The sequence below is a fragment of the Erythrolamprus reginae genome, chromosome 1 (genome assembly GCF_031021105.1).
Source record: "Erythrolamprus reginae isolate rEryReg1 chromosome 1, rEryReg1.hap1, whole genome shotgun sequence".
NCBI lineage: Eukaryota > Metazoa > Chordata > Lepidosauria > Squamata > Dipsadidae > Erythrolamprus > Erythrolamprus reginae.
The window spans coordinates 13,166,180-13,237,996 of NC_091950.1; the positions used below are offsets into that span (position 1 = coordinate 13,166,180).

General features: G+C 43.5%; 2 protein-coding genes across 2 annotated transcripts; one reads left to right on the forward strand and one right to left on the reverse strand.

The window, feature by feature from the left end:
• Positions 1 to 2,226: 2,226 nt before the first annotated feature.
• On the forward strand, positions 2,227 to 21,117 carry LOC139163684 (mast cell protease 1A-like). Its single transcript, XM_070744643.1, has 5 exons — positions 2,227 to 2,306; positions 8,684 to 8,831; positions 11,126 to 11,261; positions 14,878 to 15,129; positions 20,836 to 21,117. The coding sequence occupies exons 1-5, from the start codon at positions 2,249 to 2,251 to the stop codon at positions 20,974 to 20,976; spliced, it is 735 nt and encodes a 244-aa protein (XP_070600744.1). The 5' UTR covers positions 2,227 to 2,248; the 3' UTR covers positions 20,977 to 21,117.
• Positions 21,118 to 29,177: 8,060 nt separating this feature from the next.
• GNA15 (G protein subunit alpha 15) lies at positions 29,178 to 59,746 on the reverse strand. The gene is made up of 7 exons (XM_070744707.1): positions 59,508 to 59,746; positions 54,899 to 55,083; positions 52,284 to 52,438; positions 46,903 to 47,031; positions 43,741 to 43,870; positions 42,410 to 42,563; positions 29,178 to 30,746 (listed from the first exon to the last, which is right to left on the reverse strand). The coding sequence occupies exons 1-7, from the start codon at positions 59,632 to 59,634 to the stop codon at positions 30,514 to 30,516; spliced, it is 1,113 nt and encodes a 370-aa protein (XP_070600808.1). The 5' UTR covers positions 59,635 to 59,746; the 3' UTR covers positions 29,178 to 30,513.
• Positions 59,747 to 71,817: the final 12,071 nt, after the last annotated feature.

Here is a 71,817-nt window from a genome sequence, read left to right on the forward strand (position 1 = left end):
TTTGCTCTGCTTTGGTTTCAAAGTTGTGAAAAATCAACAAACAGCAAGGCACAGTCCTGAAGAACAACGATCAGATTTGTTTGTTTGTTTGTTTGTTTGTTTGTTTGTTTGTTTATTAAATTTGTATGCCACCTCTCTCCGTAGACTCTTCCACAATGGCCAAGCCAGCATGCTGCTATTTATATTAGCAGCTCTAATTACTGGAGCCCCATCCAAACACAGGTGGCCTCCCTTATTTCCTGTAATATTTCCTCAATTGGTCTCTTCTATGCATAATTCTGCGCCTGCGTGGGTCTAACACTTCCTCATCCGAATCGACCGAAGATAATGGAGATTGGCTTCCTGGGCTGTGTGCCAAGCCCCCCTCTTCCAAGTCTCCCCCACCTTCTTCTTCGTCCGAGGAAACTGCACTATCTGCCTCTGTCGGCAATAAAACAGGCCTATGACACGTTGATGTTTCCCTTGCATCCACCTTCACATTCTTTGGGGCAGGAGCTGGGTCAGAGCCAACCACAACAGTAACCAAGTAGTTAATGCATGGAACTCACTACCTGACTCTGTAGTATCATCATCTAACCCCCAAAACTTTACCCTTAGACTCTCCACTGTTGACCTCTCCTGATTCCTAAGAGGTCAGTAAGGGGCGTGCATAAGTGCACCAGCGTGCCTTCCGTCCCCTGTCCTAATCTTTCTCTCTTACCAGTATTGTGTATATAAATGTGTATGATTGTATAGTTAGGGATTTTGCTATGTTATTAATGTTTTTCAAATTGATTTAATTTTCTACTATTGGATTTGTAATGTATTGTATCACTCCTTAAAACCCACCTCTGTCGTATGTAGTTTTTTATACATGATAGGACTGTATGTATGGTTTTTTTTAATATATTGGGGTTTCTTGTTTTTTAGACTTTTTAAATGTATTATTGTTATTTTAGACTCTAACTATTAGATTTGTTGTTATATATTGTTTTTATCATTGTTGTAAGCTGCCCCAAGTCTACGGAGAGGGGCAGCATACAAATCTAATTAATAATAATAATAATAATAATAATAATAATAATAATCACTGTTATGTTGTGAGCCGCCCCGAGTACGTAAGATTAGGTTCAGTATGACTTACTCCCAGGTAAGTGGGTAGAGCAGCCTTCCCCAGCCAATAATTGAGGCACCTCTGCTCTGCAAAGGAACTGATGCCTGGATAGGAGAATCCACAAAAAGAACCAGTTTTGGACTGCAAAACTCCAGAATTACCAGTAGATGGCAGTAAACTGACCTGCCTTGCTTCCCCCTAATGGTTGTAAAAAGTGTTGTTTTTTTTAATGGGTAACTTTCAGAATGTGAAGATGCTAAGCCTGCTGGCTGCAGAATTCTGGGAATTGAAGTCCATCCAGCTTACAGTATACTGGCTGAGGAATTCTGAGATTTAGAAACATAGAAACATAGAAGACTGACGGCAGAAAAAGACCTCCTGGTCCATCTAGTCTGCCCTTATACTATTTTCTGTATTTTATCTTAGGATGGATATATGTTTCTCCCAGGCATGTTTAAATTCAGTTACTGTGGATTTATCTACCACGTCTGCTGGAAGTTTGTTCCAAGGATCTACTACTCTTTCAGTGAAATAATATTTTCTCACATTGCTTTTGATCTTTCCCCCAACTAACTTCAGATTGTGGCCCCTTGTTCTTGTGTTCACTTTCCTATTAAAAACACTTCCCTCCTGAACCTTATTTAACCCTTTAACATATTTAAATGTTTTGATCATGTCCCCCCTTTTCCTTCTGTCCTCCAGACTATACAGATTGAGGACCACTGGGACCACTTTCACCGGCTTATGCCAGAGTCGTTGCAGCTCGATTTTCAGATCTTGGTATTATTATTATTATTATTATTATTATTATTATTATTATTATTATTATTATTATTGGATTTTATATGTCCTACGACATGCTCTCGTAGGGCTATAGACTCCCTAAATGGGGTGTGGGTGCCACCCCTGCGGTCCAGGGATTGTGGGCTTCCAAATTTGGCGCATGACTTGACCTCTATCCAACCACACGGAGATAAAAAACTTTTTTTATCTGATTGCAGTTTAAGCGAGGATCTTCTTTGTGGAGGGCGTGAGAGGGCCATGGCAGCTTTGTGGGTGACGAGAGGCCGGCTTCTATTGCTTCTGAATATAAAGATGACAAGATCCCACAATCTGATCATTTGAGTGCCATCTTCCCTTGAAGCGATCCTCAAGATGGGAGATGTCCAACAGCTTCTTCTCTTCCTGTTGGTCTTCCCTCTCGCCCATCCAGGTAAGCAAAACCTCTAGGACAAGGAGAACAATCCACAATTAATTAAAAGCATCAACCAGTGGGATGGCTTTTCTCCAGAAGCTGTGGGGGCTCCAACACTGGAGGTTTTTAAGAAGATGTTGGATAACCATTTGGCTGAAGTGGTGTAGGGTTTCCTGATTGAGCAGGGGGTTGGACTAGAAGACCTCCAAGGTCCCTTCCAGCTGTTATTCTAAATCTTCTTCTTCTTGTGCGATATCCAACATTGGGCGTTGGCGATCATGTTGGCAATCCTAGGGATTGTTAGTTGGGGGAAGGATCAGAAGCAACGTGAGAAAATATTATTTGACTGAAAGACCCATTGAGGACTACTCATTGGGTCTGGTTTGTCAGCCAGTTGTTAAACCATCTAGGGGACACAATCTGAAGTTAGTTGGGGGAAAGATCAAAAGCAACATGAGAAAATTATTTTACTGAAAGAGTAGCAGATGCTTGGAACAAACTTCCAGCAGACGTGGTTGGTAAATCCACAGTCACTGAATTTAAACATGCCTGGGATAAACATATATCCATTGTAAGATAAAATACAGGAAATAGTATAAGGGCAGACTAGATGGACCAGGAGGTCTTTTTTTGCCATCAGTCTTCTATGTTTCTATGTTTCTATGTTGTGTTGTTATCTATCCCCATTTTCTTAAGCCTGGATCTCATTGGCCTTTCATATTTCCTTGGAGGATTAAGCGAAGGATGCCCTGTTTTTCTGGGTGTCCCATCATGGGTCTGAAATATTCTGACTTTCTCTTTTTTGGATTATTTCCCTTGGCTTTCTCAGGCAGTTTATCTCCTCCTCATTTCTGATATTGGTCAACCCAACTTATATCTTAACAGCTGCCTGTAAATCCACATTTCAAATGGCTGTCTGTCAGAGACCAACTCTTCACCCCATAAAGCAAGATAGAAAAGATATAGCATTTGACAAGCCAGATTTTCAATCTTATTCTGAATGCTAGAGGGATTCTAACACATGAACCCTCAGTCAGTTTTCTACATTTATATAATATATATATATTCATTCATTCATTCATTCATTCATTCATTCATACATTCATTCATTCATACATACATACATACATACATACATACATACATACATACATACATACATACATTCATTCTATAGGCCATTCTATAGGTGATCTATAGGCCTCCAGGGCAATCTGAGGAATATGACAACAAGATGGTGGATGAAATTACCCAAATGGCAGTAAAGGGAGATATTGTGGTTATGGGTGATTTCAACATGCCTGATGTTGACTGGAATATCCCCAGTGCCCTTACATGCAAAAGTAAGAATATAGTAGAGGCCTTTACAGGAGCAGCTCTGGCACAGCTGGTTAAGACACCAACTAGAGAGGAGAATATTCTAGATTTAGTTTTTACGAATGGGAATTGGGTTTCAGAGGTCAAGGTGGGAGAAAATTTAGGTTGCAGTGACCATCTATGTTTGTGGTTTGATATAAAAACTCATTGTGAGCAATCCTATAATGCAACCAAAGTATTGGATTTCAGAAAAACAAATTTTAATGCAATGGGGGAATATTTAGATAATGAATTAAAGGGGAGGGATAAAATGGCAGGAGCGAGCACCCAGTGGACTGTATTTAAAAAGGCCATCTTAAAAGCCACTGGACTGTATGTAAGACAAATAACTAAAGGTAAAAGGAAGAAGAAACCGCTATGGTTTAGCAATGATGTAAGGACTATAGTCAATGAAAAAAAGGCTGCCTATAGGAGGTATAAAGAGTCTGGAAGTATAGCTGATAGGGAGGTGTATAAAATGAGACAGAAGGAGGCGAAACAGATAATATATGCTGCTAAAGCCTCAAAAGAGGAAGAAATTGCCAAATCTCTAAAGAAGGGGGATAAAACCTTCTTCAGATATATTAGTGATAAGAAGAAGAAAAACTGCAGCATCACGAAGCTTAGTACCGGGAAAAATACATGCATTAATGGGAATACTGTAAGGAGATCGCTGACCATTTTAATAGCTACTTCTGTTCAGTTTTCTCAAAAGACACCTTACAAAATAATACTATAGAGGGATATAGCATTGCCTCCAACTGTACGGATTCAGCTCCAGTGATCTTAGAAGCCGATGTCTTAGAAGAACTTGAACGATTAAAGATAAATAAGGCAATGGGTCCAGATGGCATCCACCCCAGAGTTCTTAAAGAACTCAGATCTGTCATTGCTACCCCCCTGACTGATTTGTTTAACCAATCCTTGTTAACAGGAGATGTTCCTGAGGATTGGAGAATGGCAAGTGTTGTGCCTATCCACAAGAAGGGCAGTAGAGAAGAAGCTGGTAACTACAGGCCAGTTAGCTTGACATCAGTTGTCGTTAAAATGATGGAGACTCTACTGAAAAAGAGGATAAATCAGCACCTAAAAAACAATAAATTATTGGACCCAAATCAGCATGGCTTTACTGAAGGCAAATCATGTCAGACTAATCTCATTGATTTCTTTGACTATGTCACAAAGGTGTTGGATGAAGGTGGTGCTGTGGATATTGCCTACCTGGACTTCAGCAAAGCCTTTGATACGGTTCCACATAAAGAGCTGATAGATAAATTAGTGAAGATTGGACTTAATCCCTGGATAGTTCAATGGATTTGCAGCTGGCTGAAGCATAGACACCAGAGGGTTGTTGTGAATGGCGAGTATTCTGAGCAGAGTCAGGTTACAAGCGGTGTGCCACAAGGGTCTGTTCTGGGTCCTATTCTTTTTAATATGTTTGTGAGTGACATAGGGGAAGGTCTGGTAGGGAAGGTTTGCCTATTTGCCGATGACTCTAAAGTGTGCAATAGGGTTGATATTCCTGGAGGCGTCGGCAATATGGTAAATGATTTAGCTTTACTAGATAAATGGTCAAAGCAATGGAAACTGCAGTTTAATGTTTCCAAATGTAAAATAATGCACTTGGGGAAAAGGAATCCTCAATCTGACTATTGTATTGGCAGTTCTGTGTTAGCAAATACTTCAAAAGAAAAGGATTTAGGCGTAGTGATTTCTGACAGTCTCAAAATGGGTGAACAGTGCAGTCAGGCAGTAGGGAAAGCAAGTAGGATGCTTGGCTGCATAGCTAGAGGTATAACAAGCAGGAAGAGGGAGATTATGATCCCGCTATATAGAATGCTGGTGAGACCACATTTGGAATACTGTGTTCAGTTCTGGAGACCTCACCTACAAAAAGATATTGACAAAATTGAACGGGTCCAAAGACGGGCTACAAGAATGGTGGAAGGTCTTAAGTATAAAACGTATCAGGAAAGACTTAATGAACTCAATCTGTATAGTCTGGAGGACAGAAGGAAAAGGGGGGACATGATCGAAACATTTAAATATATTAAAGGGTTAAATAAGGTCCAGGAGGGAAGTGTTTTTAATAGGAAAGTGAACACAAGAACAAGGGGACACAATCTGAGGTTAGTTGGGGGAAAGATCAAAAGCAACATGAGAAAATATTATTTTACTGAAAGAGTAGTAGATCCTTGGAACAAACTTCCAGCAGACGTGGTAGATAAATCCACAGTAACTGAATTTAAACATGCCTGGGATAAACATATATCCATCCTAAGATAAAATACAGAAAATAGTATAAGGGCAGACTAGATGGACCATGGGGTCTTTTTCTGCCGCCAGACTTCTATGTTTCTATTCATTCATTCATACATACATACATACATTCATTCATTCATTCATTCATTCATTCATTCATTCATTCATTCATTCATTCATTCATACATTGATTCATTCATTCAATCAATTTCTATGCCACTCTTCTTCTAAGACTTGGGGCAGCTTATAACATATTGTAGCTAAGGTGGCACAGCAGGTAGAGTGCAGTACTGCAGGCCACTGAAGCTGACTGTAGTTCTGTAGGTCAGCGGTTCAAATCTCACCACCGGCTCAAGGTTGACTCAGCCTTCCGTCCTTCCGAGGTGGGTCAAATGAGGACCCGGATTGTGGGGGCAATAGGCTGGCTCTGTTAAAAAGTGCTATTGCTGACATGTTGTAAGCCGCCCTGAGTCTAAGGAGGACGGTGGCATTAAAAAAAATTGAATAAATGAATGAATGAATGAATGAATGAATGAATGAATAAATGAATAAATAAATAAATAAATGAATGAATGAGTGGATAGATGGATGGATGGATAAATAGATAGATAGATAGATAGATAGATGATAGATAAATAGATAAATAAATAGATAAATAGATAAATAGATAAATAGATAAATAGATAAATAGATAAATAGATAAATAGATAAATAGATAAATAGATAAATAAATAAATATTAGAGATCTACATTAAAACTGCATTCCAAAAACCCCACAGTTAAAACTAAACAAACACATTCACACGTCACGCATCCGACATTCATTCATTGGGCGGGGCAAGGTGTCAAAGTATATAATTATATTATAATTATATTATAACAGAGTTGGAAGGGACCTTGGAGGTCTTCTAGTCCAACCCCCTGCTTAGGCAGGAAACCCTACATATTTCAGACAGATGGTTATCCAACATCTTCTTTAAAACTTCCAGTGTTGGAACATTCACAACTTCTGAAGGCAAGCTGTTCCACGGATAAATTGTTCTAAATCTCTGGAAATTTTTTTCTTAGTTCTAAGTTGCTTCGCTCCTTCATTAATTTCCACCCATTGCTTCTTGTTCTACTGTCGGGTGCTTCGGAGAATAGGTTAACTCCCTCTTCTTTGTGGCAAACCCTGAGATATTGGAAGGCTGTTATCCTGTCTTCTCTGGTCCTTCTTTTCATTCAACTAGAGACATGCCCAGTTCTTGCAACCGTTCTTCATATGTTTTACCCCTCAGTCCCCTAATCATCTTTGTTTCTCTTCCCTGCACTTTTTCTAAAGTCTCAACATCCTTTTTACATCGTGGCAACGAAAACTAAATGCGGTATTCCAAGTGTGGCCTTAGAGGATAAAAAGTATATATTAAAAGCATTGTTAGGATTTTTTTTTCTCTAAATGTTTAAGGTAACAAAGAAATATCATTTGTTATTATTTTAGACACTGATTTTGGGGTGGTTTTTAACTGCTTTTGTTGTTTTTACTGTATGTTGGAGGGAAAAAAGAAAATTTTATTAAACCCCCCACACACACAAAAAAAAATAAGCAATGGGTGGAAACTAATCAAGGAGAGAAGCAACTTAGAACTAAGGAAAAATTTCCTGACAGTTAGAACAATTAATCAGTGGAACAGCTTGCCACCAGGGGTTGTGAATGCTCCAATATGGGAAGTTTTTAAGAAGATGTTGGATAACCATCTGTCTGAAATAGTGTGGGGCTTCCTGCCTAAGCAGGGGGGTGGACCAGAAGACCTCCAACATCCCTTCCAACTCTGCTGTTGTTGCTGTTAGCTGTTAAGTGAATCATTGCCATTGTTAACTCACTAACATAGAAGATTGAAACATAGAAGACTGACGGCAGAAAAAGACCTCATGGTCCATCTAGTCTGCCCTTATACTATTTCCTGTATTTTATCTTACAATGGATCTATGTTTATCCCAAGCATGTTTAAATTCAGTTACTGTAGATTTACCAACCACATCTGCTGGAAGTTTGTTCCAAGCATCTACTACTCTTTCAGTAAAATAATATTTTCTCACGCTGCTTCTGATCTTCCCTCCAACTAACCTCAGATTGTGTCCCCTTCTTTTTGTGTGTGTGTTCACTTTCCTATTAAAAACACTTCCGTCCTGAACTTTAACATATTTAAATCTTTCGATCATGTTCCCCCTTTCCCTTCTGTCCTCCAGACTCTACAGATTGAGTTCATGAAGTCTTTCCTGATACGTTTTATGCTTAAGACCTTCCACCATTCTTGTAGCCCGTCTTTGGACCCGTTCAATTTTATCCATCTCTTTTTGTAGGTGAGGTCTCCAGAACTGGACACAGGATTCCAAATGTGGTCTCACCAGCAGGATCACAACCTCCCTCTTCCTGCTTGTTATACCTCTAGCTATGCAGCCAAGGTGTAACAAGCAGGAAGAACTAACCTGGTTGCTAAGTGAATCCGTCTTCCCTGTTTAACTTTGCTCATCAGAAGATTGCAAAAGGGGATCACATGACCCGTATGAAGGGATCACGTGACCCTGCGACGGCCGTAAGGGTGAAGAGTGGTCCTAAGTTTTTTTTGTACTTTGTATATTGTATTGCTGTTGTTGTGAGCTGCCTGGAGTCTTTGGAGAGGGATGGCATACAAATCTAATAAAACGTAAACTTCAGCCTCGTCGTAATTTTGAACGGTCACTGAACAACGTGCTGTAACCCACACTGGCAACGCAACACTCCTCCAATTCTCTCGCAGGTCCGCTGAAGAGTGGGATTATCGGGGGTCGCGAAGCCGTGCCCCATTCCAGGCCCTACATGGCGGCCTTGAAGTCCGAAGGCTCCTTCATCTGTGGAGGGTTTCTGGTGGCTCCGCAGTGGGTGATGACGGCAGCGCACTGCATGGAGTAAGTGAAGCCCCCCCCCCCCCGATGGTCCAGCTTTACCGGTGCAGCGGTAGGGAGGACGGGGAGGGGCTGAACAGGGCCAAGAGTGGCGGTTGAAGGAAGTGGTGGGTTGTCCACAAAGTACAGGGGAAATGGTGGCATTGCAGAAGGAATAATGGAATTTGTGGTGCTCTAAGCAGAGAGTTGGGTTAGGTGACCTTTTTGGGGTGCTTTTGAGGGAGGGGAGGGAGAGGAAGGGAGAGGGAAAGGGAAAGAAAGGGGAGATAAATGATAGGAAAGAGGAGGAGGGTGGGGAGGAGAAGGAGAAGGGGAACAGGAGAGGCAGGAAGAAGAGGAGGAATAGGAGGGATGAAAGAGAGAGAGAAGGGAGGGAGAGAAGGAGGGGAGGGGGGAGAGAAAGAGATTGAAATATGAGATAAAGATAGGAAGGAGGAGGAGGAGGAGGAGGAAGGAGGAGGAGGAAGAGGAGGAAGGAGGAGGAGGAGGAGGAGGAGCAGGAGCAGGAGGAGAAGGAGGAGAAGGAGAAGGAGGAAGAGAAGGGATGAAAGAAAGAGAGAAGGGAGGGAGGGAAGGAGGAAGGAAGGAAAGAAAGAAAGAAACAGAGAAACAAAGAAACAAAGAAGAAAGGAAGAAAGAAAGAAGAAAGAAAGAAGGAAGGAAGGAAGATGCAAAAGGAAAAGGAAGTACAGTAAAAGGATAAAGTAGAGAAGGGTGAAACCTTGTTAAGCTTTGAGATGGTGAGAATAACTTGCTAGCAAGTTGTGTGTGTGTGTGTGTGTGTGTGTGTGTGTGGTTTGTTTCTGTTAAATCACCCTGGTATTCCCAATTATGGGAGGGAGCATACTGTTTCCTTTTTGCCTCTTGGCCCCTACAGGGGCCATCCAGGCAGTTAATCTTATAGCCGACAAACTGTATTTCATATGTGTAACATTTTTTTGCTGATGTTGAAAATGCTGCAAAAGCAAAGAATTAAAACTGGATACAAAAAAAAGAAGAGGAAGGGAAAAGAGAAAAGGAAGAGAATAAGAAGGAGAGAAGGGTAAGGGACAGCAAAGGGTTGGATTAGATGACCTGCAAGGTCCCTTCCAACTCGAATAATAAATGATAAATAGATAGATTGGATGGATGGATGGATGGATGGATGGATGGATGGATGGATGGATGAATGGATGGATGGATGGATGGAGAGAGAGAGAGAGATGAGAGAGATGAGAGAGAAATGATAGATAGACAGACAGACAGACAGACAGATAGATAGATATAGAGAGAGAGATGAGATGAGAGAGAAATGATAGATAGATAGATAGATAGATAGATAGATAGATAGAGATGAGATGAGAGAGAAATGATAGATAGATAGATAGATAGATAGATAGATAGATAGATAGAAAGATAGATAGATAGATGATAGATAGATAGATAGATAGATAGATAGATAGATAGATAGATATAGAGAGAGAGATGAGAAGAGAGAGAAATGATAGATAGATAGATAGATAGATAGAGAGAGAGAGAGAGAGATGAGATGGGAGAGAAATGATAGATAGGTAGGTAGGTAGGTAGGTAGATAGATATAGAGAGAGAGATGAGAAGAGAGAGAAATGATAGATAGATAGATAGAGAGAGAGAGAGAGAGATGAGATGAGAGAGAAATGATAGATAGATAGGTAGGTAGGTAGGTAGATAGATATAGAGAGAGAGATGAGATGAGAGAGAAATGATAGATAGAGAGAGAGAGAGAGAGATGAGATGAGAGAGAAATGATAGATAGATAGAGAGAGAGAGAGATGAGATGAGAGAGAAATGATAGATAGATAGGTAGGTAGGTAGGTAGGTAGGTAGATAGATATAGAGAGAGAGATGAGAAGAGAGAGAAATGATAGATAGATAGATAGAGAGAGAGAGAGAGAGATGAGATGAGAGAGAAATGATAGATAGATAGATAGGTAGGTAGGTAGATAGATAGATAGATATAGAGAGAGAGATGAGATGAGAGAGAAATGATAGATAGATAGAGAGAGAGAGAGAGAGAGATGAGATGAGAGAGAAATGATAGATAGATAGAGAGAGAGAGATGAGATGAGAGAGAAATGATAGATAGAAAGAAAGAAAGAAAGAAAGAAAGAAAGAAAGAAACCAGGGAAAGCCAAACATAGTGAAAGAGAGAAGACAGGAGAGAAGGAAAGAGCAGGCAGAAGAGGGAAAGGAAGAAGGAAAGTAAGGAGAGAAAGGAAAGAGAGAGAAGGAGAGAGGAAAATGGCTTTTTAACCCCCCCTGGATGCTTTTCCCCCCAGTGAATTTACTGTGGTGTTGGGAGCGCACGACCTTCATGCTGTCGAAGAATCCCAGCAAATGTTCGGCGTGGAGTCGTACCACATGCATCCCAACTACAATGACGTGGTCATTTCCCACGATATCCTTCTGCTAAAGGTAATTTATTCCAGCTGGTGACTGCACTCCCCCAATTGACCCTTTCTTCCCCAACCGCCTCAGATCACAAAATGCCACCAGCTGCCTCTTGAAGGGAACAATGGGGCCCTGTAAGATTCTTGCCCCTCCACATGGACTAGCAACTTGAGTTTTGGCCCTTTGGCCCTAAAAACCCTTTGGTTTTTTAAAATGCCCATCCAGAAACGCAAAACTCAACCCGGATAAGACGGAGTGGCTGTGGGTTCTGCCTCCCAAGGACAATTCCATCTGTCCGTCCATTACCCTGGGGGGGGGAATTACTGACCCCCTCAGAGAGGGTCCGCAACTTGGGCGTCCTCCTCGATCCACAGCTCACATTAGAAAACCATCTCTCAGCTGTGGCGAGGGGGGCGTTTGCCCAGGTTCGCCTGGTGCACCAGTTGCGGCCCTATCTGGACCGGGACTCATTGCTCACAGTCACTCATGCCCTCATCACCTCGAGGTTCGACTACTGTAATGCTCTCTACATGGGGCTACCTTTGAAAAGTGTTCGGAAACTTCAGATCGTGCAGAATGCAGCTGCGAGAGCAGTCATGGGCTTACCCAGGTATGCCCATGTTTCACCATCACTCCGCAGTCTGCATTGGCTGCCGATCAGTTTCCGGTCACAATTCAAAGTGTTGGTTATGACCTTTAAAGTCCTTCATGGCATCGGACCAGAATACCTCCGAGACCGCCTTCTGCCGCACGAATCCCAGCGACCGATTAGGTCCCACAGAGTGGGCCTCCTCCGGGTCCCGTCAACTAAACAATGTCGGTTGGCGGGCCCCAGGGGGAGAGCCTTCTCTGTGGCGGCACCGACTCTCTGGAACCAACTCCCCCCGGAGATCAGAACTGCCCCTACTCTTCCTGCCTTCCGTAAACTCCTCAAAACCCACCTTTGCCGTCAGGCATGGGGGAACTAAACATCTCCCCCTGGGCACATTTAATTTATACATGGTATGCCTGTGTGTGTGTCTGTTAGTATATGGGGTTTTTTTAAATCTTTAAATATTTTAATTAATTGAATTATTTATGATTTGTTTTATACTTGTTGTGAGCCGCCCCGAGTCTTCGGAGAGGGGCGGCATACAAATCCAAATAATAAAATAAATAAATAAATAAAACTAACTTTGGTTGCCAGTTTTAAAGAAAGGGAAGTGAAATTCTTCCAAAGTTTGAGGTTCTTTATCGTCATGCTGCTTGTAAGAGTCATTTCTTGATATATTTCTAGATTCTAGATTCCTATAGAGGCCCCACGGAGGTTTCTCCCTGCCTTTTCTGGCACTGTTTCCTCCCAGGAGACTCCTATAGAGGCTCCACAGAGGCTTCTCCCTGCCTTTTCTGGCACTGTTTCCTCCCAGGAGATTCCTAGAGAGGCCCCACAGAGGTTTCTCCCTGCCTTTTCTGGCACTGTTTCCTCCCAGGAGATTCCTATAGAGGCTCCACAGAGGCTTCTCCCTGCCTTTTCCAGCCCTGTTTCCTCCCAGGAGATTCCTAGAGAGGCCCCACAGAGGTTTCTCCCTGCCTTTTCTGGCACTGTTTCCTCCCAGGAGATTCCTATAGAGGCCCCACAGAGGCTTCTCCCCACCTTTTCCAGCCCTGTTTCGTCCCAGGAGATTCCTAGAGAGGCCCCACGGAGGTTTCTCCCTGCCTTTTCTGGCACTGTTTCCTCCCAGGAGATTCCTATAGAGGCCCCACAGAGGCTTCTCCCTGCCTTTTCCAGCACTGTTTCCTCCCAGGAGATTCCTAGAGAGGCCCCACTGAGGCTTCTCCCTGCCTTTTCCAACACTGTTTCCTTCCGGGAGATTCCTGGAGAGGCCCCACAGAGGCTTCTCCCCACCTTTTCCAGCCCTGTTTCGTCCCAGGAGATTCCTAGAGAGGCCCCACAGAGGTTTCTCCCTGCCTTTTCCAGCACTGTTTCCTCCCAGGAGATTCCTAGAGAGGCCCCACAGAGGTTTCTCCCTGCCTTTTCTGGCACTGTTTCCTCCCAGGAGATTCCTATAGAGGCCCCACAGAGGCTTCTCCCTGCCTTTTCCAGCACTGTTTCCTCCCAGGAGATTCCTAGAGAGGCCCCACAGAAGCTCCTCCCTGCCTTTTCCAGCACTGTTTCCTTCCGGGAGATTCCTGGAGAGGCCCCACAGAGGCTTCTCCCCACCTTTTCCAGCCCTGTTTCGTCCCAGGAGATTCCTATAGAGGCCCCACAGAGGCTTCTCCCTGCCTTTTCCAGCACTGTTTCCTCCCAGGAGATTCCTAGAGAGGCCCCACTGAGGCTTCTCCCTGCCTTTTCCAACACTGTTTCCTCCCAGGAGATTCCTAGAGAGGCCCCACAGAAGCTCCTCCCTGCCTTTTCCAGCACAGTTTCCTTCCGGGAGATTCCTGGAGAGGCCCCACAGAGGCTTCTCCCCACCTTTTCAAGCCCTGTTTCGTCCCAGGAGATTCCTAGAGAGGCCCCACAGAGGTTTCTCCCTGCCTTTTCCAACACTGTTTCCTCCCAGGAGATTCCTAGAGAGGCCCCACAGAAGCTCCTCCCTGCCTTTTCCAGCACTGTTTCCTCCCGGGAGATTCCTGGAGAGGCCCCACAGAGGCTTCTCCCCACCTTTTCCAGCCCTGTTTCCTTCCAGGAGATTCCTAGAGAGGCCCCACAGAGGCTTCTCCCTGCCTTTTCCAGCACTGTTTCCTCCCAGGAGATTCCTAGAGAGGTCCCACTGAGGCTTCTCCCTGCCTTTTCCAACACTGTTTCCTCCCAGGAGATTCCTAGAGAGGCCCCACAGAAGCTCCTCCCTGCCTTTTCCAGCACAGTTTCCTTCCGGGAGATTCCTGGAGAGGCCCCACAGAGGCTTCTCCCCACCTTTTCAAGCCCTGTTTCGTCCCAGGAGATTCCTAGAGAGGCCCCACAGAGGTTTCTCCCTGCCTTTTCCCACACTGTTTCCTCCCAGGAGATTCCTAGAGAGGCCCCACAGAGGTTTCTCCCTGCCTTTTCCAACACTGTTTCCTCCCAGGAGATTCCTAGAGAGGCCCCACAGAGGTTTCTCCCTGCCTTTTCCAACACTGTTTCCTCCCAGGAGATTCCTAGAGAGGCCCCACAGAAGCTCCTCCCTGCCTTTTCTGGCACTGTTTCCTCCCGGGAGATTCCTGGAGAGGCCCCACAGAGGCTTCTCCCCACCTTTTCCAGCCCTGTTTCCTTCCAGGAGATTCCTAGAGAGGTCCCACAGAGGCTTCTCTCCACCTCTAAGGTTCAGGAGGGAAGGGTTTTCAATAGGAAAATGAACACAAGAACAAGGGGACACAATCTGAGATTAGTTGGAGGAAAGATCAGGAGCAATGTGAGAAAATATTATTTTCCTGAAAGAGCAGTAGATGCTTGGAACAAACATCCAGCAGACGTGGTTGGTAAATCCACAGGAACTGAATTTAAACATGCCTGGGATAAACATAGATCCATCCTAAAATAAAATACAGGAAATAGTATAAGGGCAGACTAGATGGACCATGAAGTCTTTTTCTGCCATCAATCTTCTCTGTTTCTATTTCATAATTTTATCTTTCTTTCACCCAATTGTTAATTCTGTCCTTTCTTTTCTTTCCTTTTAATCAGCTGTCTCATCCTGCCATCCTCAACAAATACGTCCAGCTCATACCGTTGCCTAAGTTGGATAAAGAAGTCCCGGATGGGACCCTGTGTACTACACCAGGATGGGGCATGATTGACCAGTTAGAAAGGTCGTTTAAACTTTACGAAACCAACATCACCATCTACAATCGCCGAAAATGCATGAAATTCTATCCAGAACTTGATGAAGCCATGATCTGTGCGGGGAGCTTCCATCAACTCCGGGATACAAGCCAGGTTAGGAAGCAAAGGAGGGGTGGGCGGGTCCATTTTAAAGGGTTGGGAGAGGTTTTTTTAATTTGGTCTAATGCAGGGGTGAAATCTACTTTCTGTATTGTATTTGTTTGTTTTGTCAAGTACGTATTGGGGGTGTTCTGCCGGGCTCTCTGGTAGGAGCCTCCCGAAAATTCAAGGGTATAAATGTCAGACACACACACACACGTTTGAAAATTCAAACAATGTTCTTTATTGTTGGCAGTTCTGTGTCAGAAGAGAAGGATTTAGGGGTAGTGATTTCTGACAGTCTCAAGATGGGTGAGCAGTGTGATCGGGCGGTAGGAAAAGCAAGTAGGATGCTTGGCTGCATAGCTAGAGGTATAACAAGCAGGAAGAGGGAGATTGTGATCCCCTTATACAGAGCGCTGGTGAGACCACATTTGGAATACTGTGTTCAGTTCTGGAGGCCTCACCTACAAAAAAATATTGACAAAATTGAACGGGTCCAAAGACGGGCTACAAGAATGGTGGAAGGTCTTAAGCATAAAACGTATCAGGAAAGACTTCATGAACTCCATCTGTATAGTCTGGAGGACAGAAGGGAAAGGGGGGACATGATCGAAACATTTAAATATGTTAAAGGGTTAAATAGGGTTCAGGAGGGAAGTGTTTTTAATAGATAAGTGAACACAAGAACAAGGGGACATAATCTGAAGTTAGTTGGGGGAAAGATCAAAGACAACATGAGAAAATATTATTTTACTGAAAGAGTAGTAGATCCTTGGAACAAACTTCCAGCAGACGGGGTTGGTAAATCCACAGTCACTGAATGTAAACATGCCTGGGATAAACATATATCCATTGTAAGATAAAATACAGGAAATAGTATAAGGGCAGACTAGATGGACCATGAGGTCTTTTTCTGCTGTCAGTCTTCTATGTTTCTATGTTTATCCCAAAATTCAAAAGAAACAAAGCACCCTTGTTGTATTGCAAAGAGCACTCTTCCCAAAACAACTGGGTAGTCTGTACAATTTCCCTTAAGCAGTCATTAAGTACTTAGCTAGCAGCTGTGAAGAAACTTCACACCCCTTCTTCTTCCAACGAAGTGAGACACACACACACATACACACACACACGTTGCTCTGCTTTGGTTTCAAAGGTGTGAAAAATCAACAAAGTTCAGAAAACAGCAACACAGGATTCCTGAAGAACTGCGATCAGATACTCTTCCACAACGGCCAAACCCACACGCTGCTATTTATAGCAGCAGCCCTAATTACTGGAGCCCCACCCAAACACAGGTGGCCTCTCTTTTCTCCTGTAATATGTCCTTACTTGGTCTCTTCTACGCATAATTCTGCGCTAGCGTGGGTCCAAGACGTCTTCATCTGAATCAATGGAAGATAAGGGAGATTGACTGTCTGGGCTGTGTGCCAAGCCCCCCTCTGCCGAGTCACTCCCACCTTCTTCTTCATCAGAGGAAACTAAACTCTGAACTGACTCTGTCGGCAATAACACAGGCCTGTGACATGTTGAAGTTTCCCCTGCATCCACTTCCACATTCCCTGGGGCAGGAGCTGGGCCAGAGCCAACCACAACAGGTGGTATACAAAGATATAACAATATTCATTTACATGATACTAGTAAAAAAGAAACACTAGGACAGGGGAGGGAAAGTACATCCCTTAGTGACCTCTTAGGAATCAGGAGAGGTCAACAGTAGATAGTCTAAGGGTAAAGTTTTGGGGGTTAGGTAATGATACTACAGAGTCAGGTAGTGAGTTCCATGCATCAACTACTTGGTTACTAAAGTCGTATTTCCTGCAGTCGAATTTAGAGCGGTTTACTTTAAGTTTGTATCTGTTGTGTGCTGGTGTGTTGTTGTGGTTGAAGCTGTAGTAGTCATTGACGGGAAGGATATTGTAGCAGATGACTTTATGGTAGCAGATTTTATGGGCTATGTTTAGGTTGTTTATTTATTTATTTATTTATTTATTATTTATTTATTTGTCCAATACACAATACATATTGAAGAGAATAGGCATGTAGTAATATATACAGTGGTACCTTGTCATACGAACCCCTCGTCGTACAAACTTTTCAAGATACGAACCCGGGGTTCGGGGTTTTTTTGCCTTTTTTAATTTATTTATTATTTATTTATTTATTGGATTTGTATGCCGCCCCTCTCCGTGGACTCGGGGCAGCTAACAACAGTGATAAAAACGGCATGTAACAATCCAATACTAAAACAACTAAAAAACCCTTATTTATAAAACCAAACATACATACAAACATACCATGCATAAATTGTAGAGGCCTAGGGGGAAAGGATACCTCAGGATACCATCCTAAGATAAAATACAGAAAATAGTATAAGGGCAGACTAGATGGACCATGAGGTCTTTTTCTGCCGTCAGACTTCTATGTTTCTATGTTTCTATGTTTCAGTTCCCCCATGCCTGATGGCAGAGGTGGGCTTTAAGGAGCTTACGAAAGGCAAGGAGGGTGGGGGCAATTCTTATCTCTGGGGGGAGTTGGTTCCAGAGGGCCGGGGCCGCCACAGAGAAGGCTCTTCCCCTGGGTCCCGCCAAACGACATTGTTTAGTTGACGGGACCCGGAGAAGGCCAACTCTGTGGGACCTAACTGGTCGTTGGGATTCGTGCGGCAGAAGGCGGTCCCGGAGATAATCTGGTCCGGTGCCATGAAGGGCTTTATAGGTCATAACCAACAGTTTGAATTGTGACCGGAAACTGATTGGCAACCAATGCAGACTGCGGAGTGTTGGTGTGACATGGGCATACTTAGGGAAGCCCATGATTGCTCTCGCAGCTGCATTCTGCATGATCTGAAGTTTCCGAACACTCTTCAAAGGTAGCCCAATGTAGAGAGCATTACAGTAGTTGAACCTCGAGGTGATGAGGGCATGAGTGACTGTGAGCAGTGACTCCCGGTCCAGATAGGGCTGCAACTGGTGCACCAGGCGAATCTGGGCAAACATCCCCTTTGCCACAGTTGAAAGATGTTTCTCTAATGTGAGCTGTGGATCGAGGAGGACGCCCAAGTTGCGGACCCTCTCTGAGGGGGTTAGTGATCCCCCCCCCAGGGTAATGGACGGACAGATGGAATTGTCCTTCGGAGGCAAAACCCACAGCCACTCCATCTTATCAGTCCAGAATGCAGCCGCGTGAGCGGTATCGGGCCTCCCGTGGTATGCCCATATCTCAGCATCACTCCGCGGACTGCACTGGCTGCCGATTGGTTTCCGGACACAATTCAAAGTGCTGGTTATGACCTATAAAGCCCTACATGGCATAGGACCAGAATACCTTCGAGACTGTCTTCTGCCGCATAAATCCCAGTGTCCGGTGAGGTCCCACAGAGTGGGTCTTCTCAGGGTCCCGTCAGCCAGACAATGCCGGCTGGCGGGGCCTAGGGGAAGAGCCTTCTCTGTGAAGGCCCCGGCCCTTTGGAACCAGCTCCCCCCCAGAGATTAGCACTGCCCCTACCCTCCTTGCTTTCCGAAAAAGTTTGAAAACTCATTTTTGGTGCCAGGCCTGGGGCACTAGATCTCCCGCACCTGACCAATGGATGTATTTAGAGTGAACTATTGAGTAAATGATAAATTGAATGTTTTTTAAGTTTCTAGGATCTTTTAAAGTCTTTTAATTGTAATTAATTGAATCAAATTGTTTTACTGTGTATTCTATGTTTGTTGTGAGCCGCCCCCAGTCCACAGAGAGGGGGTGGCATACAAATCCAATTAATAATAATAATAATAATGATCATTAGCACCTAGCTGGGGCTGGGGGTGGGGGAGGAGAAGCTACATATGGAGTATAAGAGGCACCTAAATTTGCAGCCTCTTTCAGGGAGGAAAAAGGTGCGTTTTGTACTCCGAAAAATATGGTACCTTCCGCTACGCACTCGCTGTGGTCACATTCAATTTTTGACTCTCTGCACATATGCAGAAGAATAGAATAGAATAGAATAGAATAGAATAGAATAGAAGAATAGAATAGAATAGAATAGAATAGAATAGAATAGAATGTTTATGTTGTTTATGTTTATTTAGATTTGTATGCCGCCCCTCTCCGCAGACTTGGGGCGGCTCACAACAGAATAACAAAAAACAATTACAGCAAATCTAAATTTCTACTAAAAACATTTTAAAAACCCCATTTTCTAAACACACATACATACACACATACCATTCATAAATTGTATATGCCCGGGGGAGATGTCTCAATTCCCCCATGCCTGACGACACAGGTGGGTCTTAAGGAGCTTACGAAAGGCAAGGAGAGTGGGGGCAGTTCTAATCTCCGGGGGGAGTTGGTTCCAGAGGGTCGGGGCCGCCACAGAGAAGGCTCTTCTCCTGGGGCCCGCCAACCGACATTGTTTAGTTGACGGGACCCGGAGAAGGCTCACTCTGTGGGACCTAATCGGTCGCTGGGATTCGTGCGACAGCAGGCGGTCTCGGAGATATTCTGGTCCAGTGCCATGAAGGGCTTTAAAGGTCATAACCAACACTTTGAATTGTGACCGGAAGTTGATCGGCAACCAATGCAGACTGCGGAGTGTTGGTGAGACATGGGCATACCTAGGCAAGCCCATGACTGCTCTCGCAGCTGCATTCTGCACGATCTGAAGTTTCCAAACACTTTTCAAAGGTAGCCCCATGTAGAGAGCGTTACAGTAGTCGAACCTCGAGGTGATGAGGGCATGAGTGACTGTGAGCAGTGAGTCCCAGTCCAGATAGGGCCGCAACTGGTGCACCAGGCGAACCTGGGCAAACGCCCCCCTCGCCACAGCTGAAAGAATAGAATAGAATAGACCCAGGAAGGAGAGCGCGGGAAACACAAAGCAAATTGTCACCCCAGCGAGTGACACTGGTAAGGTTGCAAGTCGAGGACTTAACAGTTCACTTGAACTATGATGATCATTCAAGCCACTCCCACCTGATCACAGGGCTGGCAAGCCAGTCACATGACCATTAAGCCACACCCACAAAATAAGCCACACCCACAGTGTGGCAGTAAAAAGTTTGGTTGCCCATTACTGTTTCCAATAGGAACCCAATAATGGCCTCCAACCTTAGCAACTTTAAGACTTATGGACTTCAACTCCCAGAATGCTTATTAGACTTATTATTCTAGGTTTAATTGTGGACTTCAATTCTGGGAGTTGAAGTCCACAAATCTTAAAGTTGCCAAGGTTGGAGACTCCCTGCTTTGGAGAATGAACTCAATCTGTCTAGTCTGGAGGACAGAAGGAAAAGGGGGGACATGATTGAAACATTTAAATATGTTAAAGGGTTAAATAAGGTCCAGGAGGGAAGTGTTTTTAATAGGAAAGTGAACACAAGAACAAGGGGACACAATCTGAAGTTAGTTGGGGGGAAGATCAAAGGCAACATGAGAAAATATTATTTTACTGAAAGAGTAGTAGATCCTTGGAACAAACTTCCAGCAGACGTGCTAGATAAATCCACAGGAACTGAATTTAAACATGCCTGGGATAAACATATATCCATCCTAAGATAAAATACAGAAAGTAGTATAAGGGCAGACTAGATGGACCATGAGGTCTTTTTCTGCCATCAGACTTTTATGTTTCTATGAGAATAGCTTGGGACCTGGGACCTGGGAAAAATGAATTTTTGCAGAAATCCACCTACGCCTTCTGGTTCCAGCCGTTTCCTTCGCTTTCCTCTTTTCTAGGGAGATTCCGGGGGTCCCATGGTGTGTCGAGGAGTCGTGGAAGGCATCGTTTCTTTTGGCAACCGAATCCCTCCAGGTGTCTATTCCCGCATAGCCGACTTCCTTCCTTGGATCAAGCACATCATGAAATCGAATGAGTGAGACCAAAAAATGGAGCAATTCCCTCCCCCCCCCCATTTTTTTTAAAAAAAGAAGCTTTAGCTGCCCTATGGGGGCCAGACCTTGCAATTTCTCGTCCTTCGCGTTTCAATGTTTGAAAAAATAATATCAATAAAGCAATGCAGCATCAGATTGTCGGAGTCAATATGCCACCGTCTATATACCGCTTCAAGAGGGCTGGCAAACACTGGGAAGCATATATGTATATATATATGTACAGGGGTGGGCAGCAGGCAGGACGGAGTGGAAGGCAGTTCCACCAGCAGAAATGAAGATGTGTGCACAGCTCCAGCTGATCGGCGGCTGTCACTTCCTGGATTACTGGTCTTGGCTCATGTTCTGCCGGCGTGTTTCAACCGCCCGTAATTACAGGGTAATTAGTCCAGGAAGACACACACTACACGATAAAAGGAAAACCCAAAAGTTTTTATAAACAGAAAAACAGAAACAGCTCCCTTTTTAAATGTCAAAGGGATTTTCTGGTACACACAAGACACCGGTTAAATGCAATCCAATTGCTCACCCAATAACTGGGAAATTGAGTCCAATTCTAAAGTCCAGAGAGTCCACACACAATCTTGAACAGCACAAAAACCACAATCTTGATGAAACAATGAATCAGATAAACTGCCATGAGGCTAAAACACCAGGCTGCACTTTTATCTGTAGCACTAATTACAGCAGCCCCACCCAACCACAGGTGGCCTCATTTTCTCTTGTAATAATCCTTCAGTTGTTGTCCCCTATGCATCACTCTATGCATGCGTGGATGTGTCATTAATTCTTGTTCAGAATCCAAGGATGATACAGATGATTGATCTCCTCCTGGGCTGTCTGCCAAACTCCCCTCTTCTCTGTCACTCATACTTCCTTGGTCAGAGGAGGCTTCGTCGGCAGATTCTATCGGGAGCAAAACAGGCCTGCGGCATGTGGATGTTTCCCCCACATCCACCTGCACATTCCTTGGGGCAGGAGCTGGGCCAGAGCTAACCACAACACCTCGGCTCTCCTTTTTTTCTCTGCTGCTGCTGCATCTGCGCTCCTTGCTTTTTTCCTCTTTCCTCCTTCCTGGTTTCAGACGAGCTTCCCTCTCTCCTGCCCGGCTCCCCTCCAGCCTCACGCGGCCACCTCCCCGATTCTTATCTAGAAAATTTGGTAAGTACAGGCGTTCTTATGTCGAGGTACCACTGTATCTGAATTTTGATCATGTGACCATGGGGATGCTGTAATGGTCTTAAGAAGAAGGCCACAAACTTGGCAACTTTAAGACTTGTGAACTTCAACTCTCAGAATTTTCCAGCCAGCTATGCTGGGAATTCTAGGAGTTGAAGTCCACAAGTCTTAAAGTTGCCAAGTTTGAAGACTTCTGGTCTTAAGTGTGAAAAACAGTCATAAGTCAGTTTTTTTCTATCTATCCATCCATCCATCCATCCATCCATCTATCATCTATCATCTATCTATCTATCTATCTATCTATCTATCTATCTATCTATCTATCTATCATCTATCAATCATCTATCTATCATCTATCTATCTATCTAACTATCCATCCATCTATCATCTATCTATCTATCTATCTATCTATCATCTATCTATCTATCTATCTATCATCTATCAATCATCTATCTATCATCTATCTATCTATCTATCTATCTATCTATCATCTATCTATCAATCATCTATCTATCATCTATCTATCTATCTATCTATCTATCTATCTATCTATCTCTTTCTGTCTGTCTGTCTGTCTGTCTATCCATCCATCCATCCATCCATCCATCTATCATCTATCTATCTATCTATCTATCTATCTATCTATCATCTATCTATCTATCTATCTATCTATCTCTGTCTGTCTGTCTGTCTGTCTGTCTGTCTGTCTGTCTGTCTGTCTATCTATCTATCTATCTATCTATCTATCTATCTATCTATCTATCTATCTATCTATTTATTGGATTTCTGTGCCGCCCCTCTCCGAGGACTCGGGGCACCTCACAACATATAAAATATACAATACATAATATAATCCAGTTAACTAATTAAAAAATCTAGACACCCCCCCAAAAAAACCCCATAAAAAACCAATCATTCCATTCACCCCACATTCTCTCCACACATTCGTTGACCAGGGGGCAAAGATCTCACGGTCCCAGGATTAGCGGCATCAGTGAGTCTTCAGACTCTTATGGAAGGCAAGGAGGGTGGGGGCCATACGAATCTCTGGGGGGAGCTGATTCCAGAGGACCAGGGGCCCCAAAGAGAAGGCTCTCCCACTAGGTCCCACCAAACGATATTGTCTGGTTTACTCTTTTTTTTAAATTAATATTTTTATTGATTTTTATAATACAAAACACACACACAACATATTACATATAACATGTACTGGCTGGAAAATGATTTATACAAGAAATACCCCCAATTGGTGGTGAGGTATGATTGATTGTCTGGTGGTGGGATCACTGAGCCAGACCCATCCTCGAATACAGCTCATCCGTTTGGAACCCATATCGCATCTCAGACATTAACACCCTTGAAAATGTCCAAAGATACTTCACCAGAAGAGCCCTTCACTCCTCCACTCGAAACAGAATACCCTACGAGACTAGATTTTCAATCCTGGGCCTAGAAAGTTTAGAACTAAGACGCCTTAAACAAAATCTAAGTATTGCCCACAAGATCATATGCTGCAACGTCCTGCCTGTCGGCGACTACTTCAGCTTCAACCACAACAGCACAAGAGCACACAACAGATTTAAACTTAATATTAACTGCTCCAAACTTGACTGTAAAAAATATGACTTCAGTAACCGAGTTGTTGAAGCGTGGAACTCATTACCGGACTCCATAGTGTCATCCCCAAACCCCCAACACTTTACCCTTAGATTATCTACGGTTGACCTATCCAGATTCCTAAGAGATCAGTAAGGGGCGAGTACAAGTGCACTAGAGTGCCTTTCGTCCCCTCTCCTCTTGCTCTCTTATATCTCCTATACCTTTCTTCTATTCCTATATCTCTTCTTCTATTCTTTCATTGATATGTTCCATTACTATACCTTTTCTATTATTTCTTAGACATATTTTACTATATCTCCTCTATAACCTTCATCATGTATTTTACTATGTGTATATAGATATATACCCACTAAAACCCTCATTATGTAATGGACAAAATAAATAAATATTATTTTACTGAAAGAGTAGTAGATGCTTGGAACAAACTTCCAGCAGACGTGATTAGTAAATCTACAGTAACAGAATTTAAACATGCCTGGGATAAACATCTATCCATCCTAAGATAAAATTCAGGAAATAGTATAAGGGCAGACTAGAAGGACCATGAGGTCTTATTCTGCTGTCAATCTTCTATGTTTCTATGTTTCTAAATAAAATAAGTAAATAAAAATTGTCTGGTTTACGGGACCCTGAGAAGACTGACTCTGTGGGACCTGACCGGTCGCTGGGATTCATGCAGCAGAAGGCGGTCTCAGAGATATTCTGGTCCCATGCCACATTATAAATGTGAATGGCACAAAACAAATATTTATTAAGTCAAGGGTTTCCTGTACATTGATATATAACCATACCATAAGTACACACATACAGGGTGCATTCTAAAAGTAATGCAATTTAATTTCCCGCGCCGCTCCTATTGGTCGGAGTGGGACCGAAGCACTTGGAGTAGGTGGGGGGGGGACGCTAAGCTTTGCCGCGAAACCGGTCTCAGTGCTCTCCAAGCTGTGGAATCGGCAGGACGTCAGCTATTGTAAACCTCTGCACGCCGACCGTGTCAGGAAAAAAACTTTGAACTTTTGAACTTTTTGAACTTTTTGAACTTTTGCAACACGTAGAAATTGAACCTGATTATTTGGACAACGTCATCACCGGTGATGAAACCTGGATTTTTGAATATGACCAAGAAACGAAACGCCAAAGCTCTGAGTGGCCCACCGACCAGTCCCCCAAGCCCAAAAAGGCAAGAATGAACAAACCAAAAGTGAAAACAATGCTCATTGTCTTTTTTGACAGTAAAGGAGTGGTCCATATGGAGTTTGTTCCTCAAGGACAGACAGTTAACGTTGCGTATTACGTGGATGTCCTGGAAAGACTCTGAAAAAAGGTCATTAGGATAAGAAAAGACATTATTATTATTATTATTATTACTTATTAGATTTGTATGCCGCCCCTTTCCGTAGACTCGGGGCGGCTCACAACACAATAAAAACAGTTTATAACAAATCTAATAATTGACAATATAAAATATTTAAAAACCCCATTATTAAACAGACATACAGACAAGCATACCATACATAAATTGTATAGGCCCGGGGGAGATATCTCAGTTCCCCCATGCCTGATGACAAAGATGGGTTTTAAGGAGTTTGCGCAAGGCAAGGCGGGTAGGGGCAGTTCTAATCTCTGGGGGGAGCCGGTTCCAGAGAGTCGGGGCCGCCACAGAGAAGGCTCTTCCCCTGGGGCCCGCCAACCGACATTGTTTAGTTGACGGGACCCGGAGAAGACCCACTCTGTGGGACCTGATCGGTCACTGGGATTCGTGCGGCAGAAAGCGGTCTCGGAGATATTCTGGTCCGATGCCATGAAGGACTTTAAAGGTCATAACCAACACTTTGAATTGTGACCGGAAATTGATCGGCAACCAATGCAGACTGCGGAGTGTTGGTGTGACATGGGCATACGTAGGAAAGCCCATGACTGCTCTCGCAGCTGTATTCTGCACGATCTGAAGTTTCCGAACACTTTTCAAAGGTAGCCCCATGTAGAGAGGGGCTACCTGGCAACCTGCTACCTGGCAACTCCATCATGACAACGTGCCTTGACACAACGCGCTACGAATCTGCGAGTTCCTGGCCAAACACCAGGTGCCAATGCTGCCCCCCCTTATAATCCTGACGTCACCCCAGAAGACTTCTTTTTGTTCCCTCAGATTAAGGCAGCCCTGAAAGGAACCTGTTTTTCATCCATAGAAGAGATCAAATCAGCCGTGACGAAGACCTTGCACAAGGCCCCCGAAGGTGCCTTCCAGGGCATGTACCGGTCATGGCAGAGTCACTGGAAAAAATGTGTAGAGGCCCAAGGACAGTACTTTGAAGAATTTTAAGTGTTTGTGCAAATCTGTTCAATAAATTTAAAAAAATAATTGCATTACTTTTTGGAACACACCCTGTACATACATACATAATCAAGTTATCTACATAATCTTTAGGTTCTGTTGTCAGCCCACAGCCCAGCCTTCGTTTTATCTTGCGACAGCTGCATTTGGGCACGCGCAGCTGAGATGCTGCGTTGAGTTAACTTTCTTATCTTTCAGAGTTGACATCCTTATCTCTTCCACTGTTTGCTCTTGTTTATGTTCTCCTTCTCCTTAGGGGTCAAACTTTATCATTTTGTCTACCCTCATGAGCTTTTAGTTCTTGTAACACAAGGCTCTCCTGATGAAGGAGACAACTGCGGAGAAATCTCCTGACAGTGAGAACAATTCAATCAATTAATCAATCAATCAATCAATCAGAATAGAGCTGGAAGGGACCTTCGAGGTCTTCTAGTCCAGTGTTTTTCAACCAGTGTGCCGCGGCACACTAGTGTGCTGCGAGACATGGTCAGGTATGCCGCGAAGCTCAGAGAGAGAAAGGAAGAGAGAGAGAAAGCAAGAGAGAAAGCAAGAGAGAGAAAGAGCGAGAGAGAAAGAGAACAAGAGAGAAAGAAAGCAAGAGAGAGAGAAAGCAAGAGAGAGAGAGAGAAAGAGAGGGAGGGAAGGAAGGAGAGAGAAAGAAAGACATAGAGGGAGGGAGGGAGAGAGAAAGAGCAAAAAAGAGAGGAAGGAAGGAAGGAAAAGAAAGAAGGATGGAGAGAGAGAAAGAGGAAGGGAGAGAAAGAGGGAAGGAGGGAGAAATAGAGTGAAAGGGAGGAAGAGAGAGAGAGAATTTTTTTGTCCAAACTTTTTTTAGCCCCCCCCCCCCCCAGCTCAATGTGCTCCAGGGTTTCGTAAATGTAAAAAATGTGCCGCGGCTCAAAAAAGGTTGAAAATCACTGTTCTAGTCCAACCCCATGATGAATGATATTCTGAGCAAATGATTGTCCAGTGTCTTCTTAAAAACCTCCAGTGATTAAGCACCCACAACTTCTGGTGGCAAGCCGTTCCACTGATTAATTGCCCTCACCGCTAGGAACTTTCTCCTAAATTCCAGGTTACACCTCACCTTGATTAATTCCCATCCATCGTTTCTTGCCTTGCCTTTTGGTGTTAGGGAAAATAAGTTGACTCCCTCTTCTCCCTTGAATCAGTGATGGGCACCTACGGGTAGTCAGATGTGCAGAACCGGTAGAGAAAAGTTGGTCAAGTACTGTACACAGAACTGGTAGAAAAACTTTGAATTTTTTTCTTCTTTTCTGGGTATGTTTTTCCTATCGCAGTAAATGTGGTTGAATGTGTATAATTTTAGAAGAGCTGTGTGTGTATGTGGCTGTATGTACACACAGTTTATATAGTAGATAATGTATATTTTTGTGTGCCTGTGTGTAATATATGTATGTACACAAATGGCATATATACATAAAATTAAATAGTATATTTTGGATGTTCAGTAATAGGCATGGGGGAGTTGAGACACCTTTCCCCCAGGCTTTTTTATACTTTGTTTTATGTTTGGTATGAATGTGCTGTTCGGTGTTTTAAATATTGAAAGGGTTTTATATGTTTTTAATATTAGATTTGTTCCCCTGCTATATTGTTTTTATTACTGTTGTGAGCCGCCCTGAGTCTTCAGAGAGGGGCGGCATACAAATCTAATAAATAAAATAATAAATAAATAAAATAAATAGTAAATAGAAAGGGAATTTCTATCTCTTTGAGGAGAGGAGAGCCCAGGCACCCTAACCCAGACCCTTGTGACAGTGAAGTTGGCCACCTTTAAGCCAGTCACATGACCTTTAAACCACCTCCCATCACATGATCGTCAAGCCGTTCCCACCTGGTCACATGGCGGGCCAACCACACCCACAAAACAAGCCACGCCCACAGTGTGGTAGTAAAAATATTTGCAGCCTTTGACTGCCTCAAATATTGGAATATTATTCCCCATCCTTCTCACCATTTTAGTTTCCAGCAGGGAAACTTATTAGGCGATGTTTTAGTTTTCAGCAGAGGTGAAATTCTCCCCATTCACTCGGTGCCTGTCAGTCATCAGAGAGCCGGTCGCGAAGAGAGTGTGAGGCTCCGCCCACCCACGCGGAAGCCACCATTTTGGGTTTTTTTAACCCTCTGCATGTGCACAGAATGCTTTGCACATGTGCAAATCAGGTGGGGATTGCTACTTACCGCCACTACTATTGTTATTTTACCACTGTTGTTAGCCGCCCCGAGTCTGCGGAGAGGGGCGGCATACAAATCCAATAAATAATAATAATAATAATAATAATAATAATAATAATAATAATTTTTGGGGTTTGCCTTATATTTCTCAAATAAGACAAATTCACAGGCAGAAAAGCTGACACCCCCAAAGAAAGTATACTGTACGGTACACTGATTACGGTACGGTACCTGTCAGTATGGCACCCACACACACAAACGACGGCACTTATATGGTACAACAGTATACTCCCGCTATTGCAGCTTCCGGCCACCAGAGGAACTACAGTCTACGCATTGTAGTGGAGACTGTAATGGCGGTGAGACAGCAGCAGACTGTGTCTGCTGTACTGGACGGTACAAAGCGATGGAAGGGGCCAGCAGGGGACGCCACATTATTACGGTACCGCTATGAACAGCTTTGAATGGTACCGTATGTTTTTCCACCGTACCGTATGTAAACTTGACTACGCCTTATTTTCGGGGGGGTGCCTTATATTAGCAAATTCTGCAAAACCTCTGACATGCCTTACTTTCGGGGTACGTCTTATTTTCGGGGAAACAGGGTATACGTATGTACACAAACGGCGTATATACATAAAATTAAACAGTATATTTTGGATGTTCAGTAATAGTAAATAGAAAGAGAAATTCTATCTCTTTGAGGCGAGGAGAGCCCAGGCACCCTAACCCAAACCCTTGACGGAGTGACAGTCAAGTTGGCCACCTTTAAGCCAGTCACATGACCTTTAAACCACCTCTCATCACATGGGATCACAACAACGCTTTTGTATCCTAAGATTTTTATTAGTATCGATTGTTTCTTCATTGCTTATTTGACCCCTATGACAATCATTAAGTGTTGTACTACATGATTCTTGACAAATGTCTCTTTTTCTTTTATGTACGCTGAGAGCATCTGCACCAAAGACAAATTCCTTCTGTGTCCAGTCACACTTGGCCAATAAAAGAATTCTATTCTAATGTGCTGACCAAAAATGATGCAGTATTTCAGCTGCTGCCTTAACTAAGGATTTAATCGGTTAATCAGTTGCATTGATTAATTTAATCAATCCAAAAGCTGTTTAATGCTTCGTCATTGGAGGCTTTTCAAGAAGAGATTGGAAGCCCTTTGTTGAGCAGGGGGTTGGACTAGAACAGTGTTTCCCAACCTTGGCAACTTGAAGATATCTGGACTTCAACTCCCAGAATTCCCCATCCAGCTGGGGAATTCTGGGAGTTGAAGTCCAAATATGTTCAAGTTGCCAAGGTTGGGAAACACTGGACTAGAAGACCTCCAAGGTCCCTTCCAACTCTGTTATTCTATTAAATTGTACATCAATTATACTTAAGCATAAAACGTATCAGGAAAGACTTCATGAACTCAATCTGTATAGTCTGGATGACAGAAGGAAAAGGGGGGGGACATGATCGAAACATTTAAATATGTGAAAGGGTTAAATAAGGTCCAGGAGGGAAGTGTTTTTAATAAGAATAAGGGGGCACAATCTGAGGTTAGTTGGGGGAAAGATCAGAAGCAACGTGAGAAAATATTATTTTACTGAAAGAGTAGTAGATGCTTGGAACAAACTTCCAGCAGACGTGGTTGGTAAATCCACAGTAACTGAATTTAAACATGCCTGGGATAAACATAGATCCATCCTAAGATAAAGTATAGAGAATAGTATAAGGGCAGACTAGATGGACCATGAGGTCTTTTTCTGCCGTCAGTCTTCTATGTTTCTATCTTTCTATCTCCTTAACCCAGCTGCCTTGTCCTAGAGGTAGAGCTCTTGCCTCACAATCAGGAGGTTGTGAGTTCAATCCGAGGCAGATGTAGGGTCTCCTGCTTGGGCAGGGGGTTGGACTAGATGACCTCTAGGTTCCCTTCCAACCCTGTTAATCTGTGATCCTGTTCAGTGGTTCAGCGGCAATGTTATTTCAAAATAATCTCTCCTGCCAAGGAGATTCCAGATTGCCCTCGATTCCATCCAAGGTTCCCAACAAGATGACCAAACAGTACCATTCTCTACCCCAGCAAATCCACAGCAATGCTTTCTTCTGAATCCAGCTTTCTCGCAAGCCCGGTTTCTCACAACCAACAACACCCACATCTGGATTGAACGCCCAGCAGTTCTGTTTACGCCCCCTCTTCAAACCAGGTTGAACTCTTCCAAGTAGCTGGCCAGAACGGCGTCCTTGATATCGGCGAAAACCGCGCAGATGTTCTGCGTGTCGGTGGCACAGGTGTAATGGTGGTAAAGGAAGCGGGGTCTGAAGTCCGAGGGGGAGCCACCATAAACAGCCCCGTCGAGAAACTGATCGAAGATGTCCCTGTACATCTCCAGGATGAAGCATTTGGCTGCCTCCACATCTCGCTTGGGACCTGGGAAAGGAGGAGAAGAGGTGGTGTGAATGTCCCCAGGCTCCCACTATAATAATTATAGCAAGCACTCCCACTATAACAAGCAGGAAGAGGGAGATTGTGATCCCCTTATATAAAGCGCTGGTGAGATCACATTTGGAATACTGTGTTCAGTTCTGGAGACCTCACCTACAAAAAGATATTGACAAAATGGAACGGGTCCAAAGACGGGCTACAAGAATGGTGGAAGGTCTTAAGCATAAAACGTATCAGGAAAGACTTCATGGACTCCATCTGTATAGTCTGGAGGACAGGAGGGAAAGGGGGGACATGATCGAAACATTTAAATATGTTAAAGGGTTAAATAAGGTTCAGGAGGGAAGTGTTTTTAATAGGAAAGTGAACACAAGAACAAGGGGACACAATCTGAAGTTAGTTGGGGGAAAGATCAAAGGCAACATGAGAAAATATTATTTTACTGAAAGAGTAGTAGATCCTTGGAACAAACTTCCAGCAGACATGGTTGGTAAACCCACAGGAACTGAATTTAAACATGCCTGGGATAAACATAGATCCATCCTAAGATAAAATACAGGAAGTGGTATAAGGGCAGACTAGATGGAGCAGGAGGTTTTTTTCTGCCGTCAATCTTCTATGTTTCTATATTCATACAGAGATAAATAATTGTATTTAAGGAGGAGAATTAACTCAATGGAAATGTTTAAACTGCAATGTTACATCATGTCCATGGTTTTTTAAATTGTATTGTAAATAAAAAAAACCTTTTTTAAAAGTTGGGGGGGAGGAATTAATGGAAGAGGATATTTGTAGCTCAGAGTTGACCTGGAGGATCCGGTCTGAGCTTGGTTGTTTTCTTGCAGAGGTTTCATCACAGATGCCCTGATGATGTTACCTAGCTGGGTGGTGAAATGTCTGCAAGTAAATAACCAACCTCAGAGGGCACCGGGGACGCCCCAGAAGGGGAAATAGACTGCAACAACCTTTTTATCATCTCTTATTTGGCAACCAACAAACAAGAAACCTTTCACCTCTTTGGCAGGTGCCCAAACAGAAGCAATCCTTTTGTAAACACAACACAAGCCTCTTGAACGGGTCCAAAGATGGGCTACAAGAATGGTGGAAGGTCTTAAGCATAAAACGTATCAGGAAAGACTTCATGAACTCAATCTGTATAGTCTGGAGCAGTGTTTTTCAACCAGTGTGCCGCGGCAGACTAGTGTGCCGCGAGACATGGTCAGGTGTGCCGCGAAGCGAAGCTCAGAAGGGGGAAGGAGGGAGAGAGAAAGACATAGAGGCAGGGAAGGAGGGAGAGAGAAAGAAAGAAAAAAAGAGAGGGAAGAAGGAAGAGAGAAAGAAAGAGGGATGGAGAGAGAAATAGAGCGAAAGGGAGGAAGAGAGAGATTTTTTTTGTTCAAACTTTTTTTAGCTCCCCCCCCCCTTAATGTTCTCCAGGTTTTTGTAAATGTGAATAATGTGCCGCGGCTCAAAAAAGGTTGGGAAACACTGGTCTGGAGGACAGAAGGAAAAGGGGGGACATGATCAAAACATTTAAATATGTTAAAGGGTTAAATAAGGTCCAGGAGGGAAGAGTTTTTAATAGGAAAGTGAACACAAGAACAAGGGGACACAATCTGAGGCTAGTTGGGGGAAAGATCAAAAGCAACATGAGAAAATATTATTTCACTGAAAGAGTAGTAGATCCTTGGAACAAACTTCCAGCAGACGTGGTTGATAAATCCACAGGAACTGAATTTAAACATGCCTGGGATAAACATAGATCCATCCTAAGATGAAATACAGGAAATAGTATAAGGGCAGACTAGATCAGTGATTTTCAACCTTTTTTGAGCCGCGGCACATTTTTTACATTTACAAAACCATGGGGCACAGTTGGGGGGGGGGCTAAAAAAAGTTTGGACACAAAAATTCTCTCTCTTCCTCCCTTTCGCTCTATTTCTCTCTCCCTGTTTCTCTCCCTTCCTCTTTTTTCTCTCTTCCTTCTTTCCTCTTTTTTGCTCTCTTTCTCTCTCCCTCCCTACCTCCCTCTATGTCTTTCTCTCTCCCACCTTCCCTCCCTCTCTCTCTCTCTCTTGCTTTCTTTCTTGCTCTCTCTCTTTCTTTCTTTCTCTCTTGTTCTCTTTCTCTTGCTTGCTTTCTCTCTCTGGCTTGCTTTCTCTCTTTTCTTTATCTCTTGTTCTTTCTTTCTTTTTCTTGTTTTCTCTCTTGTTCTCTTTCTCTCTTGCTTTCTTTCTCTCTCTTGCTTGCTTTCTCTCGTTCTTTCTCTCTTGCTCTTTCTTTCTCTCTTTCTCTTTCTTTCTTTCTCTTGTTTTCTTTCTCTCTCTGAGCTTCGCGGCACACCTGACCATGTCTCGCGGCACACTAGTGTGCCACGGCACACTGGTTGAAAAACACTGGACTAGATGGACCATGAGGTCTTTTTCTGCTGTCAGTCTTCTATGTTTCTATGTTTCTACTTACAACCTGTTTAGTGGCACTTTAAAACCCAGAATTTTACGAAAGTTGGAATATGTTCTATAGTTGGATAGAGAAAAGAAAGGAAATGCGGAGAATAGAGGAAACAGGAGAAACTTGTAAAGTGTAAAAATATCGAAGGAGATAGAGAATTAGGGACTGGAGAATAATAATATCTTAATGTTTGCATGTTGGTTATATTATATAAAATGTAGATATTGAAATATTGATAATGGTATTAATAAGGAAATACATTGAAAGTAAAAAAAGTGTAAAAGAAATACAGTTTAACCGTATGAAATATGACAACAGTACAGTTTACTATAAAAAGAAAAGATTTAGAAGTTGAATTTTTTCCTTTCCCCCCCTTTTTTTTTCTTTCTCCCCCCCCTCATTTTCTCTTCTTTTTCTTTCTCTTTTTTGCCTTGTTTGTATGTCTGTTTTATATGTAATTTATTTGCGTTATGTGTGTATAAGTTTAATCAATGTTTTAAATGTATTTTTAATACAGTATTTATATCCAATAAAAAAATTTTTTTTAAAAAAAAGTGACTTATGACCATTTTTCACACTTGCAACCTTTGGCATGATCAAAATTCGGACCCTTCGCAAATGACTCATATTTATGATGGTTGCAGTATTTCTGAATCCTGTAATCATAGAAACATAGAAGATTGATGGCCGAAAAAGACCTCATGGTCCATCAAGTCTGCTCTTATCCTATTTCCTGTATTTTATCTTCGGATGGATCTATGTTTATCCCAGGCATGTTTAAATTCAGTTCCTGTGGATTTACCAACCACGTCTGCTGGAAGTTTGTTCCAAGTGTCTCCTACTCTTTCAGTCAAATAATATTTTATCCCATTGCTTCTGATCTTTCCCCCAACTAACCTCAGATTGTGCCCCCTTGTTCTTGTGTTCACTTTCCTGTTAAAAACACTTCCCTCCTGAACCTTATTGAACTCTTTTTTGGGGGGAGTGCTAGCATGTGTGCGCATGGCAATACCCCTTCCCTCCCTCCCATGCATGCGCACCGCACCACTGTCCCCTGCGCATGCACATAGGAATCTGCTCATCTGTCTGGAACGCATACCACATCTCTGACATCAACACCCTTGAAAATGTCCAAAGATATTTCACCAGAAGAGCCCTTCACTCCTCCACTCGAAACAGAATACCCTACGAAAATAGACTAACAATCCTGGGCCTAGAAAGCATAGAACTACGGCGCCTAAAACTCGATTTGAGTATTGCCCATAAGATCATATGCTGCAACGTCCTACTGGTCAATGACTACTTCAGCTTCAACCGCCATAACACAAGAGCACACAACAGATTCAAACTTAATACGAACCGCTTCAAACTTGACTGTAAAAAATATGATTTCAACAATCGAGTTATCGAAGCGTGGAACTCACTACCGGACTCAATTGTGTCAAACCCCCCCCCCCAACACTTCTCCCTTAGACTCTCCACGATTGACCTCTCCAGGTTCCTAAGAGGCCAGCAAGGGGCGTACATAAGTGCACTGGTGTGCCTTTCGTCCCCTGTCCAATTGTCTTTCCTTTCTTTCACCTATCTTATATATTCTCTTCCTTTCATATATCCTCTCCTCTAAGTTTACTTTCTCCCTCATTTATATTACCACATGTCTATTTTTCTTCCTATGTATTTGTGTATTGGACAAATGAATAAATAAATAAATAAATCTCTGAAGTTTGGTAGGTGAAAAAAATTGCCCAAAGTTTGGGAAGCCTTCCTGAGCCCTCCAGCATGCAAAAAACAGCACAATGGCAAACAGGAAGTACATTTTTCAAAACTTCCGGTTTGTCCATTTGACAATTTTTTGGCTTCCGGAGGGCGAAAGGGTCTTTCCCAAGGCTGAAAATCAGTTGGCCAATGCGTGCATGTGCATGCTGGAACTGAAACATGGCAAAATCTCGTGTCCTCTCCGATATGCCACCTGTGGCACGTGTGCCAAAGGTCACCATCCATGGGCTAGACAGTCATTTATCTGAAATAATATAGGTCAGTGATGGCAAACCTATGGCACGGGTGACACAGGTGGCACGCGGAGCCATATGTGCTGGCTCGCGAGCCGTTGCCCTAGCTCAGCTCCAAAGTAGCTTCCGCTCTGGCAATCTCACACTACTTACCAGAGCTTATAAAACTTTCGCCAGACCCATCCTAGAATACAGCTCATCTGTCTGGAACCCATACTGCATTTCTAACATCAACACCCTTGAAAATGTCCAGAGATACTTCACCAGAAGAGCTCTTCACTCCTCTACCGGCAACAGAACACCCTACAAAACTAGACTTTCAATCCTGGGTCTAGAAAGCTTAGAACTAAAATGCCTTAAACATGATCTAAGTATTGCCCACAATATCATATGCTGCAACGTCCTGCCTGTCAAAGATTACTTCAGCTTCAACCACAACAACACAAGAGCCCACAACAGATTCAAGTTCAGCTTCAACCACAACAACACAAGAGCACGCAACATATTTGAACTTAATATTAACCGCTCCAAACTTGACTGTAAAAAATATGACTTCAGTAACCGGATTCCATAATGTCATCCCCAAACCCCCAAAACGTTACCCTTAGATTATCCACGGTTGACCTATCCAGATTCCTAAGAGGTCAGTAAGGGGCAAGTACAAGTGCACTAGAGTGCCTCCCATCCCCTGTCCCATTGCTCTCCTATATCTCCTATACCTTTCTTCTATTCCTATATCTCTTCTTCTATTCTTTCATTAATATGTTCTATTCATATATCTTCTATTCTTTCTAAGATATATTTTACTATGAGTATCTCCTCTGTAACCTTCATCATGTATTTTACTATGTGTATACCCACTAAAAACCTCATTGTGTATTGGACAAAATCAATAAATAAAATAAAAATTAACCACTCCAAACTTGACTGTAAAAAATACGACTTTAGTAATCGAGTGGTCGAAGCGTGGAATTCACTACTGGACTCTGTAGTATCATCCCCTAACCCCCAACACTTTACCCTTAGACTATCCACAGTTGACCTCACCAAGTTCCTAAGTGGTCAGTAAGGGGCGTATATAAGTGCACCACCTATTGTCTCTCCTATATCTCCTATATTTTCTCTTCTATCTCTTTTATCTTTTTCTGCTATTCTGTCATAGTTATATTTCACTCCTTTATTTTCTCCTCTATTCCCCCTTTAATACATTCTGCCTGATTATATCCTCTATAACCCTCATTGTGTATTATTGTGAATTGGACAAAACAAACAAATAAATAAAATAAATAAATAAAACATGCATGTGTGTGATGGCCATGTGATTTTTGGCTTGCACAGAAGCTCTGGGAGGGCGCTTTTGGCTTCCAGAGAGCCTCCGGGGTGATGGGGGAAGGCATTTTTACCCTCCCTGGGCTTTGGAGCTGGGGGAGGGCAAAACAGGAGCCCATTGGTCCCACCAGAAGTTAGAAAACCAACCATTTCTAGCCTCCAGGAGGCAAGGGAAGCTGTTTTCACCCTCTCCAAGCATTGAATTATGGGTGTGGGCACTCGCGCATGCGTGATAGCGGGCACCCAAGCTCTTTTGGCACCCGAAGAAAAAAAGATGCGCCATCACTGATATAGGTCATCCTGCTTGTGCAGGGAGCCGGACTAGAAGACCTCGAAGGTCCCTTCCATCTCAGGTATCATAACATAGAAACATAGAAGACTGACGGCAGGAAAAGACCTCATGATCCATCTAGACTGCCCTTATACTGTTTTTTGTATTTTATCTTAGGATGGATCTATGTTTATCCCAGGCATCAGTTCCTGTGGATTTACCAACCACATCTGCTGGAAGTTTGTTCCAAGCATCTACTACTCTTTCAGTCAAATAATATTTTCTCATGTTGCTTTTGATCTTTCCCCCAACTAACCTCAGATTGTGCCCCCTTGTTCTTGTGTTCACTTTCCCATTAAAAACACTTCCATCCTGGACCTTATTTAACCCTTTGACATATTTAAATGTTTCAATCATGTCCCCTCTTTTCCTTCTGTCCTCCAGACTATACAGATTGAGTTCATGAAGTCTTTCCTGATACGTTTTATGCTTAAGACCTTCCACCATTCTTGTAGCCCGTCTTTGGACCCGTTCAATTTTGTCAATATCTTTTTGTAGGTGAGGTCTCCAGGACTGAACACAGTATTCCAAATGTGGTCTCACCAGTGCTCTATATAGCGGGAACACAATCTCCCTCTTCCTGCTTATTATACTTGCTTGTTATAACATTGCCAAGGGCTGAGGAATACAGGGGATTGAAGCCCACTTATCATAGAGTTGCCAACTTCCGGCTGGGGAATTCTTTGCTGAGGGTGAGAAACACAATCTTCAATCAACAACACTTTGAAGATGAAAGGTGTACGACAATTCTTAGCAAAGGTGTGGCTGGCCAACCTCAGCACGAAACCAATGTGTTTTTGTTCATTCAAGTGCGACAGGAAATCGCTAAGGGTTGGGCCCTATTTGCACCCTAACCACAGCCCCAGTTACGTCCTCTAAACATCCTTCTTTGGCTATAAGCCCACCAAGTTGTTGAGACTGTTGGGTCCAAAGACGGGCGACAAGAATGGTGGAAGGTCTTAAGCACCAAACGTATCAGGAAAGACTTCATGAACTCCATCTGGATAGTCTGGAGGACAGAAGGAAAAGGGGGGACATGATCATAGAAACATAGAGGACAGACGGCAGAAAAAGACCTCATGATCCATCTAGTCTGCCCTTATACTATTTTTGTAATTTATCTTAGGATGGACCTATGTTTATCCCAGGCATGTTTAAATACAGTTACTGTGGATTTACCAACCACGTCTGCTGGAAGTTTGGTCCAAGGATTTACTACTCTTTCAGTAAAATAATATTGAAACATTTAAATATGTTAAAGGGTTCAATAAGGTTCAGGAGGGAAGTGTTTTTAATAGGAAAGTGAACACAAGAACAAGGGGGCACAATCTGAGGTCAGTTGGGGGAAAGATCAGAAGCAATGTGAGAAAATATTATTTTACTGAAAGAGTAGTAGATGCTTGGAACAATCTTCCAGCAGACGTGGTTGGTAAATCCACAGGAACTGAATTTAAACATGCCTGGGATAAACATAGATCCATCCTAAGATAAAGTACAGGAAATAGTATAAGGGCAGACTAGATGGACCATGAGGTATTTTCCTGCCGTCAATCTTCTATGTTTCTATGTTTCTACTTTGGAAAAAGTGCAGAGAAGGGCAACTAAGGCAATTAAAGGCCTGGACTCGAGACAAAAAACATATGAGGAACAGTTGCAGGAATTGGGCATGGCCAGTTTAAAGAAAAGAAGGATTAGGGGTGACATGATAGCAGTTGTCCAATATTTGAGGGGCTGCCACAAAGAAGAGGGGGTCAACCTATTCTCCAAAGCACCTGAAACCAGGAGAAGAAGCAATGGATGGAACTAATCAAGAAGCAACCTTCTCCATCACTGGAAAGATTTTAAGAATAGCATTAGCACTTAGGATTTAGACTTATACAGTGGTACCTCTACCTATAAACGACTGTACTTACGAACTTTTTTAGATAAGAACTGGGTGTTCCAGATTTTTTTGTCTCTTCTCAAGAACCATTTTCCACTTAAAAATCCGAGCTCCAAAACTGTAACCGGAAAAGGCAGGGAGAAGCCTCTGTGGGGCCTCTCTAGGAATCTCCAGGGAGGAAACAGGACCAGAAAAGGCAGGGAGAAGCCTCCATGGGGCCTCTAGGAATCTCCTGGGAGGAAACAGGGCCAGAAAAGGCAGGGAGAAGCCTCCGTGGGGCCTCTAGGAATCTCCTGGGAGGAAACAGGGCCAGAAAAGGCAGGGAGAAGCCTCCGTGGGGCCTCTAGGAATCTCCTGGGAGGAAACAGGGCCAGAAAAGGCAGGGAGAAGCCTCCGTGGGGCCTCTAGGAATCTCCTGGGAGGAAACAGGGCCAGAAAAGGCAGGGAGAAGCCTCCGTGGGGCCTCTAGGAATCTCCTGGGAGGAAACAGGGCCAGAAAAGGCAGGGAGAAGCCTCCGTGGGGCCTCTAGGAATCTCCTGGGAGGAAACAGGGCCAGAAAAGGCAGGGAGAAGCCTCCGTGGGGCCTCTAGGAATCTCCTGGGAGGAAACAGGGCCAGAAAAGGCAGGGAGAAGCCTCCGTGGGGCCTCTAGGAATCTCCTGGGAGGAAACAGGGCCAGAAAAGGCAGGGAGAAGCCTCCGTGGGGCCTCTAGGAATCTCCTGGGAGGAAACAGGGCCTCCACCCTCCCTGTGGTTTCCCCAATCGCGTGCATTATTTGCTTTTACATTGATTCCTATGGGAAAAATTGTTTCTTCTGAGAAACTTAAGAACCTGGTCACAGAACGAATTAAGTTCGTAAGTAGAGGTACCACTGTATACCGTGTCATAGTGCTTTCACATCCGTCTCTAAGCGGAGTATAGAATCAGCATATTGCCCCCAACAATCTGGGTTCCCATTTGACCCACCTCGGAAGGACGGAAGGCTGAGTTAACCTTGAGCCGGTGGTGAGATTTGAACTGCTGAACTACAGCTAGCAGTTAACCACTGCTGCGGCATCCTTTTCCGTAAAAATTTTTAAAAATATTTTTACGGAAAAGGACACCGCAGCGTCGCTGCAAGCAAAAGGAGGTAGGGAATCCCCCGATGGGATTCAGGGGGCAGAGCTTTGACGTCACGGATACTTCTTCCTAGCCGGCTGAAATAAAGCCACGCGCCAGGAAGAAGTCTCTGTGACGTCAAAGCTCCACCCCTGGAATCCCATCATGGGATTCCCCACCTCCTTTTGCGCCTCCTGACCGGCTCACAGTTCCCCGGTGTTCGCCTTCCTCCGCCGCCACCAGTGCCCGGCTCCTCCTCCTCTTCTTAGCAGATGACAGCCAGGCGGTGGCACTTCGTGGTGTTCGGCACAAACGCCGAACTCAAACCTGAACTTTTTAAAAAGTTTGGGTTCAGGTTCGGCATGCCGAACACCTCGGTACGAACCCAACACTATTTGTGACCTTAAATTTGAAAAGAGAATGACCCAGCAGGGGGCAGCACTTAACCAACCTTATGTGACCTCAAAAATTTAAGAAACGGTAGACCTGAATTGCCACTGGATGGGGCACCACTAGGAAATCACCAAATGTAGCCCGGACCAGGAATTTGAACATCCTGGGGAAACCGTACATGCTTGCAATTGTGCCTTGAAAATTAAATGGATTTTTAGATTGGGGGGGAGGATTTTATCTTTTAGATAAACAAAGGGTGCCTCAAAAATATCAGTTCATTTGAAACATAAACAAGATTTGGATTAATATAAAATTTGGGGGAAGTTTTATGTTTGGATAGAAAACTAAGAGATACGTATGTATTTGTAATTGGTCTATTTTGGGAAAAATTTAAACATGAGAATTTGATTTAAATTTTGGATGCCAGTTGGCAAAGATTAGAAATGGTGGTAGCACTTTATAATGATATAACACAAAATGTAAGCTTCGTGTTGCTGTAAATATATATATATATATATATATTAAAATTTAGATAAAAGAGATTTTATTATTCTTTGCATTGATGTAATGTAATTTTCATAGTAAGACGGAGAGGAAGAATTTCTATTTAGATTTTTAAGAACTGATAATGTTGTATAAAATTAATAGAACATTTTAGATGAGGAGAGATATTATGAAAAGAAAAAATTATATATGATTGGTTTTAAGAATTGTTGTGTTTATAATTATATATTGTTTTACTTTATGGTGGATAAAATAAAAAAATCTTATACCGAAAAAAATATATATCAGTTCAGTTTGATGCTTTAATAAGCATAATTTTAAGTTGTAATAATAAGTGATTTCCAGAGATTCAAGCCAGTTTTCCAGCCTATCAGGGTAGGAACTATTTAAAGTTACAACGGCCCTGAAAAATGTGATTTACAAACAGTCCTCGTGCCTAGGATCTCCACAGTCAGGTGGTCACAATTGTGGGCATTGGGCAACATCCATCACGTATTTACGGCGGTTGCAGGGGGTCCCGAAGAGGGGCGGCATATAAATCCAATCAATCAATCAATCAATCAATAAGCGATCCACGTTTACAACCCTCCCAAACAATCAGTAAGTGATCTGCTTAACAACTGCAGCATTAACAACCCGTGGCCAAAAAAAAAGAGAGAGAGAGGTTGTAAAATTGAGCGCTTAATAACCGGTTTGCTTAGCGACGGAAGTTCCCATCTCGTTCGCGGTCGTAAATCGAGGACTGCCTGTAACTGAGATAAATGAAAAAGAGCAACTTCCCCATAATTTAGCTGAAGGTTCAGACGAGAAAAGCAGGCCCGCAGTTTGTACCCATTTTGCATTCCTGGTTCTAGAAATATAGAAACATAGAAGATTGACAGCAGAAAAAGACCTCATGGTCCATCTAGTCTGCCCTTGTACTATTTCCTGTATTTTATCTTAGGATGGATCTGTGTTTATCCCAGGCATGTTTAAATTCAGTTCCTGCGGATTTACCAACCACGTCTGCTGGAAGTTTGTTCCAAGCATCTACTACTCTTTCAGTCAAATAATATTTTCTCACGTTGCTTCTGATCTTTCCCCCAAGTAACCTCAGATTGTGTCCCCTTGTTTTTGTGTTCACTTTCCTATTAAAAACACTTCCCTCCTGAACCTTATGTAACCCTTTAACGTACATAAATGTTTCGATCATGTCCCCCCTTTCCCTTCTGTCCTCCAGAATATACAAATTGAGTTCATTAAGTCTTTTCTGATACGTTTTATGCTTAAGACCTTCCACCATTCTTGTAGCCCGTCATTGGACCCCGTTCAATTTTATCCATCTCTTTTTGTAGGTGAGGTCTCCAGAACTGGACACAGTATTCCAAATGGGGTCTCACCAGTGCTCTATACCAGCGTTTCCCAACCTTGGCCACTTGAAGATATCTGGACTTCAACTCCCAGAATTCCCCAGCCAGCGAATGCTGGCTGGGGAATTCTGTGAGTTGAAGTCCAGATATCTTCAAGTGGCCAAGGCTGGGAAACACCGCTCTATATAGCGGTATCACAACCTCCCTCTTCCTGCTTGCTATTCTAGGATGTGCTGCTTTGCAGGCAACTCCTCTAACCACTCCTCGGCGCTGCCCGTTGATTCAAAGCAGGAAACGGTACCTGGGAAAGTGGGGAAATAGGCCGCCAGATCCGAAGTGAGGATTTTTTCCTCCAGAATGTCCATTTTGTTCAGGAAGAGGATAATCGAGGTGTTCCAGAACCAGGGCAGCTCCAGAAGGGTCCTGAAGAGGTCCAAACTCTCTCTCATTCGGTTCTGATAGGAAAGAATGAAAAAAAAATTAGGGGAAAAAGAAGGAAAACATATATAAAACTACCCTTTAAAACGAGCGACCCAGTCAGGTTTGGAAGTTTGTTCTAAAAGAGAGGGGTCTCCAACTTGAACAACTTTTTTTTTCTATATATTTTATTGAAATTAAAAAAAAATACAGAAACAAGAAAAAAAAGTACAAAAATATATCTGTACATGTTCTGCCGGGCTCTCTAGTAGGAGCCTCCCGAAAATTCAAGGGTACAAATTGCAGACACACACACACGTTTGAAAGTTCAAAACAATGTTCTTTATCACAAAATTCAAAATAAACTAAGCACTCTTTTTGTATTGCAAAGAGCACTCGTCCCAAAACACCCAGGTAGTCTGTACAATTTCCCTTAAGCAGTCATTAAGTACTTAGCTAGCAGCTGTGAAGAAACTTCACACCCCTTCTTCTTCCAACGAAGTAAGATACACACACACACATACACACACGTTGCTCTGCTGTGGATTCAAAGGCGCGAAAAATCAACAAAGTCCAGAAAACAGCAACACACAATTCCTGAAGAACTGCGATCAGATACTCTTTCACAACGGCCAAACCCACACGCTGCTATTTATAGCAGCAGCCCTAATTACTGAAGCCCCACCCAACCACAGGTGGCCTCATTTTCTCTTGTAATAATCCTTCAGTTGTTGTCTCCTATGCATCACTTTACGCATGCGTGGATGTGACATTAATTCTTGTTCAGAATCCAAGGATGATACAGATGATTGATCTCCTCCTGGGCTGTCTGCCAAACTCCCCTCTTCTCTGTCACTCACGCTTCCTTGGTCAGAGGAGACTTCGTCGGCAGATTCCATCGGGAGCAAAACAGGCCTGCGGCATGTGGATGTCTCCCCCACATCCACCTGCACATTCCTTGGGGCAGGAGCTGGGCCAGAGCTAACCACAACAGTACATAACTATGGGCTCCTGCCTCCATGTGGGGGGATGCCGTCCAGCCAGTGGAAATGGCCCGGGAACGGCATGACCGATGGATTTCGGCCAAGGAACAGCACGATGGATGAAAAATTGCCCGTTTTTTGCTTCTGTGCATGCAGAGAGAACACAAACATACACACACAGAGAGACACAATCCTCTCCCCCAAATATTCCTGTCTCAACGCTGCTCCTTACTTCGCTGTTGTTCTCCTCTAGTGACTGGTCATACTCGCTCAGGGAGGCCAAATAGATTAAGGCGATCACGTTCTCGAAACAGTGAATCCACTTCCGCCGTTCAGTTTTCTGCCCGCCAACATCAACCATCCTAAAGTAGGAATGAAATAAATGGAAATGAAAATAAGAAATAGTGAAATAATAATAATAATAATAATAATAATAATAATAATAATAATAAAAATAATAATTTGACTTGTATGCTGTCCCTCTCCAAAATAGTTTATTAAAATAATAAAGTAAATAAACAAACAAACAGTAAGTAATAAAAAATAAATAGGAAAAAATAGAAATGAAAATAAGAAATAGTAAATAAATAAAATAATAAAGAAAGAAAACAAATGAGCCGTGTTGGTGCGGCAGGTAGAATGCTGCACTGCAGGCCACTGAAGCTGACTGTAGATCTGTAGGTCAGCGGTTCAAATCTCATCACCGGCTGAAAGTTGACTCAGCCTTCCATCCTTCTGAGGTGGGTAAAATGAGGACCTGGATTGTGGGGGCAATAGGCTGGCTCTGTTAAAAAGTGCTACTGCTAACATATTGTAAACTGCCCTGAGTCTAAGGAGAAGGGGGAATAAAAATCAAATAAATAAATAAAAAAAATTAAACAGTAAATAATAAGCCATTCTTAACAACCCTCAGCCAGTCTCCAAACTTCCCTTTATGGGGAAGGTTGTTGAGAAGGTGGTGGCGCTCCAGCTCCAATGGTCCTTGGAAGAAGCCGATTATCTAGGCCCTCCACAGTCAGGATTCAGGCCCGGCTACAGCACTGAAACTGCTTTGGTCACGTTGATGGATGATCTCTGGCGGGCCCGGGACAGGGGTTTATCCTCTGTCCTGGTGCTTCTTGACCTCTCAGCGGCTTTCGATACCATCGACCATGGTATCCTTACGCGCCGGCTGGAGGGGTTGGGAGTGGGAGGCACTGTCCTTCAGTGGTTCTCCTCCTACCTCTCTGGTCGGTCGCAGTCGGTGTTAGTGGGGGGTCAGAGGTCGACTTCAAGGTTACTCCCTTGTGGGGTACCTCAGGGGTCGGTCCTCTCCCCCCTGCTATTTAATATCTAGATGAAACCGCTGGGTGAGATCATCCAAGGGCATGGGGTGAGGTATCATCAGTATGCCGATGATACCCAGTTGTATATCTCCACCCCATGTCCAGTCAACAAAGCAGTGGAAGTGATGTGCCAGTGCCTGGAGGCTGTTGGGGTCTGGATGGGTGTCAACAGACTCAAACTCAACCCTGATAAGACGGAGTGACTGTGGGTTTTGCCTCCCAGGGACAATTCCATCTGTCCATCCATAACCCTAGGGGGGGAGAAATATTGACCCCCTCAGAGAGGGTCCACAACTTGGGTGTCCTCCTTGATCCACAGCTCACATTAGAGAAACATCTTTCAGCTGTGGCGAGGAGGGCATTTGCCCAGGTTCGCCTGGTGCACCAGTTGCGGCCCTATTTGGACCGGGAGTCACTGCTCACAGTCACTCATGCCCTCAACACCTCAAGGCTCAACTACTGTAATGCGCTCTACATGGGGCTACCTTTGAAAAGTGTTTGGAAACTTCAGATCGTGCAGAATGCAGCTGCGAGAGCAATCATGGGCTTCCCAAGGTATGCCCATGTCACACCAACACTCCACAATCTGCATTGGTTGCCGATCAGTTTCCAGTCACAATTCAAAGTGTTGATTATGATCTACAAAGCCCTTCATGGCATCGGACCAGAATATCTACGGGACCGCCTTCTGCCGCACGAATCCCAGCAACTGATTAGGTCCCACAGAGTTGGCCTTCTCCGGGTCCCGTCGACTAAACAATGTTGTTTGGTGGGACCCATGGGAAGAGCCTTCTCTGTGGCGGCCCCAACCCTCTGGAACCAGCTCTCCCCGGAGATTAGAACTGCCCCCACCCTCCTTGTCTTTCATAAACTCCTTAAAACCCACCTCTGCCGTCAGGCATGGGGGAACTGAGACATCCCCCCCCCGGGCCTATACAATTTATGTATGGTATGTTTGTATGTATGTTTGCTGTAATAATGGGGTTTTTAATGTTTTTTAAATTATTAGATTTGTCATACATTGTTTTATTGTTGCTGTGAGCCACCCCGAGTCTACAGAGAGGGGCGGCATACAAATCTAATAAATGAATGAATGAAATATAGAAATATAGAAATATAGAAATATAGAATTACTGTATAGAAATATAGAAATATAGAAATATAGAAATATAGAAATATAGAAATATAGAAATATAGAAATATAGAAATATAGAAATATAGAAATATAGAAATATAGAAATATAGAAATATAGAAATAATATAGAAATAATATAGAAATAATATAGAAATAATATAGAAATAATATAGAAATAATATTGAAATAATATTGAAATAATATTGAAATAATATTGAAATATAGAAATATAGAAATATAGAAATATAGAAATATAGAAATATAGAAATATAGAAATATAGAAATATAGAAATATAGAAATATAGAAATATAGAAATAAATAAATATAGAAATATAGAAATATAGAAAAAATGGAAATGAAAAAAAAATCTATAGGTAGCCATCCAGTTAGGCAAACCCTGCCTTCAAAAACAGTAATTGTGAGAGAGACTTTGACGTTCTAGTGCACGATCACTTAAACATGACCCAGCCCTGTGCAGCAGCTGTCAAAAAACCAAATATAATCCTTGATTGTATGGTACATGTGGGTGCTACCAGCTGATTTTTGGCTCCCATGGAGGCTCTGGGAGGGCATTTTTGGCTTCCAGAGAGCCTCCAGGGGAATCGGGGAGGACGTTTTTACCCTTCCCCAGCTCCAGGGAAACCTTTGGAGCCTGGGGAGGGCGAAATACAAGCATACTGGGCCTTCAGAGGGCCTCTGGGAGACGGGATAAGCTGTTTTCGGCCTCCCCTGGCATTGAATTATGGGTGTGGGCACTCACGCACGCGCGATAGTGTGCGCTCATGCTCTTTCGGTACCCAAGGAAAAAAGGGTTCTCCATCACTGATGTAGGGTTTCCTGCCTAAGCAGGGGGTTGGACTAGAAGACCTCCAAGGTCCCTTCCAACTCTGTTGTTGTTGTTGTTATAATCATCATCCTCTTTTTTCAGTTTACCTTAATGTCACTTTTTGCATCGAGAAGCAGTACTCGTTAATGCCCGTCGTGGGAACGCGGGTTCTTAAAATATCCTGGGCACTTGGCACATATCCTTCGGAAGCAATGCGCTCCAGGTTGGAAAGGAAGCTGAAAGAGAGAGACACCTGTCATTCTGAGCAATGCACCAACGGAGTAACTCAAAAGTAACACATACCCCTCTCTAGTACAGCGCCTTTCAAACTTGGCAATTGTTAACGTGGGTGCACCTCAACTCCCAGAATTCCCCAGCCTGCATTTATTTGTAGACCAACTCCCAGAATTTCCCAGACGGCCCGAAATCTGAGAAAGTGGTGGCTGGTTCCAGTGCTATTGACCACTGCTGTGCTACTGCTGCGGTTACTTGAACTTTGTTTTCTACATTCTGTGACAGTTTCCAAGCCGGTCTAGTAATACTTCACTCCTTCCCCCACTCAGCAGCAGACATTTACTGCAAAGAGAGGGAGGGAGGGAGGGAGGGAGGGAAGGAGGGAGGGAAGGAGGAAGGAACGAACGAACGAAGGAACAAGGGAATGAGAGAACGAAGGAAGAAAAGAAAAGGAAGGAGGGAGGGAGGAAGGAAAGAAAAGGAGGAAGGGAGGAAGGGAGGAAGGAAAAGGAGGGAGAGAGGGAAGGAGGGAGGAAGGAACGAACGAACGAACAAAGGAAGGAACGAAGGAACAAGGGAACGAAGGAAGAAAAGAAAAGGAGGGAGGGAGGAAGGAAAGAAAAGGAGGAAGGGAGGAAGGAGCAAAGGAAGGAAGGAATGAACGAACAAAGGAAGGAACGAACAAAGGAACAAGGGAACGAGGGAAGAAAGGAAGAAAAGAAAAGGAGGGAGGGAGGGAGGAAGGAAGGGAAGAAAAGGAGGAAGGGAGGAAGGGAGGAAGGAAGGAAAAGGAGGGAGAGAGGGAAGGAGGGAGGAACGAACGAACGAACGAACGAACAAAGGAAGGAACGAAGGAACAAGGGAACGAGGGAACGAAGGAAGTAAAGAAAAGGAGGGAGGGAGGAAGGAAGGAAGGAAAGAAAAGGAGGAAGGGAGGAAGGAGCAAAGGAAGGAAGGAAGGAACGAACAAACAAAGGAAGGAAGGAACAAAGGAACAAGGGAACGAGGGAACAAAGGAAGAAAAGAAAAGGAGGAAGGGAGGGAAGGAGGAAGGGAAGAAAAGGAGGGAGGGAGGAAGGGAGGAAAGAAAAGGAGGAAGGGAGGAAGGAGCGAAGGAAGGAAGGAAGGAGTGACAGAGGCAGACATAAAGACAGAGACATATTGTACTGATAAGAATGAAACAGAACAGAAGGGAGGGAAGGGAATGGAAGGGAAAATTTGCAATACTCCCTGCCAGATCCCCACAGGGAAAGTCAATGGGGAAGCCAGCAGGAAGTTGGAAGTACCACTGCTTTCCCCACCACCACATGTTGTCATTTTGTTTCTCTGCTTAGGGAAGCAAATGCAGAGTTGACGGCAGACTCAGACAGTGAGGAGGTTGGGGAGGAACATGGGATAGTACTGGAGTCTGGGAAAGGCTCTGATGAGGGCTCTGCATCCGAGGCAGAGAGGGGACCAGGGTCCTCCGACAGTTATCAGCTACCTTCGGAGTCAGAGATAAGTGGGGCAGAAGAACAGGTGGAGCCTGTTCCCAATGTTTAAAAATGCAGAGCTGTCAGGAGAAGGGAACAGAGGTCAACTCAGGAGTAAAGGCAGAAGGGGACACAGAATGGTCCCTCCCATAGGGAATAGCTTGACTCAGCCTTCCATCCTTCCAAGTAGGGTAAAATGAGGACCTAGATTGTTGGGGGCAATATGCTTACTTTCTGTAAACTGAGTCTCCGGAGAGGGGCAGCATACAAATCTAATAAATAATAATAATAATAATAATAATAATAATAATAATAATAATAATAATAATAATAAACCACTCAGAGAGGGTTGTAAAGCATTGCGAAGCGGTGTATAAGTCTAAATGCTATTGCTAATAAATAAGAGTGAATGTGTGGTGGTGTTTGCAGGAGACAATTAGTTTGTTTATTAGTGTAAAGATTTGATTGCCTGAGTTGTGCCTCACAGAGACTCCTTGCCAAGTACAGTGGTACCTCTACACTGTACTTAAGAACTTAATTCGTTCCGTGACCAAGTTCTTAAGTAGAAAAGTTCTTAAGAAGAAGCAATTTTTCTCATAGGAATCAATGTAAAAGCAAATAATGCGTGCAAACCCATCAGGAAAGAAATAAAAGCTCGGAATTTGGGTGGGAGGAGGAAGAAGAAGAGGACAGTCGCTGCCGAAGGAAGAAGGTGAAGTGAGGGGAATCAAAAAATCCAAAACTTTAAGGCTTAAAAAAAGAAAAGAGGCTGCCTCCCATACACTACGCCAGAGAGAGAAACCCAGGGGGAATGGCAGGAAACTGGCCGGACCTTCGTGCCGCTCTCAAATTTCCTGGGAAATTTTTCCAGGCTTGGGTTCTTAAGTAGAAAATGGTTCTTAAGAAGAGGCAAAAAAATCTTGAACACCTGGTTCTTATCTAGAAAACTTCTTAAGTAGAGGCACCATTGTATTTCCTTGTTCAGTGTTGCACCTAGAACGTATCATCCTGGCAACTATCCAAGGACCGATAAGGTCTGTGGTTGCAATTCATCCTTGGAAGACTGTTTTCCGAGACTTTGCTGGATGGGAATGTTAGGAATTCACATTAGCCAAATAAAAAGGATTTTTTTGGGGGGAGACAAGTCATTTAGCGAAGCCTACGTCAAAACACTATGATCGATGATCAACCCAAGGCAAGAACACACGATGGTCACTCCAAATCAAAGCGTTAACCGGATAGACACAGAATTCAGAAAGATCTAGACAGACTTGTACAGTGGTCCGAAAAGAACAAAATGAAGTTCAATGTAGAGAAGAGTGAAATCCTGCACCTAGGCAAAAGAAACCCAAAACATGAATACAAATTAGGCGAAACCCCACTCACCATGAGTGACTGCGAAAGGGATCTTGGAGTCTTGGTGGATAACCAGCTAAACATCGGCCAGCAATGTGCAGCAGCGGCTAAAAAATCCAACACAATCTTAAGCTGCATGAACAGGGGGATACACTCCAAGACCAGAGAGGTAATAATACCACTCTATAAGGCCGTGGTCAGACCGCACCTGGAGTATTGCATCCAGTTCTGGTCACCACACTTCAAAAGACACATAGAGACTCTAGAGAGGGTGCAGAAAAGAGCAACTAAAATGATAAGGGGACTAGAGACCAGGTCATACGAGGAAAGGTTGCTGGAACTGGGCATGGATAGTCTAGTAAAAAGAAGGGCTAGGGGGGACATGATAGCTGTATACAGGTACTTAAGGGGTTGCCACAGAGAGGAGGGGGACACACTGTTTTCCAGGGCACCAGAGGGCCGGACGAGGAACAACGGTTGGAAACTGACCAAGGAAAGATTCAACCTGGAGATAAGGAAGAATTTCCTGACAGTGAGAGCGATCAACCATTGGAACGGCCTGCCAGCGGAGGTTGTGGACTCCCCAACTTTGGACATTTTCAAGGGGAGATTGGACTGCCATTTGGCTGGGGTGCTGTAGGATTTCCTGCTCAGGCAGGGGGTTGAACTTGATGACCTGTAAGGTCCCTTTCAACTCTAATAATAATAATAATAATAATAATAATAATAATAATAATAATAATAATAATAATAATAATTGCATTGGCAGTTCTGTGTTAGCAAAAACTTCAGAAGAGAAGCATTTAGGGGTAGTGATTTCTGACAGTCTCAAAATGGGTGAGCAGTGTGGTCGGGTGGTAGGAAAAGCAAGTAGGATGCTTGGCTGCATAGCTAGAGGTATAACAAGCAGGAAGAGGGAGATTGTGATCCCCTTATATAGAGCGCTGGTGAGACCACATTTGGAGTACAGTGATCCCTCGAGTTTCGCGATCTCGATCTTTGCGAAACGCTATATCGCGATTTTTCCACCCGATGACGTCACTCCCTTCCTTTCTCATCTTTCTTTCTCTCTCTCTTTCTCTATCTTGCTTCTTCCTCTCTCACACTCTCTTCCTCCCTCTCTCATCTCTTTCTTTCCTTCTCTCTCTTTCTCTATCTCTCCCCCTCTTGCTCTCGAGCGGCGGGCGGCACCCAGGGAAGGTTCCTTCGGCCGCCCAGCAGCTGATCTGCTCGGCAGCACAGTAGCAGCGAGGAGCCGAAGATGGGGTTTCCCCTTTGCGTGGGCAACGGGGAAACCCCATCTTCGGCTCCTCGCTGCTACTGCGCTGCCGAGCAGATCAGCTGCTGGGCGGCCGAAGGAACCTTCCCTGGGTCTTCAACTCCCAGAATTCCCCGCCGCCCACGCAAAGGGGAAACCCCGATCGTGCACCGAGCGGCGGACAAGCGGCGGCCGGACAAGCGGCGGACAAGCGGCGGGCGGAAAAGCGGCGGGCGGAAAAGCGGCGGGCGGAAAAGCGGCGGGCGGAAAAGCGGCGGGCGGAAAAGCGGCGGGCGGAAAAGCGGTGGGCAGGCGGGCAGGCAGGCGGCTCCTCAGCTGCTGGGCGGTGGAAGGAACCTTCCCTGGGTCTTCCCAGGTGCGGAAGTAAAAACACCATCTGCGCATGCGCGGCCATGAGAAAAGGGGCACGCATGCGCAGATGGTGTTTTTACTTCCGCACCACTACATTGCGAAAAATCGAGTATCGCGAGGGGTCTTGGAACGTAACCCTCGCGATACTTGATGGATCACTGTACTGTGTTCAGTTCTGGAGACCTCACCTACAAAGAGATATTGACAAAATTGAACAGGTCCAAAGACGGGCTACAAGAATGGTGGAAGGTCTTAAGTATGAAACGTATCAGGAAAGACTTAATGAACTCAATCTGTATAGTCTGGAGGACAGAAGGAAAAGGGGGGACATGATCGAAACATTTAAATATGTTAAAGGGTTAAATAGGGTTCAGGAGGGAAGTGTTTTTAATAGGAAAGTGAACACAAGAACAAGGGGACACAATCTGAAGTTAGTTGGGGGAAAGATCAAAGGCAACATGAGAAAATATTATTTTACTGAAAGAGTAGTAGATCCTTGGAACAAACTTCCAGCAGACGTGGTTGGTAAATCCACAGTAACCGAATTTAAACATGCCTGGGATAAACATAGATCCATTGTAAGATAAAATACAGGAAATAGTATAAGGGCAGACTAGATGGACCATGAGGTCTTTTTCTGCCGTCAGTCTTCTATGTTTCTATGTTTCTATAATAATAATAATAATAATAATAATAATAATAATAATAATAATAATAATAATAATAATAATAACAACAACAACAACAACAACAATAATAACAATAATAATATTTTTTTTTTTTTAAAGGGACTCACTAGGAGGTCGAATCGAGCAAGTGGAATTCGCTTCTCCTCTTATAACAGGTCCTGATGCCGGCATCCTTCCAGAGGTCACCGATGATCCTTGCGTGGAGGGGCTCCAGGGAGATTACTTTGTAGGCATCTATGGTCAGAAGCTCCCGGGCGTTTTGCTAGAGGAAGAAAAGAACGGTTTTTTGAAGAACGGGTGCAGGAATTGGGTATATAAGAGCTGCGGTGGCGCAGTGGTTAAAGTGCAGTACTACAGGCTACTTCTTCCGGCTGCTGGCTGCCTGCAATTTGGCAGTTGAAATCTCACCAGGTTCAAAGTTGACTCAGCCTTCCATCCTTCCGAGGTGGGTAAAATGAGGACCCAGATTGTTGGGGGTGATAGGCTGGTTTTGTAAACTGCTTAGAGAGAGCTGTACAAGCACTGTGAAGCGGTATATAAGTACTACTTCATTATTATTATTATTATTATTATTATTATTATTATTATTATTATTATTATTAATTAGATTTGTATGCCGCCCCTCTCTGAAGACTCGGGGCGGCTCACAAAAGTAATACAAAAACAATATAACAATGAGACAAATCTAATACTGTATTAAAATAAAACATATCTTGATCAAGGAAATGGAGCACCTCCCTTACGATACCAGCCTTGAAGGATGGCGTTTAAGGGGTGACTTGATCGAAGGGTATAAAATCATGCATAGGATAGAAAAGGTGGATAGAGAAAAATTCTTTTCTCTATCACACAATACTAGGACGAGGGGGCCCTCTCTAAAGCTCATAGGTAAGAAAGTGACAATAAATAAAGGGAAATATTTCTTCATCCAGAGGATCCTTGGTTTATGGTTCTCAGTCTGGAGAGCTTCAAGGCAGGATTAGACAGATTCATGGATGCCAAGTCTTATGGTGGTTATTGAAATGGATGTCCATGTGCCACCTCTATGTTGGTTGAGGCAGGCAGGGTTCCCTTGGGCCCCATTTGTTGGGGGTCAAGGGAAAAGGAGGGTCTTGCCTTCTCTTTCTGCTCAAGATTTCCAAGGACAATTGGTGGGCCACTGTGTGACACAGAATGCTGGACTCGATGGACTTTGGCCTGATTTAGCATGGCTCTTCTTATGTTCTTATGCTATTGCTATATCTAGTTTAATGAAAAGAAGGACCAGGGGAGACACTGATAGCAGTCTTCCAGTATCTCAGGGGTTGCCACAAAGACGAAGGAGTCAACCTATTCTCCAAAGCACTTGAGGGTAGAACAAGAAGCAATGGGTGGAAACTAAACAAGGAGAGAAGCAACCTGGAATTTAGGAGGAATTTCCTGTCACTGGGAAAAGTTAATCAGTGGAACAGCTTTCCTTGAGAAGTTGTGTGTGTCAGGCCAAAGGCATCGTTTGAGTTAGAGACTTTGGCCAGAGTGGGTGCTCCACCACTGGAGGTTTTTAAGAAGAGACACTGGACAGCCATATGTCTGAAATGGTAAAGGGCAGTGATGGCGAACCTTTTATTTATTATTTATTTTTTTATTTAATTGGATTTGTATGCCACCCTTCTCCGAGGACTCGGGGTGGCTCACAACATATAAAAGAGACAATAATAAAATAAATCCAATTAATACATAAAACAGTCCATAAAAATCTACCTTAAAAACTTCCATTACCATTCCTTCAACAATCGTACTAAAACTTTCGTTGATCTGGGGGAAGCTCTAAGGAATCCCAGGCCTCGCAACAAAGATGAGTTTTTAGGCTCTTTCGGAAGGCAAGAGGGATGGGGGCAGTGCGAATCTCCGGGTGGAGCTGATTCCAGAGGGCCAGGGCCACCACAGTGAAGGCTCTTCCCCTGGGTCCCGCCAGACGACATTGTTTAGTCAACGGGACCTGGAGAAGGCCAACTCTGTGGGACCTAATCGGTCGCTGGGATTCGTGCGGTAGCAGGCGGTTCCGGAGGTACTCTGGTCCAATGCCATGTAGGGCTTTAAAGGTCATAACCAACACTTTGAATTGTGACCGGAAACTGATCGGCAGCCAATGCAAGCCCCAGTGTTGTAGAAATGTGGGCGAATCTAGGAAGCCCCACGATGGCTCTCACGGCCGCGTTCTGCACAATCTGAAGTTTTCGAACACTTTTCAGAGGTAGCCCCATGTAGAGAGCGTTGCAGTAATCGAACCTCGAGGTGATGAGGGCATGAGTGACTGTGAGCAGTGACTCCCTGTCCAAATAGGGCTGCAACTGGTGCACCAGGCGAACCTGGGCAAACGCCCCCCTCACCACAGCCGAAAGATGATGTTCCAATGTCAGCTGTGGATCGAGGAGGACACACAAGTTGCGAACACTCTCTATACTTGTTTGACAAATATAATAAATAAATAAAATAAATTAATAACAAATACAGACTTCTGCAGGCATAGAAGGAAAAAGAACCCACCAAAATCTCGCACGGCCACGTGTCCTCTCGCAAGATTTCACTTCTGTACATGCACAGGAGCCAAAGCTCACTTGGATGCGTGTATGTGCCCATCAATCACCCAGAGCTGTGCATGTATCACACTGGTGGTGGTGGTAAGTAGGAACACCACCCACCCACTCCCGCCTGCAAGGATCCCCTGTATGTGTCTACTCACAGCATTCTCCTCTTGGCCGTAAGGAATCTGAAGGCTCTCCATCGCTTTGACGATGGCCTGGATAGAGGCGAAGATGTTTTGATAGACCACTTTGGCAAAGTCCTTCCGCTCGTCTTCCGTGAATCCCACGCCGTGGATAATCCTCATCTGTTTGATGAAGGTACTTTTTCCGCTTTCCCCAGTGCCTGATGGGTAATGCACACACACACAAAAACAACATTGATTTTCCAGTAGAACATCTAAGTCTTGTCCAAATTAACATCTAAGTCTCGTCCAAATTAACATCTAAGTCTTGTCCAAATTAACATCTAAGTCTTGTCCAAATTAACATCTAAGTCTCGTCCAAATTAACATCTAAGTCTTGTCCAAATTAACATCTAAGTCTCGTCCAAATTAACATCTAAGTCTTGTCCAAATTAACATCTAAGTCTTGTCCAAATTAACATCTAAGTCTTGTCCAAATTAACCTAAGTCTTGTCCAAATTAACATCTAAGTCTCGTCCAAATTAACATCTAAGTCTTGTCCAAATTAACATCTAAGTCTCGTCCAAATTAACATCTAAGTCTCGTCCAAATTAACATCTAAGTCTCATCCAAATTAACATCTAAGTCTCGTCCAAATTAACATCTAAGTCTCGTCCAAATTAACATCTAAGTCTCGTCCAAATTAACAGGAATAACGGAGTTGGGAGAGATGTTAGATGGTTGAGTGGTTCAGGGTGGGGAATTTGTAGTGGGTGGGACATTTTATTCTATTTTTTATTCTTTTTTTTTATTTTATTTTTAAATTTACCTATTCTGATTCAATGTATGGTGGGACTGGTCTCTGGGTGTCACACGACTTTCGTTGCCAATGACAATTCGTTGTTTTGACAATGACAATAAATTTATTATTATTATTATTATGTCAGTACAACACAGCAAACGAGATCACTATGCTGGATTTCGTATTTCATCACCAGTCGGGCGCTTCCCAAGCACCTAGTACTGCGTGATGTAGCGGCGAATTATGTTTGCCGATCCCAGTAAAGCGGCCTTTTGCAATTGACAGATGGAGATTTTGTCAATTCCAATGGTTTTCAAATGTCCACTGAGATCCTTTGGCACTGCGCCCAGCGTGCCAAGTACCACTGGAACCACTTTCACTGGCTTTATTATTATTATTATTATTATTATTATTATTATTATTATTATTATTATTAACCAAGGACTCCCAAAACATTATATTCAGCTGGTTTAATCTCCATGAATCCGTAAATACGGGTGCAGGGTTAACAATAATATTTGCAACTGCGGCAGTAAAAATTTTTGAATCTTGGCACAGACTCTTGACATTTCTCATAACAAATGTTAATCCTGAAAACGACCTCCCATAAATTGTGTAAAAACTCAGTCTCACAAGCATGTTTTTGCTTTTAAGCCTAAAGCAATAATCAAGTACCACACCAGGATCGAACAGATGGAAGTTTTGGCTTTTTTTAGTGGTATTTTTTTTACAGAATTGGAGGAAAAACAATAGTTTGTCTGCTTTCACATTCAGCATTAAAAATAAGTGGATCTCGATTTTTTTGAGCATTATGTGACTAAATGGCTAATTGCTTGATTGCTAAAATTAATGCTAAGATTTGTTAGCTTTTTTGATTAATTAATTTTATTTTAATTAATTAATTTTAACAGATTGTTAAAATTAATTTCCTTGGCTAAATTTAGTACTGTGCTTCAAGTTTTAAGATTTTGGATAGTTGGAGAAGAATTGCCCCCAAAGAAGAGAATCTGGAAGAATTAGGCCTGCAAGCCACTTTTCTTCCTTCTATTATACAGGTAGTCCTCGATTTGCAAACAATCACTTAGCAACTTAGCAAGTTACAACAGACTCCTTATAGACACACCCAAAAAAGCTACTTACAACCCAGTTCCCCAGTTAAAAATGGATTCATTTAACAATCTCTGCAAAAAATATTGCAAAGACCACCCACTTCCCAAGCACCTAGGACTGCGTGATGTAGCGGCGAATTATGTTTGCCGATCCCAGTAAAGCGGCCTTTTGCAATTGACAGATGGAGATTTTGTCAATTCCGATGGTTTTCAAATGTCCGCTGAGATCCTTTGGCACTGCGCCCAGCGTACCAAGTATCACTGGAACCACTTTCACTGGCTTATTATTATTATTATTATTATTATTTATTAGATTTGTATGCCTCCCCTCTCCGCAGACTCGGGGTGGCTCACAGCAATGATAAAAACAATATACAGTAACAAATCTAATATTAAAGTTTAAAATAACAATTTTACATTAAAAACCCTAAAAACCCCAGTATATAAAAAAGCATACACACAAACATATTGTACATACAGCTACATAGACGGGGGGGGGGGGGGGCGGTGTCTCAGTTCCCCCATGCCTGACGGCAGAGGTGGGTTTTAAGAAGTTTACGAAAGGCAAGGAGGGTGGGGGCAGTCCTAATCTCCGGGGGGAGCTGGTTCCAGAGGGTCGGGGCTGCCACAGAGAAGGCTCTTCCCATGGGTACCGCCAGACGACACTGTTTAGTCGACAGGACCCGGAGAAGGCCAACTCTGTGGGACCTTACCGGCCGCTGGGATTCATGCGGCAGATAACACTGCAGAAGAGATAAAAGGAAATAAAATTATTCCGCCTATGCTCTAATAGCGGAATAGACTTATTATTACCGTATATACCATTTCACATTGATTTGCAGAGTCAGCGTCTTGCCCCAACAATCTGGGTCCTCATTTTACCCACCACAGAAAGTTACTTACTAACTTACTTACTTACTTTCTTACTTACTTACTTACTTACTTACTTAATTAATTAATTAATTAATTAATTAATTACTTACTTAATTACTTATTTACTTATTCGAATGCACAACAATACACAGTGAAGGTTATAGAGGTGATACTCGAGTAAAATATATTAGAGAAAGAATAGAAGTGAAAATTTAGGCGTAGAATATATCAATTAGAGAACAGAAGGATATTATGAGAGTAGTATAAGAAGAATAGAATAGAAGAATAGTAGATACGATATAGGAGATATAGGAGAGACAATAGGACAGGGGACGGAAGGCACACTAGTGCACTTATGCTTGCCCCTTACTGACCTCTTAGGAATCTGGAGAGGCCTGATGGTAAAATGTTGTGGGTAGGGGAAGATACTATGGAGTCCGGTAATGAGTTCCATGCTTTGACAACTCGATTACTACTTCTGCTGACTTCTAGCCACCTGCAGTTCAGCAGTTCGAATCTCACTAGGCTCAAGGTTGACTCAGCCTTCCGTCCTTCTGAGATCGGTAAAATAAGGAACCGGATTGTTGCGGGCAAGATGCTGACTCTGTAAACCGCTTAGAGAAGGTTGTAGGGCACTGTGAAGTGGTATATAGTTATATCATGGTGATATCTGCGAGACCGCCTTCTGCCGCACGAATCCCAGTGGCCGCTTAGGCCTTCTCTGGGTCCCGTCGACTAAACAATGTTGTTTGGCGGGACCCAGGAGAAGAGCCTTCTCTGTGGCGGCTCCGACCCTCTGGAATCAGCTCCCTCCAGGGATTAGAACTGCCCCCACCCTCCTTGGCTTTCGTAAACTCCTTAAAAGCCACCTCTGTCGTCAAGCGTGGGGGAACTGAGACATCTCCCCCTGCCTATGTAGTTTTTGTGCATGATATGACTGTATGTATGTTTTTTATATTGGGGTTCCTTGCTTTTTAGATTTTTTAAATGTATTATTGTTATTTTAGATTCTAATTATTAGATTTGTCATTATGTATTGTTATTATCACTGTTGTGAGCCGCTCCGAGTCTACGGAGAGGGGCGGCATACAAATCTAATAAATAATAATAATAATAATAATAATAATAATAATAATAATAATAATAATAATAACAACAACAACAACAACAACAATAATAATAATAATAATAATAATAATAATATACGTCTAAGTGCTATTGCTATTAAAAGAGGGAGAGAGAATGAAAGAGAGAGGGAGGAAGGGACAGAGAGAGAATAAGAAAGGGAGAGAAAGGGTGAGAGAGAGAGAATGAGAGATAAAAAGAAACGAGAGAGAGAATGAAAGAGAGAGGGAGGAAGGGACAGAGAGAGAATAAGAAAGGGAGAGAAAGGGTGAGAGAGAGAGAATGAGAGAGGAAAAGAAACAAGGGAGAGAATGAAAGAGAGAGGGAGGAAGGGACAGAGAGAGAATAAGAAAGGGAGAGAAAAGGTGAGAGAGAGAGAATGAGAGATAAAAAGAAACGAGAGAGAGAATGAAAGAGAGAGGGAGGAAGGGACAGAGAGAGAATAAGAAAGGGAGAGAAAGGGTGAGAGAGAGAGAATGAGAGAGGAAAAGAAACAAAGCAGAGAATGAAAGAGAGAGGGAGGAAGGGACAGAGAGAGAATGAGAGAGAGAGAGAATGAGAGAGGGAGAGAGAGAATGAGAGAGGGAGAGAGAGAATGAGAGAGGGAGAGAGAGAATGAGAGAGGGAGAGAGAGAATGAGAGAGGGAGAGAGAGAATGAGAGAGGGAGAGAGAGAATGAGAGAGGGAGAGAGAGAATGAGAGAGGGAGAGAGAGAATGAGCTCTACTGCTACTCACCCAACAGTAGCAATTTTAACTCCCACCGGTCTCGTTTCTTCTGCTCTTGAAGCAACCGGCTGATTTCTTTATCAATCACCACGGCGTTTTTCTCGTCCTCGGACATAAAGCAGAGGCACCAGACCATGGCGCTTCCTGAACCGATCCAGATTTTTCCAAAATCAGAGGGCGAGCCCACGAAATCGGGATTTGAAACCGGAACGCTGGCTGAGTCCTTCCACCGAGACGCGGCCTGAGCACACGAGCATCAGTTTCTCTGGGAAGTGGCAATCCAGCACACACTGTTTGGGGATCAAATTTCAGAGTGAGACAAAAATTGGGTGGGTGGGGAAACCCCACCAATTCCAGCAAGCTGGGCTGGACTACATTCACCCTCCAGCATTCATGGGAAGCTACTCTATATTTATTTTATTTATTTATTTTTTGTCAAGTACGTATTGGTAGCATACAAAGAAATAACACTGTTTATACTGACAAAATTGAACGGGTCCAAAGATGGGCTACAAGAATGGTGGAAGGTCTTAAGCATAAAACGTATCAGGAAAGACTTCATGAACTCCATCTGTATAGTCTGGAGGACAGAAGGAAAAGGGGGGACATGATCGAAACATTTAAATATGTTAAAGGGTTAAATAAGGTCCAGGAGGGAAGTGTTTTTAATAGGAAAGTGAACACAAGAACAAGGGGACACAATCTGAAGTTAGTTGGGGGAAAGATCAGAAGCAACATGAGAAAATATTATTTGACTGAAAGAGTAGTAGATGCTTGGAACAAACCTCCAGCAGACGTGGTAGATAAATCCACAGTAACTGAATTTAAACATGCCTGGGATAAACATATATCCATCCTAAGATAAAATACAGAAAATAGTATAGTATAGATGTTGAGACTTTTGAAAAAGTGCAGAGCAGAGAAGAGCAGAGAAGAGCAGAGAAGAGCAACTAAGATTTAATCAGCCCGGAGACTAAAATATATGAAGAACGGTTGCAGGATTTGGGTTTGGATAGTCTAGAGAAAAGAAGGACTAGCGGGGGACATGATAGTAGTATTTCAGTATTTGAGGGGCTGCCACAATAAGGTGGAGTCAGCTTAAGAACTTTAAGAGCATAAGAAAAGCCCTGCTGAATCAGGCCAAAGCCCATCGAGTCCAGCATTCTGTGTCACACAGTGGGCCACCAATTGTCCATGGGGATCTTGAGCAGAAAGAGAAGGCAAGAGCCTCCATTTCCCTTGACCCCCAACAAATGGGACCCAAGGGAATCCTGCCTGCCTCAACCAACATAGAGGCGGCACTTGGAAATCCCTTTCAATATCCACCTATGATGCACTTGGCATCCATGAATCTGTCTAATCCTGCCTTGAAGCTATCCAGGCTAACAGCTGTCACGACCTCTTCTGGAAGGGAATTCCATAAACCAAGGACCCTCTGGGTGAAGAAATGTCTCCCTTGATTTGTCCTCCCTTTCTCACCTATGAGCTTTAGGGAGGGCCCCCACGTCCTAGTATTGTGTGATAGAGAAAATAATTGTTCTCTATCCACCTTTTCTATCCCATGCATGATTTTATACCCTTCGATCAAGTCACCCCTTAAACGCCGCCTTTCAAGGCTGAAGAGACCAAGGCATTGCAACCTGGTTTCCTAAGGGAGGGGCTCCATTCCCTTGATCATTCTTGTTGCCCTTTTTTGCACCTTTTCCAGTTCCATTATATCCTTCTTGAGGTGCGGTGACCAGAACTGTACACAGGACTCCAACTGTGGTCTCACCATCGATTAACTTATTTTCCAAAGCACCAGAAGGCAGGAGAAGAAAATATGGATGGAAATTAATCAAGGAGAGACGCAACCTAGAATTAAGGAGAAACTCCCTAATAGTGAGGACAATTATTCAGTGGAACAGCTGGCCTCCAGAAATTGAAGGCGCTCCGTCACTGGAGGTTTTTAAGAAGATGTTGGATAACCATTTGTCTGAAGTGGTGTAGGGTTTCCTACCAAAGCTAAGGGGTTGGACTAGAAGACCTCCAAGTTCCCTCCCAACTCTGTTATTCTATTCTATTCTATTCTACTCTACTCTATTCTATTCTACTCTATTCTATTCTATTCTATTCTACTCTATTCTACTCTACTCTACTCTGTTCATCGGCTGTCGATCAGTTTCCGGTCACAATTCAAAGTGTTGGTCATGACCTTTAAAGCCCTACATGGCTTTGGACCAGACTACCTCCGGAACCGCCTACTACTGCACGAATCCCATCGACCGATAAGGTCCCACAGAGTTGGCCTTCTCCAGGTCCCGTCCACTAAACAATGTCGTTTGGCAGGCCCCAGGGGAAGAGCCTTCTCTGTGGCGGCCCCAGCCCTCTGGAACCAACTCCTCCCCGGAGATTAGAATTGCCCCCACCCTCCCTGTCTTTCGTAAACTACTCAAAACTCATTTATACCGCCAGGCATGGGGAAGTTGAGATATTCCTTCTCCCTAGGCCATTACAAGTTATGCATGGTATGTCTGTGTGTATGTTTGCTTTTATAATAAGGGTTTTTAGTTGTGTTTTTATTGGATTGTCACATGCTGTTTTTATCATTGTTGTTAGCCGCCCTGAGTCTACGGAGAAGAACGGCATACAAATCCAATAAATTATTATAATTATTAATTATTATATTCCATATTCCATTCTATTATTTCTTATTCCATATTCCATATTCCATATTCCATATTCCATATTCCATATTCCATATTCCATATTCCATATTCCATATTCCATATTCCATTCCATTCTAGTTCTCCATCCCAAGTTCTTCTCCTGTACTTTTGGGATTAAGCAAGGCTCACCTTGATAATCCAGGGGTTTTATGAGAATCCGATTTTCCTTCGCTCTTTCCTTTTTCTATTTATCAGCTGAAAGAGAGAAGTGAGACAATCAGAATGAGAACTGACAATTCACTCCAGCCCCCCAAGTTTCATTTCCTTGTTCTCTCTTAAAGCTCTTGGACGAGGAAAGCAAATAAGGTCATTGACCTAGTCAAGGCAGGAATCCTTATACATCCTGGTCAAAGGTTCTCTGGTCTATTTTTGAAAACCTCCAGTGATAAAACATAAAACGTATCAGGAAAGACTTAATGAACACAATCTGTATAGTCTGGAGGACAGAAGGAAAAGAGGGGACATGATCGAAACATTTAAATGTTAAAGGGTTAAATTAGGTCCAGGAGGGAAGTGTTTTTAATAGGAAAGTGAACACAAGAACAAGGGGGCACAATCTGAAGTTAGTTGGGGGAAAGATCAAAAGCAACATGAGAAAATATTATTTTACTGAAAGAGTAGTAGATCCTTGGAACAAACTTCCAGCAGATGTGGTTGGTAAATCCACAGTAACTGAATTTAAACATGCCTGGGATAAACATATATCCATCCTAAGATAAAATACAGAAAATAGTATAAGGGCAGACTAGATGGACCATGAGGTCTTTTTCTGCCGTCAGACTTCTATGTTTCTATGTTTCTATGTGATGGATCACAATCCTGCAGGCATCTTTTTCAAATGGGTAAAGCTGTTTTGCTTTGATTTTAGACAAGGGAGGAAAGACCACTGCCCAGGTGAGCAGTTTCTTCAAAAATAATTGCCCTATTTTGTGCAAACAACCCTCTTCTTAAGTTGTTAAAATAGTTTTCAATTTTTCCACCCAGTTAATTGTGGGTTATCTTGGAACAAAGTCACACACCCTCCACTCAACTCCAAAATATATTTTCTATCTCAGAAGAATTTTTGGCATGACCGTCATTGTGTTTATCTTCTCTTCCTGAAGGAGTTGACTCCCTCGGTCTAGACCAGGGGTAGGCAAAGTTGGCTCTTCTATGACATGTGGACATCAACTCCCAGAATTCCTGAGTCAATCATGCTAGCTCAGGAATTCTGGGAGTTGAAGTCTACATGTCATAGAAGAGCCAACTTTGCCTGCCCCTGGTCTAGATTATTAAAGTTTGTTGCAAAAATCAAAACCAGAAGCACACAGAGATAATAATAATAATAATAATAATAATAATAATAATAATAATAATAATAATAATTTATTAGATTTGTATGCCGCCCCTCTCCAAAGACTCGGGGCGGCTCGAGGGGATGACCAATTTAGCTGGAATCATTAATGATAATGATGATGATGATGATGATGATGATGATGATGATAATAATAATAATAATAATAATAATAATAATTTATTAGATTTGTATGCCACTCCTCTCTGAGGACTCGGAGCAGCTCACAAGAAATATAATTTATTTATATACAAGAGCATAGATGAAGTAAACTTTATAATACCAATATAGATTCTTCTTCACGCAGTTGCAGGTAGGAGAGAACAGTTAGTTTCATTTCAGACAAGCACAGAGTAGAGAGTGGGGACTGAGCCACGCCCAGCCTTAAGCTTTCATTTTCGATTCTCTGCACAGACTCAGAAGTGGTTGGCTCCCATTGGCTGACTCAGTTGCTATGCCTATTGATTGGCTGACCATGTTACCATGGGCTCTCCCAGTTCATGAATATCTTAACATAGATGCCCACCATGAAAACTGGTGCCCCCTCTTTACGTTCCACATCAAAGCAAAGTCGTCTTTAACTTGGACTCAATGGTGTAATTGGACAAGTCCATGCAGCAACAGTGAAGTGGTTTGTGGTTCTTTTTATGAGGTGGTTTCTTTTTTCTGTTTCCCAGCTTAATCAATGTTCCTGGGATTTCCTGGTGGTCTCCCATCCCAGAATTAACCAGGTTTATCCCCGCTTAATTTATGAGCCCACAAAAAAATCAGGCAGGGCTTAACTTTGGTCCAGAAGGAGGAGGATTAAAGAGGAAGAATGAAGGGAGAAGGAGAGGAAGAGGAGGAAGGGGGAAAGGGATTAAAAGAGGAGAAGGAAGGAAACAGGAGGAGGGGGAAGGAGAATGATTAAAGGAGGAGGAGGATTAAAGGAGGAGGAGGATTAAGGGAGTGGGCGGAAGGAGAGGAGGGAGGAAGGGAAGAAAAGTGTGATCAAAGGAGGAGGAGATGGAGAAATATTAAAGGAGAAGGCGAGGAAGAGGAGGAAGGGGGAAGAGATTAAAAGAGAAGGAAGGGAAGAGGAAGAGGAGGAGGAGGAAGGGAAGAAAAGTGTGATAAAAGGAGGAGAAGACCGAGAAGGATTAAAAGCAAAGAAGAATGAAGGGAGAAGGAGAGGAAGGGGAGGAAGGGGAAAGAGAAGGAAGGGAGGAGAAGGAGAGGGGGATTATTTAATGGAAAAAACCCAGACCAGCACAATGCCTCTGAGAAAGGAAAACAATATCCAAGAAGAAACCAGCGTGGCTGCACAAAGATCTCTCCAACCAATTAAAAGACAAAAAGGACAAGTACAAAAAATGGAAAGAGAGACACATAACTAAGGCAGGATTGCCAGCATAGCCTGAATCTGCAAAGGCAGATAATGAACAAAGACTTGCAAGAAAAGTCAAAGATAACAACAAAAAAAGGGTTTTTTCCTACATATAAATAATAACAAGAAAAAATAAGGAAACAGACAGTCCACTAATAGGGACTCCTGCCTAAATAGGGGGTTGGATTAGATGACCTACAAGGTGCCTTTCAACTCTAATAAAATAATTTTTAAAAAAATAACAGGCAAAAGTTAACTCATTCTTTCTATCGGTCTTCATACAAAAAGCAACTATAGCCCAATCGACCAGAAATATAACTGCAAAAAACAGACTGGAAATAAAAATTAAAATGAGCAAAAAATAGTAAGAAAACACTTGGTCTGAACTTGATAAATACAAGTTTGTTTGTTTGTTTGTTTGTTTGTTTGTTTGTTTGTTTGTTTGTTTGATTGATTGATTTTTATGCCGCCCTTCTCCTTAGACTCAGGGCGGCTTACAACATGTTAGCAATAGCACTTATTAACAGAGCTAGGCTATTGCCCCCACAATCCGCGTCCTCATTTGACCCATCTCGGAAGGATGGAAGGCTGAGTCAACTTTGAGCCGGGGATGAGATTTGAACTGTTGACCTGCAGATCTAGCAGTCAGATTAGTGGCCTCTAGTACTGCACTCTACCCACTATGCCAGGACCTGATGGATTACATCCCAGTGGTCTAAAGGAGCTGGCAGATGCCATCTCAGAACCACTGCACCGCATCTTTCAAAAATCCTGGAGCACCAGGGAACTACCAGAGGACTGGAAAAGATCTGATGTGGCTTCTATTTTAGGAAGGTTGGGGGTTAGTTGCTGGATTTTGTATCACAATATCACAAGTCAAACACTTCCCAAGCGTCTAGGACTGTGTGATATTGTTATTGTTGTTATGATAATGATGATGATGATGATTATTATTATTATTATTATCACAAAAAACAGTAATCTACAGCAAATGAGATTGATATGCTGGATTTCGTATCACAATATCACAAGTCGAACACTTCCCAAGCGTCTAGGACTGTGTGATATTGTTGATATTGTTATTGTTGTTGTTATTATTATTATTATGTCAATGCAACTCAGCAAACGAGATCACTATGCTGGATTTCGTATTTCATCACCAGTCGGGCACTTCCCAAGCACCTAGGACTGCGTGATGTAGCGGCAAATTATGTTTGCCGATCCCAGTTAAGCGGCCTTTTGCAATTGACAGATGGAGATTTTGTCAATTCCGACGGTTTTCAGGTGTCCGCTGAGATCCTTTGGTACTGCGCCCAGCGTGCCAAGTACCACTGGGACCACTTTCACGGGCTTATGCCAGAGTCGTTGCAGCTCGATTTTTAGATCTTCGTATTTCACTAATTTCTCCTCAATTCTGCTGTATCCCCTGGGATTGCGATGTCGATGATCCATACTTTCTTTTTCTCCAAGATCACAATGTCTGGTGTGTTATGCTTCAGAATTCGGTCAGTAGTTTTGCTTGCTCATTTTTCGGGCTTATGGTCCTACCAGTTCTTCGCCACTGGTAAATGGTAGTTCCGGCACAAGTTCCAGTGGATCATCTGTGCCACAGCATCGTGTCTATGCTTGTAGTCAGTTTGTGCGATCTTTTTGCAGCAGCTGAGTATGTGATCGATTGTTTCATCTGTTTCTTTACAGAGTCTGCACTTTGCATCGTCTGTTGATTTTTCAATTCTGGCTTTGACTTTCACTGGCTTACGCCAGAGTCATTGCAGCTCGATTTTTAGATATTTGCATTATTATTATTATTATTATTATTATTATTATTATTATTATTATTATTATTATTATCAGAAATGGTGTAGAGTCTCCTGCTTCGGGGAAGGGGGACTGGACTAGATGATCTTCAAGGTCCCTCCCAACTGTTCATCTGTCATGCGAAAAGGAGGAGAAGGAAAGCTGTAGGGGAGGATGAGGAAGGGGAAAGGAGGTATTAACAGAGGAGAAGGGAGGGGAAAATAGGAGGAGAATGAAGAGAGGGGAAAACCGTTCCTCCCCCCTCCAAATATACCTCTTTTTTGGGGGGGGTGTCTGTCTGCTTCCAGGGCCCAATCCTGCTTGATCATCCAACCAGCGGGGATTTACAACCAGCCTCCTCCTCTCCCCCCCCCCATCTTATGAAGCAAGGAGAAGTTCTCACAAAACACCACTCAAAACCAAACTTCGAGCCAACCCGCCGCTTCCTCCTTTCGCTTTGGAGGACCCCCCATACATAGCTCCGTTGCGCATTTCTCCCACGCGCCGCCCGCCGCTTTCCAGGGCTTGTGCCCGGCCCTTCCCCACCTGGCCCCCATCCCCGGGGTGTGGGGAGGGCAACTACCTTGCCGGGCGACCTCTGGACGCCGCTGCCCGGTGGGAATCCCCAGACCGTTGAGGTTCGTGGTTCAGATCCTAACGTGCGACCAGGCTGCAAAAACACAGGAAAGCTAATTGCAAAACTTTCCGGATGCTGTGGCGTTAAAAACCGTCGGTCCAATCGAAAGAGGGAAGAAAAAGGAGAAGGGTGGAAGGGAGGGAGGGAGGAGGATGAAAAGGGAAAGGGGAGGAGGAGGAGGAGGAGTGGTGGAAATAAGGACGGGTGGAAGGAGAAGAAGGGATGGAGAAGATGAAGGATGGAAGGGAGAAGGGGAAGTGAAGGAGAAGGGTGGAAGAAAGAAGGAATTGGGCAGAAGGAGAAAGAAGGGATGAGGAGAAGGGAGGGAGGAGGAGAGAAGAAGTGGTGGAAATAAGGATGGGTGGGAGGAGAAGAAGTGATGGAGGAGATGAAGGATGGAAGGAGAAGGGGAAGTGAAGGAGAAGGATGGAAGGGAGAAGGAATTGTGGAGGGTGGAAGGGAGAAGGATGGAAGAAAGAAGAAGGAATCAGGCAGAAGGAGAAGGAAGGAAGGAGGGGAAGGAGGGAAGGGGAAGGAGTGGTGGAGAAGGGGAGGGATGGAAGAAAGAAGAAGGAATCGGGCAGAAGGAGAAAGAATGGATGAGGAGAAGGGAGGGAGGAGGAGAGAAGAAGTGGTGGAAATAAGGATGGGTGGAAGGAGAAGAAGTGATGGAGAAGGTGAAGGATGGAAGGAGAAGGGGAAGTGAAGGAGAAGGATGGAAGGGAGAAGGAATTGTGGAGGATGGAAGGGAGAAGGATGGAAGAAAAAAGAAGGAATCAGGCAGAAGGAGAAGGAAGGAAGGAGGGGAAGGAGGGAAGGGGAAGGAGTGGTGGAGAAGGGGAAGGATGGAAGAAAGAAGAAGGAATCAGGCAGAAGGAGAAAGAAGGGATGAGGAGAAGGGAGGGAGGAGAGAAGAAGTGGTAGAAACAAGGATGGGTGGAAGGAGAAGAATTGATGGAGAAGGTGAAGGATGGAAGGGAGAAGGGGAAGTAAAGAAGAAGGGTGGAAGGGAGAAGGAATTGGGCAGAAGGAGACAGAAGGGAGAGAGGAGAAGAGAAGAAGTGGTGGAAATAAGGATGGGTGGGAGGAGAAGAAGTGATGGAGAAGGTGAAGGATGGAAGGAGAAGGGGAAGTGAAGGGTGGGAGAAGGAATTGTGGAGGATGGAAGGAGGAGGATGGAAGAAAGAAGGAATCGGGCAGAAGGAGAAAGAAGGAATGAGGAGAAGGGAGGGAGGAGGAGAGAAGAAGTGGTAGAAATAAGGATGGGTGGAAGGAGAAGTGATGGAGAACGTGAAGAATGGAAGGAAAAGGGGAAGTGAAGGGTGGAAGGGAGAAGGAATTGTGGAGGATGGAAGGGAGAAGGATGGAAGAAAGAAGAAGGAATCGGGCAGAAGGAGAAGGAAGGAGGGAGGGGAAGGAGGGAAGGGGAAGGAGTGGTGGAGAAGGGGAAGGATGGAAGAAAGAAGAAGGAATCGGGCAGAAGGAGAAAGAAGGGAGGAGGAGAAGGGAGGGAGGAGGAGAGAAGAAGTGGTGGAAATAAGGATGGGTGGAAGGAGAAGAAGTGATGGAGAAGGTAAAGGATGGAAGGAGAAGGGGAAGTGAAGGAGAAGGATGGAAGAAGAAGGAATCGGACAGAAGGAGAAGGGAGGAAGGAGGGGAGAAGGAGGAGAAGAATGAAAGGAAGAAGGAGGAATGGAGAAGGAAATGAAGAATGGAAAAGAAGAGTTGAGAAGAAAAGGGACAGCAGAGAGAAGGAGGAGGACAAGAAGAGAGAAGGAAGAACAGGATGAGGATGAAAGGGAGAAGGATGAAAGGGAGAAGGAGAAGGAAGTGCAGAAGAAGGATGGAAGGGAGAAGGAATTGTGCAGAAGAAAAATGGAAGGGAAAAGGAGAAGGATGGAAAGGAGAAGCAGAAGGAATTGTGCAGAAGAAGGATGGAAGGGAGAAGGAGGAGGAGAAGTATGGAAGAAAGAAGAAGGAGGAATTATGCAGAAGAAGGATGGAAGGGAGGAAGATGGAAGAGAGAAGAAAGGAAGGGGAAGGAAGGGGTGACTGATGAAAAGGATGGAAGAGAGAAGGAGGAATTGAGGAGAAGAAGGATGGAAGAAAGAGGAAAAAAGGTAGCAGGAAGAGGTGAGGGAACTGGAAGAAGTGATGGAGAAGGATAGAAAGGAGAAAGAGGAAGAGAAGAAGAGGAGTTTAAAATATCCCCACAACATTCACACATCATCAAAAAGTCTGGGAAGATCATTGTCTCTGCCAGTTATTGCAATGATGATGATGATGATGATGATGATGATGATGGCGCACCAAGAGTGGATTTCCCCAGAATTCTCCAAGAGGTTGGAAAATTGGGCAACAGGTGCCGGTAAAACCGAATAAAAGCCTCAAAGGAGGGAGGTTTGGAGTGCAGGGCTGCTGCCAAATGAGGTTTTTAAGGGCAGGGTTGAAGGAGGGGCACCTGGAGAGGTCAGAAAAGTCCAGGAAAGCCCCTTGAGAAGGAGAGTCCCCTTTCTACTTGAAGCTTCATCGTGAAGAGAGAGAAGCAAAGAAAAAAGAGAGAACAAAAGAGCCTTTTTTTTCTTTTGGCTTTTGGACATACAGTATAGAATCATAAGCCTGTAGGGACCCTGTTGTGGTTCAGCCTGAGGCTGCTCAGGGACCGGCTGTGTCTCTGATGGCTCCATGCCCGGAGGAGGATGACAGCGAAGAGGAGGGGGCTGAACAGTCGGACGGGGGAGAGGAAAATCAGGAACGGGATGAAGGAGAACAGCATGAGAGGGGGGGCTCTCCCCAGCCAGTAGTTTGGAGTCATTAGGTGATGAAGCTCAAGCCGTTATTGACATGCCACACGGTCAGATCAAAGAAAGGAGCAATTAAAGTATTATCAGCACTGAATTAGGAACAGCTGGGCTTGGGTGTGGTCCTCCTTAGCAGGGTTTAAAAGGCAGGCAAGCCCTTGAAGCCATGTGGAGTGTTATCAGTTTGGAGTTGCGTTATCCTGTCTTGTTTCTCGGCGTCTCTGTTCCTGGCTTGTGGCCCAGCAGCTTTGGAAGACCCGTTGGAGGTGTAGGTCTGCTATCTCCAGCCTTGGCTTGGCAGCAAGAATTCTGTATTGCTGCATGGACTTTTGCCTTCGTGGATATATCTGAAGATACAGCATTTTCCTGTTTGTAAGGACATTTTCTGTTACCTGTGTTTTTCTTGAATTTTATAAAACTGCCTTTGCCTTTTACCAATGTGTCTGGCTTCTCTTTTTGGGTTGGTCTTGGCTTCTGGAGTGACCCAGACAGAACAGACCCTAAAGGTCTTCTAGTCTAATCCCTTTCCCAAGCAGGAGAGCCTATACATTCCAGACAAATGCCTGTCCAATTTTCTTTAAAAACTCAAGTGATGAAGCACCCACAATTTCTGGAGGCAAGTGGTTCCACTGGTTAATTCTTCCAACTGTCAGGAAATTTCTCCTTAGTAGCAATTTTGGTCTCTCTGTATCGAATTCCTATAATGTTCTTGCGGATTTAAATAGTAAGGATGTTGGAGATATTAGCAAGGTCCCTCAGGCAGAGAATGAGGGGATGTTCAAAGGGGAAGTTGTCGTAAATGTCACCAAACCATCAAGTGCAGTTAGAAATAAAAAGAGGACACATTTTCTTGTGGGTGATTCGACTGTAAGAGGTGTTGATTTGGGACAAAGCAAGGATGTGGTGAAGGTGCTGAGGTGTCTCCCAGGGGCCACTGCCAGCAGGGACAGGAGGCGGATTACAAACATTGTTGAGGCTGTGAGTAAAGGTAATAACGTTGATGTGGTGGTGCATCTTGGCACAAATGATTTGTCCCAGAGAAATGTTAATGTAGTAAAAAGAGATTTTCAATGTCTAAGTGTGGAGCTGGGTAAAATAACTGATTCAGTGACTTTCTCAGAGGTGTTACCGGTTTGTGGCCAAGAGGATAAAACAACGTGTATCAGAGAGTTTAATGTGTGGTTAAGGCAGTGGTGTAAAGCTGAAGGTTTTGGCTATGTAAGTCATGATGTCAGTAGGTGGTCTAATAGGGAGTTGTTTAAGAGGGATGGTTTGCATCCATCATACAGAGGTACCCAGGTGCTCGGTGAGGAATTCAGAACTTTTTTGGACAGGCATTTAAACTAGGTAAAGGGGACAGAGATGTAACTGATGTGGGTGATTTCTGTCCCCGACCAATGAGGATAAAGCAGTTTTTGGAAGCTTATGAAAAGGGAGCTGCAAATGAAATAGATGTAGTTGTTGATGATAAGGGGCAAACTAATAATGAAAATAATGTTCTTCGGGTAATGTGCACGAATGCTCGAAGCTTGAGCAACAAGCTCTGTGAATTAATGGCCATAATATATAGAGATAATTTGGACCTGGTTGCCATAACTGAGACATGGTTTAAGGATTCTAATGAATGGGAAATATCCATACCAGGATATACACTGTATAGGAAGGATAGAATAGAGA

What these genes read in the sequence shown, in the direction of transcription:
- LOC139163684 (XM_070744643.1), top strand. Translation starts at nt 2,249, where the DNA reads ATGGGAGATGTCCAACAGCTTCTTCTCTTCCTGTTGGTCTTCCCTCTC. An exon ending in ACGATATCCTTCTGCTAAAG is followed by an intron (nt 11,262 to 14,877) that starts GTAATTTATTCC and finishes CCTTTTAATCAG; the next exon opens with CTGTCTCATCCTGCCATCCT. An exon ending in AACTCCGGGATACAAGCCAG is followed by an intron (nt 15,130 to 20,835) that starts GTTAGGAAGCAA and finishes CCTCTTTTCTAG; the next exon opens with GGAGATTCCGGGGGTCCCAT.
- GNA15 (XM_070744707.1), bottom strand. Translation starts at nt 59,634, where the DNA reads ATGGTCTGGTGCCTCTGCTTTATGTCCGAGGACGAGAAAAACGCCGTG. An exon ending in GTTAAAATTGCTACTGTTGG is followed by an intron (nt 55,084 to 59,507) that starts GTGAGTAGCAGT and finishes ATTACCCATCAG; the next exon opens with GCACTGGGGAAAGCGGAAAA. An exon ending in ACGGCCAAGAGGAGAATGCT is followed by an intron (nt 52,439 to 54,898) that starts GTGAGTAGACAC and finishes TTCTTCCTCTAG; the next exon opens with CAAAACGCCCGGGAGCTTCT.